The following is a 72,089-nucleotide window of genomic DNA, read 5'->3' as shown; positions in this document are numbered from 1 at the left end:
ATAAAAAAAATCATTTTTTACAAACTTTTCCACAAACTTTAGGTTTCCCATTGAAATTATTTACAAACAGCTTGTATGTTAATGCTTCTCTGGGATCCCCTTTGTTCAGAAATAGCAGATATTTATGGCTGTGGCATTACTTTTTGGTAATTAGAAGGCCGCTAAATGCTGCTGTGCACCACATTTGTATTAGGCCCAGCAGTGAAGGGGTTATTAATTAGGTAGCTTATAGGGAGCTTGTAGAGTTAATTTTAGCTTTAGGGTAGTGTAGTAGACAACCCAAAGTATTGATCTAGGCCCATTTTGATATATTTCATGCCACTATTTCACCGCAAAATGCGATCAAATAAAAAAAAATTGTTAACTTTTTCACTAACTTTGGGTTTCTCACTGAAATTATTTACAAACAGCTTGTGCAATTGTAGCACAAATGGTTGTAAATGCTTCTCTGGGATCCCCTTTGTTCAGAAATAGCAGGCATATATGGCTTTGGCGTTGCTTTTTGGTAATTAGAAGACCGCTAAATGCTGCTGCGCACCACACGTGTTTTATGCCCAGCAGTGACAGGGTTAATTAGGGAGCTTGAAGGGTTAATTTTAGCTTTAGTGTAGTGATAAGCCTCCCATCTGAAACATCCCACCCCCTGATCCCTCCCAAACAGCTCTCTTCCATCCCCCACCCCACAATTGTCCCCGCCATCTTAAAGGGACATGAAACCCAAAATTTTTATTTCATGATTCTGATAGAGAATACAATTTTAAACAACTTTCCAATTTACTTCTATTATTTAATTTTCTTTCTTCTCTTGTTAACCTTTGCTGAAATGTTTATCTAGGAAAGTTAATGAGCAGCAAAGAATCTAGGTTCTGGTTGCTGATTGGTGGATGCATATATATCTCAATTGTGATTGGCTCACCCATGTGTTCAGTCAGCAACCAGAAGTGCATTGCTGCTCATTGAACTTCAGGGAGAACGAAGAAAAATTGTTAATAGGAGTAAATTAAAAAGTTGCTTAAAATGTCCTGCTCTATCTGAATCATTAAAGAAACATTTTGGGTTTCATATCCCTTTAAGTACTGGCAGAAAGTCTGCCAGTACTAAAATAAAAGTTTTTTTTTTTTTTAAATCATATTCTGCTGTGTAGGATCCCCCCTTAGCCCCCAACCTCCCTGATCCCCACCAAAGAGCTCTCTAACCCCCCACTAACTATTCCCCACCATTTTGGGTACTGGCAGCTGTCTGCCAGTACCCACTTTGCAATAAATTTGATATTTTTTATTAAAAACCCTCACTTTTTCTGTAGTGTAGCTTCCCCCCTCCCCCTCCCAGATTGCTTTTTAAAAGTAAGCCTCCTCCTCCTCTGCCACCCACCACCCTCTCTCCCACTGCCCAGCACTTAGATTTTTTTAATGCTGCTCTGCTAGATCGCCCGCCCCTCACCTCCCGCGCGCACCCGACATGTCTAGTGGCCAGAAGGAAGTTCCCCAGCGATGGGCTGTCCTCCCACCCACCAACGATCGGCACCATCGCTGGCCGAAGCAGAGAGGGCCACAGAGTGGCTCTCTCTGCATCAGTGTGCCAAAAAAGGTATTGCAGTGATGCCTGGGGCTTAGACTTAGGTTTTTTTAAGTTTTCTTTTTTTTTGGGGGGGGGGGTCATTTTATTTAGATAGGGTGGGCAGTAAAAGAGCTGAATGCCATTTTAAGGGCAATGCCCAACAAATGCCCTTTTCAGGGCAATGGGTAGTTTAGGGTTTTTAGTGTTAGGTTATTTTATTTGGGGGGGGGGGTTACTGTTAGGGGAGGTTGTGTATTTTCTTGTAAAAGAGCTGATTATCTTGGGGCAATGCTCTGCAAAAAGCAGTTTTAAGGGCTAATGGTAGTTTATTAGATTAAGGGGTCTTTTTATTTTGGGGGGGGGGATTTATTTTCAAAGGGATTAGGTATCATTTTTGTAGAATTTGGTAATTTTCTTTATTATTTTCTGTAATCCTAGATTTTTTTATTTTCTGTAGTCTACTCCAGAATTTTGATTAGACTGTCCCTTTAATTTATACTTAGTTTATTTGTATTTTTAAAGTAGTGTTATTTTTTTAAATTTAATAGTAACTTTAGTATTTTGTAAATTAGGTAATTTGGGTTCATTTGGGGGGGTTAGGTTAGGGGTTAGGTTTATTGCGTTGTGGGATTTGGCAGTTTAGGGGTTAATAGTTTTAATAGGTTTATTGCGTTGTGGGTTAATGGCGGATTAGGGGTTAATAGTTTTAATGGGTTTATTGCATTGTGGGTTAATGGCGGATTAAGGGTTAATAATTTTAATAGGTAGTTTGCGATGTTGGGGTTTGCAGAGTTAGAGGTTAATAATTTAGTTATTACTTGCGGTGTGGGTTTGATGGCAGATATAGTGGTTAGTAACCTTTATTAGTTATTGCGGTGGGGGATTGCGGTTGACAGGTAGATAGACATTGCGCATGCGTTAGGTGTTAGTTTATTTTGCAGGCATTTTCGGGAGTTACGGTGCTCCCATACTCAGCGCAAGGCTTGCTACGACTGCCTTTTATGGCAAGGTAAAAATGGAGTAAGATTTCTCCATTTTTTCCACGTAAGTCCTTGCGCTGGATATTGCTTACTGATTTACGATGCGATCCCATGTTAGCTTTTGGGAGTAAAAATTGCAGGTGACGGGTGAAATATACGTGCCGCATTTAAATGCGGCACTGTATATAGGATACCAAACCCGCGCAAAAACCGGCGTTGCCGGCTTTTGCGGGCGCCGCCGCATATGTAATGGAGTAGACTGTCCCTTTAAGTTCAAAAGATGTCTCCTCTCTAATCTCACAGAGGGCAGTGGATACAATAAGAAATTCTAAGTGCTCATTTTGCAATAAAACAAGTAATTCTTTGCTGTTTTTAATACAAGCTGTTTTTTTATCGTTACTTTGCTTTAACATATTTGTTTTTACTAAAGGAGCACTGATGTTGCTAATAGTAAATGCCTATTATATAATTTAACTAATTGGTATATATATATATATATGTTGTTAGCATAGAATGAAAACATGCCACACAGAGTGTCCAGCTGCTGTGCAAGTACTGTATACTGAGTTTTTCTGGTCTGCTGATTTAAACATGTGCATACGCTTCAGAGGTCTTTTTCCTTATTGTGTTTTTTTAGTAATGCAATTTGCAGTGTTAGCTGTTTACCTGAGTATAACTCTTGCTGATAATAGTAATAGATTCTTGATCTGTCAGCTGAAAACATAACCTCAAAACGGAACAGATGGCATTAAAAGCAAACTTGGCGCCCTACAAAATGTATGACTGTTTCTTTTTTGTAGCGAAGTCCTGCTCTTGTAGAGCTTATCACAACTGTCCCCGTTTGTTGTGACAGACTGATTGTTTACTTGTGTGCTTTAAACCAGTGTTTCTCAATTCCAATCCATGGGGCACACTAACAGGCCAGATTTTCAGGATATCGGAAGTAGAGGTGAAAAAAAAAATCATCTGATCAATAACTATGGTTATTAACATGCTCTAGCCCAAGGTAATCTTTAAAATCTAGCCCGTTAGTGTGCTCTGAGGACTGGAATTGAGAAACTGCCTTAATCACTGCCCCAGGGGCAGAACCAATGTATATTGGGCACCTGTGTGGGCACACAAAGTGGTTACTAATAATATTTATTTATTCACCAAATGCAGAAATAATATTTTTGGCAGCTATATGCACAAGTGAGATCTTATATCAGATGAATGGCCTCTGCAGCTCTGTTTATTCCATCTATAACTAATTGAGAACTCAGAGTGGATGCATGGCCCCTGCAGCCTCCATAATGTCAGCTACATGACTAAGACCTCAGATCAGATGCATTGCCCCTGAACCCCCTATAATACAGCTACATGACTAAGACCCCAGATCACATGCATGGCTCCTGCAACCCCCTATAAGTCAGCTACATGACTAAGACCTCAGATCAGATGCATGGCCCCTGCAACCCCCTATAATCCAGCTACATGACTAAGACCTCAGATCACATGCATGGCCCCTGCAACCCCTATAAGTCAGCTACATGACTAAGACCTCAGATCAGATGCATGGCCCCTGCAACCCCCTATAAGTCAGCTACATGACTGAGACCTCAGATCAGATACATGACCCCTGCATCCCCTTTAAGTCAGTGACATGACAGATCTGAGATCAAATGCATAACCTCTGCAACATGCAAGCTCTTTTTATGCCACCTACATAACTAACTGAGAACCCAAGGTAGATACATGGTCCATGTTGTCTCCTTAATGCCACCTACATGACTGAGACCTCAGATCAGATGCATAGCCTCTGGAGCACCCTTTATGGCAGATACACGACTGAGACCCCAGATCACATGCCATAGCCCCTGCAACCCAATTTATACCAGCTTTGTGACTGAGACCACAGATCAGATGCATAGTCCTTGCGACTCCCTTTAAAGGGACAGTAAAGTCAAAATTAAACATTCATGATTCAGACAGAACATACAATTTTAAACAATTTTCCAATTTACATCTATTACCAAATCTACCTTGTTCTCTTGGTATCCTTTTTTTGAAAAGTAAAGCTAGGTAGGCTGATATGAGCATGCAAGTGCCGTTAGCATTCTATGGCAGAAGTATCTGCAGCTATGTATAACTTTACTATAAACATTGCTGCAAACACTGCTGCCATATGGCAAAAGACACGTGCATTCTCCTGAGCTCAACTAGGATTACTCTTTAAAGGGACACTCAACCCAATTTTTTTTCTATCATGATTCAGATAGAGCATGCAATTTTAAGGAACTTTCGAATTTACTCCTATTATCAAATTCTTTTCATTCTCTTGGTATCTTTATTTGAAATGCAAGAATGTAAATTTAGATGCTGGCCCATTTTTGGTGAACACACTGAGTTGTTCTTGCTGATTGGTGGGTAAATTCACCTACCAATAAACAAGTGCTTTCCATGGTTCTGAACCAAAAAAATAGCTTAGATGTCTTCTTTTTCAAATAAAGAAAGCAAGAGAATGAAGAAAATTGATAATAGGAGTAAATTAGAAAGTTGTTTAAAATTGCATGCTCTATCTGAATTGCGAAAGAAAAAATTTGGGTTCAGTGTCCCTTTAACAACGGATAACTAGAGAACTAAGAAACATCAATAATAGAGGTTAATTGGAACGTTGTTTAAAATGTCATGCTCTCTCCAATCCATTTACATCTTTAATAACCAGTGACTTACCCTGTACGTCGCTGGTCTTTCAATGGGGATTGCAGGATGCCTGCAGGAGTGAGGAAGGTCATAATAGTGCAGCCCTGACGCTTGCGGTATTCCAGGATGCTTGCAAGAGGGAGGAAGGTCATACAGGGTACGTCCTGTTTGTTAAGGGGTTAAGATTAATTTTGACTTTACTGTCTTTGCAAGCAAACTACAGGACAGACCTGAGATAAGATGCATTGTCACTGCAACTCAGAATGGATGTATGGTCCAAGTTTTCCCCTTTATGCCAGCTACATGACTGACACCTCAGATCAGATGCATAACCCATGCAATCCCCTTTATGCCAGCTACATGACTGACACCTCAGATCAGATGCATAACCCATGCAGTCCCCTTTATGCCAGCTACATGACTGACACCTCAGATCAGATGCATAGCCCATGCAGTCTCCTTTATGCCAGCTACATGACTGACACCTCAGATCAGATGCATAGCCCATGCAGTCCCCTTTATGCCAGCTACATGACTGACACCTCAGATCAGATGCATAGCCCATGCAGTCCCCTTTATGCCAGCTACATGACTGACACCTCAGATCAGATGCATAGCCCATGCAGTCCCCTTTATGCCAGATACATGACTGACACCTAAGATCAGATGCATAGCCCATGCAGTCTCCTTTATGCCAGCTACATGACTGACACCTCAGATCAGATGTATAACCCATGCAGTCCCCTTTATGCCAGCAACATGACTGACACCTCAGATCAGATGTATAGCCCATGCAGTCTCCTTTATGCCAGCTACATGACTGAGACATCCAATCAGATGCATAGCCCCTGCAGTCCCCTTTATGCCAGCTACATGACTGAGACATCCAATCAGATGCATAGCCCATGCAGTCCCCTTTATGCCAGCTACATGACTGACACCTCAGATCAGATGCATAACCCATGCAGTCCCCTTTATGCCAGCTACATGACTGACACCTCAATCAGATGCATAACCCATGCAGTCCCCTTTATGCCAGCTACATGACTGACACCTCAGATCAGATGCATATCCCATACAGTCTCCTTTATGCCAGCTACATGACTGAGACATCCAATCAGATGCATAGCCCATGCAGTCCCCTTTATGCCAGCTACATGACTGACACCTCAGATCAGATGCATAGCCCATGCAGTCCCCTTTATGCCAGCTACATGACTGACACCTCAGATCAGATGCATATCCCATGCAGTCTCCTTTATGCCAGCTACATGACTGAGACATCCAATCAGATGCATAGCCCATGCAGTCCCCTTTATGCCAGCTACATGACTGACACCTCAGATCAGATGCATAGCCCATGCAGTCCCCTTTATGCCAGCTACATGACTGACACCTCAGATCAGATGCAGTCCCCTTTATGCCAGCTACATGACTGATACCTCAGATCAGATGCATAGCCCATGCAGTCCCCTTTATGCCAGCTACATGACTGACACCTCAGATCAGATGCATAGCCCATGCAGTCCCCTTTATGCCAGCTACATGACTGAGACAGCCAATCAGATGCATAGCCCCAGCAGTCCCCTTTATGCCAGCTACATGACTGACACCTCAGATCAGATGCATAGCCCATGCAGACCCCTTTATGCCAGCTACATGACTGACACCTCAGATCAGATGCATAACCCATGCAGTCCCCTTTATGCCAGCTACATGACTGACACCTCAGATCAGATGCATATCCCATGCAGTCTCCTTTATGCCAGCTACATGACTGAGACAGCCAATCAGATGCATAGCCCCAGCAGTCCCCTTTATGCCAGCTACATGACTGACACCTCAGATCAGATGCATAGCCCATGCAGTCCCCTTTATGCCAGCTACATGACTGACACCTCAGATCAGATGCATAACCAATGCAGTCCCCTTTATGCCAGCTTTATGACTGACACCTCAGATCAGATGTGTAGCCCATGCAGTCCCCTTTATGCCAGCTACATGACTGACACCTCAGATCCGATGCAAAGCCCATGCAGTCCCCTTTATGCCAGCTACATGACTGACACCTCAGATCAGATGCAAAGCCCATGCAGTCCCCTTTATGCCAGCTACATGAATGAGACATTCAATCAGATGCGTAGCTCCTGCAGCACCCTTTAAGACAGCTATATGACTTAGACCTCAGATCAGATGCATAGCTCCTGCAGCCTATTTTATGCCAGCTTCATAATTGAGATTTCATAGCAGACGCATAGCCCCTGCAACCCACTTTAAGCCAGCTACATGACAGACCTGAGATCAGATGCATAGTCCCTGCAACCTGCAAGCTCTCTTTATGACAGTACATAACTAAATGAGAGCTTATTATAGTGGATGTATGGTCCATTAAGTCTCCTTTTTGCCAACTACATGGCTGATGCATCAGATCATGCATGGCTCCTGTAGCCCCCTTTATCCCAGCTACATTACAGACCTCAGATCAGATACATAGATGCTGCAACCTGCAAGTTCTCTTTATGCCAATAACGCAACCTAAATAACTGAGAACTAAACGCAATGACTAAGCAATAACTTAGATCAGATCTATAGCCCATGCAGCCCTCTTTAGGCCAGCTACATGCCCATTTAAATTGGATCCATTTATGCCAGCTACATGTTTTATGACTGCAGCTCAGGTTATGGGAAGTGCAACCATGTTTGTTCTGAGACTGCTGACCAAGGTATGGTAAGTGCAACCATATTTGTTCTTAGACTGCTGCTCAGGTTATGGGAAGTGTAGCCATGTTTGTTCTGAGACTGCAGCTCAGGTTATGAGTAGTGCAGCCATGTTTGTTCTGAGACTGCAGCTCAGGTTATGAGTAGTGCAGCCATGTTTGTTCTGAGACTGCAGCTCAGGTTATGAGTAGTGCAGCCATGTTTGTTCTGAGACTGCAGCTCAGGTTATGAGTAGTGCAGCCATGTTTGTTCTGAGACTGCAGCTCAGGTTATGAGTAGTGCAGCCATGTTTGTTCTGAGACTGCAGCTCAGGTTATGAGTAGTGCAGCCATGTTTGTTCTGAGACTGCAGCTCAGGTTATGAGTAGTGCAGCCATGTTTGTTCTGAGACTGCAGCTCAGGTTATGAGTAGTGCAGCCATGTTTGTTCTGAGACTATATAAAAGACAAAACAAAGTGGCGCCTCATGTGTAGTATCATCAAATAAGCATAAAGCCACAGAAAAAAAGCCAAATGGGTACTCACAAGGCTCTGGAGCACACCTATGTGCTTGTAGGGACAGGCTGCAGATTTTATCAGGTGTGACAGCTCACCCACAGAGGATATCAGTCATTAACTGTAGTAGGAAAATAAAACACAGGAAAAGCACCAAATTGTGCAGATCACAAAGGATATGGTGTTTGACTTAGCACAAAGGTAGATTGGGTACTCACATGTTAGATGAGCACACTTATGTGCTAGTAGGAGCACGCTGGCATATTATGGTATGGTGTGTCAGCTCACCACCAAGGGACTTTTCCTTAGGATGCAATATACAAAAGTGGCAGAGTTCAGTGTGTTAGGTTCCACTCCAAGCAGGTGCAGGCAGGTAAAATCACTCACAAGAGTATTTTTTAAAAATTAAAAAGTGCTATTTATTAAAAACAAATTAAAATACATATACAAAGGAGTGAACTAGGGGCATACAGTCAAGCCCCCTGTAAATGCAACGCGTTTCTCGGCTCATACGCTGTTTCCTCAGGCATATTTTTTACCCTGCTACTGTCCTGCTTTATATACCTACTATCTAGTGCTAACTAACATTTTTCCTCTCTATCCTAAGTGCATGTACCCTTAATTGGTAACCTTCAGCACCTGACTGTTTCATTGTTAATTTACAAAGGTATCAGTCTAGTGTGTTAAAATAAAACAAAGGTATAAAGTGAAAATCTATACAGCAATTCATATACAGCAATTTATATCCACTTAATAATTCTAAACAATAATCTCTAAACATGTGGAAACAATGTAATCATGAATATAAAACATTCTTTCACATTCATATTATACAATGTATGATATATTCACAGCATTTTTCCTACCATATACAGTTCATCATCAACAACATATTCCAAATTATTTTATATTTCAACATTTGTAATTCATAATGTATATCCCCAAAATTGTATATGCTCTAAAGTGTTTGTGCACTATTGTGTCCCTTTAGAGGAAAACAAAACATAACACTATAAAATGTTTGCTTTATACCTCTCCCCTTGAGACAAACAACATTCAACAGACTTTTCAAGGGGTGTGTCCCAGGTCTGTTAAACGATGCATAATGTGCAAACAAATGACAGTTGAAATAAACTAACATACAAGCAAATAAACTAACATCATATAAAATTTTGGGGATATACATTATGAATTACAAATGTTGAAATATAAAATAATTTGGAATATGTTGTTGATGATGAACTGTATACGGTAGGAAAAATGCTGTGAATATATCATACATTGTATAATATGAATGTGAAAGAATGTTTTATATTCATGATTACATTGTTTCCACATGTTTAGAGATTATTGTTTAGAATTATTAGGTGGATATGAATTGCTGTATAGATTTTCACTTTATACCTTTGCTTTATTTTAACACACTAGACTGATACCTTTGCAAATAAACAATGAAACAGTCAGGTGTTGAAGGTTACCAATTAAGGGTACACGCCCTTAGGATAGAAAGGAAAAATGTTAGTTAGCACTAGATAGTAGGTATATAAAGCAGGACAGTAGCAGGGTAAAAAATATGCCTGAGGAAACGGCGTATGAGCCGAGAAACGCGTTGCATTTACAGGGGGCTTGACTGTATGCCCCTAGTTCACTCCTTTGTATATGTATTTTAATTTGTTTTTAATAAATAGAACTTTTTAATTTTTAAAAAATACTCTTGTGAGTGATTTTACCTGCCTGCACCTGCTTGGAGTGGAACCTAACACACTGAAGTCTGCCACTTTTGGATATTGCATCCTAAGGAAAAGTCCCTTGGTGGTGAGCTGACACACCTTACCATAATATGCCAGCGTGCTCCTACTAGCACATAAGTGTGCTCATCTAACATGTGAGTACGCAATCTACCTTTGTGCTAAGTCAAACACCATATCCTTTGTGATCTGCACAATTTGGTGCTTTTCCTGTTTTTTATTTTCCTACTACAGTTAATGACTGATATCCTCTGTGGGTGAGCTGTCACACCTGATAAAATCTGCAGCCTGTCCCTACAAGCACATAGGTGTGCTCCAGAGCCTTGTGAGTACCCATTTGGCTTTTTTTCTGTGGCTTTATGCTTATTTGATGATACTACACATGAGGCGCCCCTTTGTTTTGTCTTTTATATAACATCTCTGGACCATTGTTGGTGAGGAGGAGGCTGCCATCGTTGGGAAGAAAGATACAATTCTTAATCTGAAATTGAACTTTCCTTTAACATGCCAAATTGCTGGCAATTCTGATTGTATTTACATGCTTATATATCATTGAGGTTATCACTAGCTATTTATTAGCGCTCACCCTTTTGTTGTGTAGATTGTTCAGAGACCGCAGCTCAGGTTATGGGAAGTGCAGCCATGTTTGTTCTGAGACTGCTGACCAGGTTATGGGAAGTGCAACCATGTTTGTTCTTAGACTGCTGCTCAGGTTGTGGGAAGTGTAGCCATGTTTGTTCTGAGACTGCTGCCCAGGTTGTGGGAAGTGTAGCCATGTTTGTTCTGAGACTGCTGCCCAGGTTGTGGGAAGTGTAGCCATGTTTGTTCTGAGACTGCTGCCCAGCTTATGGTAAGTGCAGCCATGTTTGTTCTGAGACTGCTGACCAGGTTATGGGAAGTGCAACCATGTTTGTTCTTAGACTGCTGCTCAGGTTATGGGAAGTGTAGCCATGTTTGTTCTGAGACTGCTGCCCAGCTTATGGCAAGTGCAGCCATGTTTGTTCTGAGACTGCAGCTCAGGTTATGGATAAAACAAAGACAAGGAAAGAGGCGCCGTATGTGTGAATTAATCACCAACTGGGTATATGAACATCAAAAGACACAGGGTACTCACATGGTGTAGAGGCACCCAGTTGTGCCAATGGAGGCGGGCTGGTTTTTTCAGCAGACCAGTTAGCTGAACCAAGGCAATGTACTGGACCCACAGATGCGGTCACCCCCAGATGGATGGCTGGGCTCAGGTGCTGTTACTCTCCCAAGGATAGCAACTAGCGAGGTAGAGGGGGGAGGCTATACCAAAAAACCTCCCAAGGTAGCGTAGTAGAATATGGACACAATAATAAGAGCTATTGTATAAAATGTTTCAAATGTATTTAATAAAACAATATAAAAACAAAATTAAAAACAGCTCATGCTAAGATTGTGCATAAGCAAAACTATACAACGCGTTTCACGGTATCCACCGTTTCATCAGGTATAAAAACATGGTATTAGTTTGACCCTTATATAGGGCTACGCTACCTCAACAAAATATGCATCAACCCTCCCCCTACAATTAGTGTGAACACCAATCAGAGCACCCTTTGTCACATAAGTAAGAAGTAGTTACACCTGTGTATTTTTGGATCTACTAGTTACTTATGTATGCATTATATTACTGCAATCCCAAATATGAATAAAGATAAAATGGTTATTCTAAAAACATATTACTCCGAAAACATAATAGCAAACACACCGGCCATCCATTGTAACCACCGATACTGTTATTATTAGTTATAAATACAATGTGATCTAAATGATTTTCGTACCTGCATTAGTGTTTGACAAAACGTTTAGTCGCAATTCGAAACCTTAGAATTTTGACGTGTTTGTATGAATCCCCATAGAGTACGTTGTATCAAAACAAATTATTAATATGTCACTGGTCTATAAACCTGATTAGACCGCTAATGTGGAAACCGTTTGCCAATCTCAATGGGAGCTCAGAACGCCACCCTCCTACGTCACCTGTTTATATCAAATGATTGTAAGGTTCCGGATTATTATATATTCTAATTGAAGGAAAGCGCTAGGCTCAGCTCATGACATGTAAACAGGGGAACCAATCAAAAACAGGAACAGGGACAACACCCATTTGTATCGCCAAGCATGTTAGGCGGAGACAATGAGCTGCTACTGTGAACGCCAACGATGTAATCATGGAGATAGCTTAGCCTGGAATGGCTAAATGTAATAAAATCAAACTTAATAGTTAAAGTTCATGCCTTCAAAAAGGAATTTACTATGAGCTACAAAGGTGTGTAATAAAAAAATATATAGCTAAGAGTGATATGTGGTGATGATGACTAAAACTAAAACCACGATGTGACACTAGCTACGATTTATAGGTCTAAAACTGAAAGTGTCTGTAGAAAAATATATATAAAATGTGACTATAAATGTAAACTAATAAGATGTGATGTAAATAGTGAATATATATCAATGTATAAAGTTAAGTGTGTTGCCTCATATTAAGCCATATAGCCAGTAGCAGCTCATGGTTATGGGAAGTGTAGCCATGTTTGTTCTGAGACTGCTGCCCAGGTTATAGGAAGTGTGGCCATGTTTATTCTGAGACTGCTACCCAGGTTATGGGAAGTGCTGCCATGTTTGTTCTGAGACTGCTGCCCAGGTTATGGGAAGAGCAACCATGTTTGTCCTGAGACTGCCGCCCAGGTTATGGGAAGCGCAGCCATGTTTATTCTGAGACTGCTGCCCACGTTATAGGAAGTGCAGCCATGTTTGTTCTGAGACTGCTGCACTGGTTATGGTAAGTGCAGCCATTCTTGTTCTGAGATTGCTGCACTGGTTATGGAAAGCGCAGCTAGTTTATTCTGAGACTGCTGCACTGGTTATGGGAATGTTAGGGCTGATGCCCTCTCGACCATTTTCGCCTCTGTCCAAGGAGGAGTCTGTACCTACTCCTGTCATACCTCCTGACCATATTTTAGCTACCATACGTACTAATTTGACTTCTCCCTTGGGGGAGGAGATCCTGGCTGCACAAACCAATGCAACTCCTGAGAAACCTAGTGGTAAGTGTTTTGTTCCTGAGAATCTTCAAACTAAACTTTTGCACTTACCACTATCCTAAAGCCGCAGGTCACCCAGGCAAGAACCAAATGATTTGGTCTGTCAGTCGACAATTCTGGTGGCCAGGTCATCGTTCTGATGTTGCTGCGTATGTTGCCTCCTGCTCAGTTTATGCACAGAATAAGACTCCTCGACGTCTTCCTGTGGGTCTTCTTCAACCTATTACTAAAGGTGAACGTCCTTAGACACATCTTTCCATGGACTTTATTGTCAAGCTCCCTGTTTCCAATGGCAATACTGTTATCCTTATGGTGGTTGACCATTTTTCTAAAATGTCACATTGCATTCCCTTGAAGAAGTTGCCTACTGCTCAGGAGCTTGCTTCAATTTTTGCCCGGGAGGTCTTCCGTTTACATGGGTTACCCAAGGAGATAGTGTCGGACCGGGGTAGCCAGTTTGTCTCCAGATTTTTGCGTTCCTTTTGTGCTCAAATATGGATCCAGCTTTCCTTCTCCTCGGCATATCATCCTCAATCCAATGGGGCTGCGGAACGGTCTAATCAAGCTCTGGAACAGTTCCTCTGTTGCTATGTCTCAGATCACCGCAATAATTGGTCTGAACTGTTACCTTGGGCAGAGTTTGCTCATAATAGTGCTATTAATGCTTCCTCCAAGTTATCCCCGTTCATGGCGAATTATGGGTTTCAACCACCCTTGTTGCCCGATTCATTCATGTCTCAGGGTATTCCAGCTTTGGAGGAGCATCTCCTGCAACTACGTTCCACGTTGGTGCAGATTCAGGATTGCCTTCATCGTTCTATGCAGTGCCAAAAGTTCCAGGCTGATCGTAGGCGCCTGCCCGCGCCTTCCTACCAGGTTGGTGAGTTTGGCTGTTCTCCCGCAACTTGAACCTTCGTGTGCCTTCCAATAAACTGGCTCCCCGTTATGTTGGTCCTTTTCGAATACTCCGATCCTGTGGCCTACGCTCTTGGCCTTCCTCCTGCAATGCGCATCTCCAATGTTTTTCATGTCTCCCTCTTGAAACCATTGGTTTGTAATCGGTTTACCACTGTGTTGCCTCGTCCCCGTCCTATCTTTGTTGACAACCATGAGGAGTATGAAGTCAGCAGCATTATTGACTCTCGTATGTCCAGGGGCCGTGTACAGTATTTGGTTCACTGGAGGGGCTACGGTCCGGAGGAGCGTTCTTGGGTTCCCTCTTCTGATGTTCATGCTCCTGCCCTCCTCCGTGCCTTCCATGCCCGTTTCCCCAATAATCCTTTTGTCCTCCCGCGTGGGAGAGGTCTTTGAGGGGAGGGTACTGTCAGGGTTTTTTCCATGTTTTGTTTGCCATGTGCTGCTGGCAGCCATTTTACTCACCTCTCTTGCGGACTATGGTGCATTGTGGGGGATGCTGCTCATTTTCTGCACTTCCTTTTATGGCCACTGGTGTGCATCATCTGTGTGAGACAGGATGCAGTGTCAGAATTGTTATGTCATCACTTATTATTTAAAGGGCCTCTGTTCAGTATGCTTTGCCTTCGCGTTGTCTCAGACCTGTTTTTGAGAGTTCCTGTGTATTACCTGGCTATCTGACGTCCTTCATGGTTCCTGATCCCTGGCTTGTTCCTGACTCTGCTGTTTTCCTTGTTCCTGATTCTGGCTCATCTGACTATTCGCTTTGGCTTCTGACTCGGCTCGTCTGACTACCAGCTCTGGTTTTGACTCCTAGCTTGTTATTTGACTTGTGTACTTTTTATTATTTTTTTTGTTATTAATAAAGATGTGATTATTTTTGCACTTCTCAGTCTGATTCCTGGCACCCTGACACCTTTTAAGGGCAATGCCTAACAAATGCCCTTTTACAGGGCAATGGGTAGTTTAGGGTTTTTAGTGTTGTTATTTTATTTGGGGGGATTTGGTGGGTGGGGGGCTTTTACTGTAAGGGGGGCTTTGTGTATTTTGTTGTAAAAGAGCTGATTATTTTGGGGCAATGCCCTGCGAAAAGCCCTTTTAAGGTTTACTGGTAGTTTATTAGAGTAGGGGTGCTTTTCTTTTGGGGGGGCTTTTTTATTTTTATAGGGATTAGGTATAATTTATTAAAATTTGGTAATTTTCATTTTTATTTTATGTAATCTTAGATTTTTTTTATTTTCTGTAATTGTAGTTTAAAGGGACAGTCTACTCCCGAATTTTGATTAGACTGTCCCTTTAATTTATACTTAGTTTATTTTTAAAGTAATGTTAGTTTTTTTAAATTTAATAGTAACTTCAGTATTTTGTAAATTAGGTCATTTGGGTTCATTTAGGGGGGTTAGGCTAGGGGTTAGGTTTATTGCGTTGTGGGCTTTGGCGGTTTAGGGGTTAATAGTTTTAATAGGTTTATTGCGTTGTGGGTTAATGGCGGATTTGGGGTTAATAGTTTTAATAGGTAGTTTGCGATGTTGTGGTTGGCGGATTTAAGGGTTAATAATTTAGTTATTACTTGCGGTGTGGGTTTGATGTCGTATATAGGGGTTAATAGTTTAATTAGGCTTATTGCGTTGTGGGGGGTTGTCGGTTTAGGGGTTAATACATTTATTATTAGTAGAGAGGGGGGGGTTTGCGGATATAGGGGTTTTACGTGTCGGATTTATTTTTTGGAGGTGTGTTAGACTGTTACGGGAGATTTGATATTTTCTTTACTTTTCTTAGGCGCCGGCAGTTTCTAAAGTGCCGTAAGTCACTGGCGACTCCAGAAATTTGTATTTACGTTAATTTCTGGACATCGCTAGTTTATCAGACTTACAGCACTTTATGAACTGCTGGCGGGGTTTATGTAATACCCTGATGTGCAAGGTGAAATTACGGATGGCGCCAGGGCCGTCTTTAATATTGACTGGACCCTGGGAAAAATTTTCTTGGGCTCCCCCTACCCCATGCAATTTCGCTCTCCACCCCAACATCCCAAAAAACAACTAAATCATTTTTTTTTATTTTTTTTTAATTATTAGCCCAGCGGTGGATCATCCACTGCTGGGCTAATCATTTAAAAAAATGAAATAAATTGCAATATGTGAAACTGGACCTAAGCAGTACTAATAAGTAAATAAATATATAAATTCCTCCACTGTGGATTCATTTAATATTCTTTTGAATGTGATTCTGGTGTGAAGTTAGCTGGTTAAAGAGATTTAGGGCAGCCAACAGGAGCAAAGCAAGGTAAAGACTGAGGAGGAAGCATGGAGGTGCAGACAAATATAAGTTTACTGACTAGAACAGCAGAACTACTATGGGAAGCTGTAAAATCTGAGACAGAGAGAAAATAAAAACTATAAAAATAAACCTTACATTAATGTGTGAAGTATCAGCATGACACTATACATCAGCCACAGCAGCACATGTCACTTCTTTGCTAGGAACAAGTTCCCTCTCACCCTGCACTAGACAATGCTGCATGGGGAGGGGCGTGTGTGCACTCACTTATTCTTCCCACTGACACCTTTCTACAAAGCACTGTTCCCCTGTGCAGTGCATATCTAAAACAGCACATGAAATAAGCTTGGCATGGCACATGACACCGGCACGGTCTGGCACAGTTTTAAAAAAAAATATATAAGCAGAGTACTTTTGACTGTGACAGTATTAGGACTGAATGTGTGTGTTCCCCATGTCACATCAGCAGTCGGGTATGAACCATAAAAAAAAAAAAAAAAAATTTCTTAAGAGTCTTGGGCCCCTCAACAGAGACTGGGCCCTGGGCAGCTGCCCCTTTTGCCCTGTGTTAAAGACGGCCCTGCGCGGCGCGGGTTGCAGTGCTTGTGCTGAAGCCTGCGCCGTATATGTAATCTTGCCCTAGGTTCTTTGCTGCTCCTCAGCTTACCTAGATAAACCTTTCAGCAAAGGATAACAAGAGAAGGAAGCAAATGAAAAAATACAAGTAAATTGGAAAGTTGTTTAAAATTGTATGTTCTATCTAAATCATGAATGTCTGATTATGACTTTACTGTCCCTTTAAACTGAAATGAATACAGGAGAATCAGTTGTATCATTTCTTCCAATGCTGATTAGCTAATATGTATTATCACTAATGCTTATTGGCTGAAGGGGATTTCCTACTAAAGATCCTTGGCTAATAGGTGGAAATCTTAACTGCACCATCCAATCAGGATTAATAGAAGTACCTATCAGGCAATGAGTATTAGAAGGATCAACTAATGAGCATTAGGAGGAAGTACAACACTGATACTGCTGTATTTGATTCAGTTTACATTTTAAAAGGATTTACTTTATTTTTCAAGCAACCCCCACCAAAAACAAAATTAAAGGGAAATTTAAACTTTACAATTTTAACAGGCTTCTCAGTTGTCTTCTATTGTCAAATTTACTTTGTTCTATTTGATGAAAAGCATACATAGGTAGCTTCAGCACCAGCAGAGGATTACTGGAAGCTGGTTGGTGGTTTCATACGCCTCTTGTCATTGGCTCACCAGATGTGTTCAGCCTAATTTGCTAAATATTTTCATTATTTATTTTTCCCTCTTTTTATGTAAGTTAGCTCAGAAAATTGAGCAATTTCTAATTCTCAGAACTTGAAATGCACCCTGCTGTCTTCTCAAGGGTAACCCTGCTACATATTTGTGACTAATTGACTTTATCACATGACAACTGCAAAACAATGTATGTTATATTAACTTTATGACTGTGGCTAGCCTTGTTTCCAGACTAAAGCCACGATTGGCTCCTCCAAACAAGAAATGAGGTGAGGTTTGGCTATTGAAAAGTAATTGCAATATAAATTTGCTTAATTTGTTTAAAATAATTAAATAAAACTTGGCTGATATGTTAATCTATAGCAACACAATGTTATTCTGTAGCAACATAACAGTAATGTCTTGTAATTACAAGGTGTTTACTGTCCCTTTAAATCCTATAAATGCCATTTTTTCAATAAGTTCTGCTAAAGCAACTTAGATATTTAGGATATACACAATATAAATTCTTTTGCATGTCTAAAGATTTTAAAAATCCCTAAATATGCTTTCCAAGTATCCAGTATCTATTAGGCATGCGCTTTCATTTCATTTTGAATACCGTTTTCACTAACTAAATAGCCAAAGGAATGCACCAACCTTCGTCACAAAACCCAGGGCTGCGCTAATACGAGGTTTAGCGTGCACTAAGCATCAAATTAGCGCACCCTGGGGCTCTGTGAAGTGTAGGGATTAGCGTGGATCCTCAGTGCACTATAGGTAAGTATATAATGCTACAGGGGAACTTTTACATTCGCTTAACAATAAATGAATGTAAATGTTTGACGAATATTTAATATTTATTTAGTTTAAAACTAAATGAATACCAAATAGCACCGCAGCCCAATATTAGGAATACTCAGCGCTGCAGAATCTGTTGGCGCTCTACAAATAACCGATAATAATAATAATACTATTTTTTCGCCCGTGCAAATGTCTAGTATCTGTAGCTATTAATATCTATATATTTAAAGGGACAGTAAAGTCATAATTAGACATTCATGATGTAAACAACTTTAAAATGTACTTATATTATTTGCTTCCTTCTCTTGTTATCCTTTGCTGTAAGGTTTATCTAGGTAAGCTCAGGAGCAGCAAATAGCCTAGGTTCTAGCTGCTGATTGGTGGCTGCATATATATACTGATTGTTATTGGCTCACCTATGTGTTCAGTTAGAAACCAGTTGTTGTTTGGTCCTTCAACAAATTTGATAATAGAAGTAACTTTAAAATTGTTCTACCTAAATCATGAAAGAAAATTTTTGGGTCTCATGACCCTTTAATATAACTTTAAAATCAACTAATGAATAAAAATAATAATAAAAAAAAAGAGCTACATATCTCAACTGAAAAAAATATTTTTATTCAAGTATAAATATTTTAAAACACAAAATAAAAAAAATAGTTTATGCCAAGAAACAGTCATTTTTAAAAATATTTTTATTTAAGTATAAATATGTTAAAACATAAAATTATCTTTTTTTTTTGTTTATGCCAAGAAGCAGTCATTTTAAAGTTACAAAAAAGTCTTTGTTGATATTTTCTTTTTTTGTAGAATTCAATTTAGAGCAGTAAATCTAGGGAAGAAAAAAGACCACTGGTACAATGAAGATGGAAGGATTGCATCAGAGAGAAGAGCGCGGGAGATGAACTGGGAGAGATTATAGAGTCTCAGCTGGTGACAAGGTGACATGCTGCGTTCTTGTGTGCTTGCTGAGCTGTTGCATTTTCACTCTACAAAACTTCCCTCCTCCTATATCTTTTCCCTTTGATGTATCTCTTACTATAATCTTTCTGTCTTACTCGATTTCATTTTTTTCTCAATCTCCCATTTTTTTTTCTCTTAATATCATCACGATCCATTTATCTCTTGCTTAAAGAGACCTTGTACACTAGATTTTTCTTTGCATAAATGTTTTTTGTAGATGATCCATTTATATTGCCCATCTGGAAATGTTTTTAATAACATTGTGCTGATTTTCAGACTCCTAACCAAGCCCCAACGTTTTAGATGTATACTGATGTCTACAGATTCCTGCGGCTCCTGTTTGTCTAATCTGTCTTTTCATATGCAGGGGGAGGATCTGCTATTTTTGTTTCTCCAGCCTAACCTCATCAACAGTGCTAAACAAGGAGCTTCTAAGTAAGTTTTTAAAAGGTTTTATACTGGATTCTTAGATCAGTATCTGTGTATATTCTTATTTATAGTAGTGCCTATTAAATGCAGTTATATTAAAATTGGTGTATACTGTCCCTTTAAAGGGACGCTCAAGTCAAAATTAAACTTTCATGACTCAGATTGAGCAACCAGTTTTAAACAACTTTCCAATTTACGTCCATTAACAAAATGTGCACAGTCTTTTTATATATACACTTTTTGAGTCACCAGCTCCTACTGAGCATGTGCAAGAATTTGCAGAATATACGTATATGCATTTGTGATTGGCTGATGGCTGTCACATGATACAGGGGAAGGGGAAATAGACATAACTTTGAAATTTGTCAGAAAATAATCTACTACTCCTTTTAAGTTCAGACAAAGGGGTCGATTTAACAATTTCCCTTGTTCCAAATGTTTCCATGCGAGCCTTCAGGCTCGCCGGAAACAGCAGTTATGTAGCAGCAGACCGCTGCTCCATAACTTGTCCGCCGCCTCTGAGGCTTGCGAACAGCAATCAGGGATGATCGGGCTGATTGATTGGCCGCAAATCTGCAGGGGGCGGCATTGCACAAGCAGTTCACTAGAACTGCTTGCGCAATGCTGAATATGGACAGCGTATGGCTGTCCGCATTCAGCGATGTCTTTCGGACATCATACACTACAGCATATCATGTCGGACAGACATTGGTAAATCTACCCCTAAGTACTATTGCATTGTCTTGTTATCATACACGTGTTGATTATGCAAATATAATTTCCCTCTTATGCACTTTGTTTTTTGTTACTTTTTTCAGTATGGGCAAAATTTATCATTGCTATTCTCCTATATTTGCTCTAAAAATGCACACATAAATAAATGGCCCTATTTATCATTCAAAAATGTGCCAAAAATTTGGCTCGTTCGACTGTAAAATTCTGCTTCTTTGTTTCCATTCTCCTTGGTGCACAGATGCGCCAAAAAAAAGGATTCCATTATATTGTTTTAGTCATATTTCCTAGAGTACGCCTCATTATTTTGACTAATTACAAATTTATCATTTCTTTTCTCCTTTAGCGAACTGACAGTTCTGCAAATGTGTGCGTTAAAGTTCTCCATAACTACTGTGGAGAACAGCTTTAGAAATCTATTCTCTACCAGTTGTAGAAGCAATCTTAGAACAAAAAGGGCTCAACAAGGCGCAAAAATAATATTTAACAAAGCGCAATAATAATGTATATTGGAGCGCAAAAAAATATATAAAAGGGCACAAAAAAATATATAAAAGGGCACAAAATAATATAATATATAAATATAATAATATAATATATAAAAAGAAGCGCAAAATAACGAAAACAGATCTATTTTCTTCCATGACAGTTTGTTGAAGAGGGACGTTAACAAAGGTACTAGTGGGTTGTATAAATATTGCTATTGGATCATATACGACTTACATGAAGAATAGTTGCTTATTTTCATTGATAAATAAGGCGCAGATACAAATCTGTCCCATGTCATTTTCTCCTCTTCTCTTTTTTTTTTAGATATTTTTTTATTGTGCTTAATATTTTTTAATGGTTTTATGACAATAAAAAAAAATGGATAAAACAAAAAACTACAAATATTAAAAGGATAGAAAACACCTTGAGATTTGTTTTACATAAAATGTTCAGTTATGTGTTGTAAAACAACTTTGCAATATACTTTTGTTATTTGTTTTACCCCCCTTTTCATGTAATTTAGATCTGAAAATGTGTGAGTTTTCTCATTCTCAGAACTGTAAATGCACACTGTAGACATATCAAAGCTAACCCTGCTACATATCATACCCTAATAGGCTTTAGAAGATAATAACAGAGAAACAGTGCACGTTTTACAAAAATTAGGAATATGGCTAGCTAGCTTTGTTGTCTGCAAACACATAGCTGAATTTGCTTCACCAGATAAGGCCTGGAGTTTAAAATTGGCAGACATGTTATTCTGTAGCAAGAAAACAGTAATGTCTTATATTTACAAAGTGTTCAGTGTCCCTTTAAAGGGGCATGAACTCCAAATTTTCCTTTTATTACTCACTTGGTATCCTTTATTGAAGAAGCAGCAATGCACTACTGGGAGCTAGCGGAACACACTGATGCATGAATAAGGGCTTGTCCTAAACGTTAGATATCTTTTATGTCTGAGACTCAATAAAGAGGACGTTATTTTAAGAAAGTGATGTGGACCCCTGGTCTTCACTGGCACAAGTTTTCATATGGGCGGCTGCTCTTGTTCCTTTGTTATTGAAGGAGCAGCGATGGACTACTGGGAGATAGCTGAGCACATTAGTAAGCCAATGTCATGTGCAGCCACCAATCACCAGCTCCTGAGCCTACCTAGGTATGCTTTTCAACAAAGGATACAAAAGAAATAAGCAAATTAGATAATAGTAGTAAATTGGAAAATTGCTTAACATTGTATGCGTTGTCTGAATCATGAAAGAAAATATTTGGGTGTCATGTCCCTTTAAAGGGACAGTCAAGTCAAAATTAAACTTTCATGATTCAGATGTCATTTTAAACAACTTTCCAATTTACTTCTGTTATCAAGTTTGCTTTGTTCTCTTAGTATCTTTTATTTAAGAGTAAAGAGGTAGGCTCATAAGAGCTCAGGAGTGTGCACGTGTCTTTAGTACTTAAAGGGACATGAGACCCACATTTTTTCTTTCATGATTTAGACAGAGCATGCAATTTTAAACAGCTTCCTAATTTACTTCTATTATCTAATTTGCTTCATTCTCTTGGTATTCTTTGCTGAAAACATATCTAGATATGCTCAGTAGCTGCCGATTGGTAGCTGCACTTAGATGCCTCGTGTGATTGGCTCACCCATGTGAATTGCTATTTCTTCAACATAGCATATCTGAAAAATGAAGCAAATTAGATAATAGAAGTAAATTGAAATGTTGTTTAAAATTGTATTCTCTATCTGAATCATGACAGAAAAATGTTGGGTTTAGTGTCCCTTTAATTTGCAACATTATTTGTAGCTTTGTTATACAATCACTTTTTCAAAATTATAGTAATAAATTAAACTTAAAGGTTTTCATGTAGTAATGGCAATCTATATTCTCTACAATTAAAGGGACACTGTTTTATAAAATTGTTTTCCCCTTAATGTGTTCCAAATGACTTGTTATATATACCTACTGCAGAGTATTAAGTCTATGTGCATTGTTCTTCATATTTATTTTGTATATGAAACAGCATTTTTTCTAAATTAAATTTATCACCTGTTGTTATCCAGGGAATATTCATACACAATGGGTTGAGCCTCCAAATAAAGCAGACCTACTAATGTTATCTATGGGCTAGATTACAAGTGGAGCACTAATTTATTGCACGCCCGCATATGGGCAAATTTGCCCGTTTGTGGGCACACAATAAATAACCAAGTGGTTATTGCTACCGCAAGCTATATATGCATATAGTCATATACATATATATTTACAATTTGCTGTCATCGCTGCGCTACTTACCCCTTCACTGCGTTAGTTCTCATGCTGTGTCTCACGGCATGATAACGAGGCTCCCATTGGAGCCTATGGAAGCGCACTCTCGTGAGCATTGCGCTCAACTTGTAATACCAGCGCACATTAGCGTGTGCTGGTATTACTCAGTGGAGCTCAAATATCACTTTTACAAAAGCGATATTTTGCGTTCCACTTGTAATCTAGCCCTCTGTTAAGAATTTAAATGAGCACAACCAACTATTCAGATACAAAATCTCTCTCTCCTTCCCCCCACTGGAATGTTAACAAGTTTTAATGTCTTCTGTTTACATAGCATTTCTACAGAGAAAAATGTTTGGTACTCATATTGTCAGTATAGGTGAGGATGCAGCAGGCACAATTATCTATTTCAAATAACAAAATAAAGGTAAATGAATAATTTGCAAACAATTGAATTAGGCTCCAGCAGGTACTTTAAAGGGGATACAATTTTAAAGTACACTGTCCTTTTAAATACATATAAAACAGCTGGCAATAGTTTGTTTGATCACATTTATTATCAAGAAGCACTAAGAGTAAAGAATGGGATTTGGCGAGGGGGTGGTAAAATGTATTTTCACCTGGGTTAGCAGAATTCTTACTGTGTTTCCATCTAATAATACATAAAAAGCAGAACAAACGATCCCTTGAAAATCTATTTTGTACTAGACAATTTTTCTAAAGAACGAACATACCTTAAATCCTTGTTTGAATGCTGCTATTTAGAACATTGGAAAATGGTTTTGAATGTAATATTCATCTGAAGGAATATTTTGAAATAACCAGTTGCAATTGTGTTACATTAAAAATTGGTTTTCAATATTTAAAGAACATTAAAGGAATATTAAACACTTTGAGATGATAATATAAAATGATAAATCATTTATAAAAAAAATACTTTCATTATTTATTTTGTCCCCTTTTCCTGTAATTCCATTCTGAAATTGTGAGCTTTTCATTTTCTGTTAGAAGTGGAAGTGCAGAACACTTTTATATGCCCCACAGCCATTGGTTGCACGCTCTAGTGACCTATTTATAACTTTCTCTAATTGGCCACAGCAGAGAAGGTAACCTAAGTTACAACATGGCAGCTCCCATTGTTTTATAGACACTAAAACTTTAAACTTATTTTGTCAATATTTAAACAGCTAATGAAACTTTAAAAAATACATCTACAATTTATTCTCAGACTAATATTTTCTTTGAAAGCATCATTCTACCTAGCATTTATTTAGTGTTTAATGTCCCTTTAAACCATTTATGATTCAGGCAGAGACATTCCAATTTACTTCAAATTAAAATGCACTTTGTTCTCTTGGTATCGTTTGTTGAAAAGGATACATAAGTAGACTCAGAAGAAGCAATGCACTACTGGGAGTTAGATGGTGATTCTTGTCTACACACTTATGCTTCTTGTCATTGGCTCAGCTAGCTCCCAGTAGTGCATTGCTGCTCTGGAGCTTACTTTACTTATGTGTTTACCATCTATTTACATCATTTTATGTAATAATAAAGTGCTCTTTGTGCACGTTTATGTCCCTTTAACCTTTAATGACAGTACTTTACCAGTCACAAGGGATTTTAAGGGCTCTAACCGCTAGTGGTGAGAAACTGCTATTTCTGCACGCCTCACTGCCGGACACACACTATTACAAACCTAGATGTGCAACAGACAACAAACGTACCCTCTTTAAGGGGTTAAACTCCAAACACTTTATAATTTATTTGAAAGAGGGGCAATTCAAATGTTGATATATATATATATATATATATATATATTTTTACCACATGAAAAATAATTTTCCTGAAGTATATCAGTTTGATCCCACCTAACAAGATCAGTCCAGCCTCGAAATACCAGCAATTCTCCTCTGAACAAGGAACATGACAACCCCAGACAATTGTTTCGGCCTTCTTTGGGCCTCATCAGTGAGGTGCAGCCATAGTCCTCTAAGCACATTGGGCAAGAAGCCCACATCTGGTTTCCTACATCACCCTTATGAAGACTTTCCCCAGGGTTATAATACAAATGCATACAAAAAGAGAAGTGCACTACCAGGAACGAACAACAGCTTAGTGGCTTGTTCTATGATGAGTTACCACCCAGGAGCAGCGTCTTATAGCCCAACTGTGCTTTTTCACAGAGGAAGACTTTCCTGAAGTATTTCAGTCTGATTCTGCCTAAAAAGGTCAGTTCAACCCCCGAAATACCAAGCAATCCTCCTCTGAACAAGGAACATGACAACCCCAGACAATTGTTTCGGCCTTCTTTGGGCTCATCAGTGAGGTGCAGCCATAGTCCTCTAAGCACATTGGACAAGGAGTCAACGTCTGGTTTCCTCCATCACCATTAAGAAGATTTTCCCCAGGGCTATAATATAATTGCATACAAAGAGAGAAGCGCTCTAGTAGGAACGGACAACAGCTCAGTGGCTTGTTCTATGGCAAGTTTACCCCCCAGGAGCAGCCTCTTTTAGCCTAACTGTGCTTTTCACAGAGGAGAACTTTCCTGAAGTATTTCAGTCTGATTCTGCCTAGTAAGGTCAGTCCAGCCCTGAAATACCAGGAAATCCTCCCCTGAACAAGGCAACCTCAGACGATCGTTTCAAGTCTTTCCCAGAGCAGCAATGCAATACTAGTGGCTAGCTAAACAGAACTGGTGAGCCAACGACAAGAGGCGTATGTGTATTGTCACGAATCAGCAGCTAGCTCCCAGTAGTGAGCCTACCTAGGTATGCTTTTAAACAAAGAAGAACAAAGTAAATTTGATAACAGAAGTAAATTAAAAAAGTCTTTTAAAAATGTATGCTTGTCCTGAATCATGAAAATGTAATTCTGACTTTCATACCCATCTTTAGTAATCTGACTTAATTAGATATATACAGGGGTGGAAAATGTTATTGTAGTTTGCTAGTCCGTAGGAGAAAGTCACTAGCCAAGAGAGATAATGTTACTAGTCCACTTAAAGGGACTGTAAAGTCACAAAATTTCATGATTCAGATAGAACATACAAGTTTAAACAACTATCCAATTGACTTCTTTTATCTAATTTGCTTTGTTTTCTCTGTATCGTTTATTGAAAAGCAGAACTAGGTAGGCTCAGAAGCAGCAATATACTAATGGGAGCTTCTGATTGGTGACTGCACATATATGCCACCTGTCATTGGCTCACCTGATGTGCTCAGCTAGCTCCCGCCTCCCAGTAGTGCATTGCAGCTCATACAACAACAGATATCCAAGAGAATGAAGACAATTTGATAAAAGAAGTAAATTGGATTTTTTTTTAAATGTAGACAGTGCTAGTTCATGTGTGTCATATAGATAACATTGTTCTCACTCTTGTGGAGTTATTTACGAGTCAGCACATATTGGCTAAAATGCAAGTCTGTCAAAAGCACTGAAATAAGGGGGAAGTCTGCAGAGGCTTAGATACAAGGTAATCACAGAGGTAAAAAGTATATTATTATAACAGTATTGGTTATGCAAAACTGGGGAATGGGTAATAAAGGGATTATCTATCTTTTTATACAATACATTTTTTTTTAAGTAGACTGCCCCTTTAAACTATTTTACCTCTAAGAATGGCACCTTGTGCCCACGTTCAGTGCCACTCTCAGAGCCTAAGCTGCCCCTGACTGAACCATATGCAGCATGTGCTTGTCTGTCAATCTGACTTGTGCACAAAAGTGTTCCCGCCAATCAGTGCCTAAATATTATTATTATCTTTATTTGTAACGCTCCAACAATAGACGACAACACAAGCAAAGGCAGAAAAATTATAGGGCCCTGCTCCCTGCAGAGTTTACAATCTAAATTCACTCTGAGATCAGCACCAGTGGAGTGTAAAAGCAACGTTTTTATAGTGCTAACATACTGAGCAGTAAGCACAACGTAAGAACAACACACTTCCGTTGTCTTAAAATAGAATAACATCAGTCTAGTTTAAACATTTTTAAAAACAAACTAACATTGTGTTTGCTGCTTTTTTTTTTAGGAGCCAAACTCCGCCCACTTCTTGGACTCATTTGGAGGAGCCAATCAGGAATTAAATCTGCAAACAACAAGGCTAGCCAATCTGATTATATTAGAATTAAAGGGACATTAAACCGCAAACATTTCTTGCATGGTTTAGAAATAACATGCAATTTTAAACAACTTTTTAATTCACTTCTATTATCTAATTTGTTTCATTCTCTTGCTTTTCTTTGCTGAAAAGCATATCTAGATAGGCTCAGTAGCTGCTGATTGGTCGCTGCACATAGATGCCTTGTGTGATTGGCTCCCCAATGTGCATTTCTATTTATTCAACAAAGGATATCTAAAGAATGAAGCAAATTAGATAATAGAAGAAAATTTGAATGTAGTTTAAAATTGTATTCTCTATCTGAATCATGAAAGAAATGTTTTGGGTTTAATGTCCCTTTAAGTGCATTGTTTTGCAGTTGTTATCTGCTAAAGTCAATTAGGGAAAATATATAGGGGTCGATTTAGCAAAGGCTTCGCAAGCAGGGGTCATCAGACCGCTGCTTCCCTAATCTAAACCTCTAAAGTGGCGAAATTCAATCTCTGCGGTCTAGTCCAACCGGGGAGATTGACAGCTCCTGCCCGCACGTGATTGGCTGTGCAGGAGGCTGTGAATTCCGCCAGGGGAATTCAGCCCACTAGAGGTGAGCTGCGGCAGACAAGGGTGCGTATGTGCGCCCCTGTCCGCATCAGCTTGATAAATCGCCCTCATTAGTGGGGTTATACTTGAAGTCTGGAGTGTGCATTTTACAGTTCTAAGAATTAGAAGAGTCACAATTTTCAGAGCTGAATTTCATGAAAAGTTGACAAAATAAATATTGAAAGTACAAAGGAAAGGGATAGTATACTGTAACATTGTTTTTCCCTTAAAGGGACATTATACACTAGATTTTTTTTTTTGCATAAATGTTTTGTAGATGATCCATTTATATAGCCCATCTTTTTTCTGACTCCTAACCAAGCCCCAAAGTTTTAAAAGAATACCGAAGTATACCTACTCCAGTTTGCGCCTGTTTGTGTAAAGGTTCTTTTCATATGCAAATGAAGGGGGCGGAGTGTCTGCTATTTCCCACTTGAAGTGGGTGTTCCAGTAACCTTTTAAACAGAGCTAAACTGGAAGCTTATAAGTAAGTTTTTAAACGGTTTTATACTGGATTTTTATATAATTATCTGTGCATATTATTCTTTATAGTAGTGTCTATTACATGCAGTTATATGAAAATTGGTGTATACTGTCCCTTTAATGTGTTTCCAATTACTTTTTTATATAAAATGTATGAGAATTTGCTTTTTAAGGTTTATTTGTGTATAGGAAATAGCTGATTTTGTGTTTTGAAGCCCCAACCTAATAAAATGGGTTGAGCTAGTAGGTATAATCAGATCTCATTACCTTATCACATTGTGTACTCATAAATGCTTCATTATCTTATATCTGTCCGTAAACCAAAGCCCAATACTTGGAGAGAACAATTGAAAATTAACATTTTATTACTTTATCTCTTCTATAACCCACTAGGAGTGGAATTTCTTCTGCTGGCTGTGTTTACACAGCTTATCTATAGCTTGATACCTAAGGCCAGAAACTTTTAGAATAGGTGGGGATACCACAGGCTAAATCAACTATTTTAAAGACCAATATAAGGGTAAAGGAAATACTTGTAAACATTTTAATACAATACAGCAGGTAAAGTGGATCATTGGTAACAAATTAAAGGGGAGATTTTTTTGAGTAAACTGTTCCTTGAATTTAGTTTTACTATGCATAACTAAACACATTATAGTAAAATCTCTGTCTTTCTAATGCTGTCTCTATCTATACTCACCCTCGGTTTCTATATAACAGACTCTCTCATGCTGTCACTATACTCACCCTCTGTCTCTCTATAATAGACTCTCTCTCACGCTGTCTCTATGCTCACCCTCTGTCTCTCTCTATAACAGACTCTCTCATGCTGTCTCTATACTCACCCTCTGTCTCTCTATAATAGACTCTCTCTCACGCTGTCTCTATGCTTACCCTCTGTCTCTCTCTATAACAGACCCTCTCTCATGTCCTTTCTCTATCACAAAACAGACTAGCACTGTACTCTGAGTCTATCTATGCCTCTCTCTCTCCTACTGGTCTGTCCCTGCTATCTAGAACGCAGTGTCTCTCTATCTTATTCTCTGTCTCTCCACATCTCAGGCGCTGAGCCATTGTTCTCTTTGTGTCACTGTCTCTCTTTGCGTCACTGCCTATCTTCATGCCCTTTTTTTCTTTGTGTGACTGGCCTATAACTTTACAGTGAGACAAAGCTCTCCTATCGCTATCCAAGCCTTAGAAGCTGATTCACGAACACTTTTTTTAATTATATATACTGTATATATTTTACTGTATATGCTCAATAAATAGGTATGTCATTTTTTTCTCACTGGTATTTTTTTTATTAATTCTTAGTGTATCTAGGCCACTGCATATTCTTATTCTCATCACATACTAAGGAACCTACATATTAATGGAGAGATATGTGACCTTTAAAGGGATACTAAACCCAAATTGTTTTCTTTCATGATTCAGATAGAGCATGCCATTTTAAGCAACTTTCTAATTTTCTCCCATTATCATTTTTTCTTCATTCTCTTGCTATCTTTATTTGAAAAAGCAGGAATCTAAGCTAAGAAGCCGGCCCATTTTTGGTTCCGGCACCCAGGATAGCTCTTGCTGATTGGTGGGTACATTTAGCCGCCAATCAGCTAGCACAAACCAAGTGCTGAACCAAAAATGGGCCAGCTTCTAAGCTTTACATTCTTGCTTTTCAAATAAAGATACACAGAGAATGAAGAAAAATTGATAATAGGAGTAAATTAGAAAGTTGCTTAAAATTGTATACTCTATCTGAATCATGAAAGACAAAAAATGGGTTTAGTATCCTTTTAAGGAATAGGCTCCCAAGAAAAACAGAGACAGGTGAAGCTGTTAGTGAATCTTCTCTGTGATCTAATTGTCTCTACACCTCCCCTCACTCTATTGGTCCTATCTAAAAGCAGTCAGCCTATCAGACCCCATCTGGCTCTCTGTACCCCCTCCTGTTTTTGCTTCCATCTCTTCATAGGAGCCAGGACTAGCAGATTTTGAGCTAGGGGGCAACCCACCTCTTTTGAAATGCTATATTCGATAACACAAAATAAAAAATGGTAGTTGATCCTTAGTTATGATGAGGACTTTTCTACAACAAGTATTTAAAGAGCCATTAAACACAAAATAAATGCTAGATAGAATGATGCATTCAAAAAAAAGATTAGTCTGAGAATAATATTTAGATGTATTTTTTAAAGTTTCATTAGCTGTAAAAATTAACAAAATAAGTGTAAAATGTTATTGTCTATAAAACAATGAAAGCTGCCATGTTGTAACTTAGGTTACCTTCTTTGCTGTGGCCAATTAGGGACAGTTCAAAATAGGTCACTAGAGTGTTCAGCCAATGGCTGTGTGGAATATAACAGTGTCCTGCACTTCCATTTCTAACAGGAACAGGAAAAGGGGACAAAATAAATAATAAAAGTACACTGCAAATATATACGATTTATCATTTCATAATATAATCTCAAGGTGTTTAATGTCCCTTTAAAGACACTTTGTACATTTAAACAACTGTTTGTGTGAAAAAGAGACAATTACTTTACAATATAGTGCTCAGTAAAATAAGCTTATTGCTATGTGTCACGTCTCTCTCTGCCTATTCTGAGTGTTTCCCCCCCTATCTCTTTGTGTCCCCATCTCTCTGTGTGTTCAGTTCCTAACTCTAAGTGCCCCCCCATCTATGTATGTCTCATCTCACTCAGTGCCCCCCTTTGAGAATCCTCATCATTTGCAGTGCCCACTTTGAGTATCCTCATTTATTTAAATGCTCTACTCTGAATATCCACATCTATTTCAGAGCCCTCTGTCATTTTCCTCATCTCTAAAATTTTGGGGGAGGGGCTTACAAAGGTGGTGAACATAATTTAATGTGCTGATTTGCATCTCCATATAGGGGCGCTACACATGTGTTTGAAGGTGCATAGCAGCCCCCAACATCTCCATAAAACTGCCACTGTCCCACTCTGAATATGCCTATCTCTTTCAGTGCCCCCCAAATATCCAAATCTCTTTTAGGTAACCCCCACTAATTCTCATTTTTTCAGTCCCTCCCCCCAATATCCCCATCCCTTTTAGGTAACCCCCACTAATTATCCCCATCTCTTTCAGTGCCCCCCAAATATCCCAATCTCTTTTAGATAACCCCCACTAATCCCCATCTCTCTCAGTGCCCCCCAATATCCAAATCTCTTTTAGGTAACTCCTACTAATTATCCCCATCTCTTTCACTACCCCCCAATATCCAAATCTCTTTTAGGTAACTCCTGCTAATTATCCCCACTCTTTCAGTACCCCCCAATATCCAAATCTCTTTTAGGTAACTCCTACTAAATATCCCTATCTCTTGCAATACCCCCCAATATCCAAATCTCTTTTAGGTAACTCCTACTAATTATCCCTATCTCTTGCAATACCCCCCAATATCCAAATCTATTTTAGGTAACTCCTACTAATTATCCCTATCTCTTGCAGTACCCCCCAATATCCAAATCTCTTTTAGGTAACTACTAATAATTATCCCTCTCTTGCAGTACCCCCCAATATCCAAATCTCTTTTAGGTAACTCCTACTAATTATCCCCATCTCTTTCAGTGCCCCCCAATATCCAAATCTCTTTTAGGTAACTCCTGCTAATTATCCCTATCTCTTTCAGTGCCCCCCAATATCCAAATCTCTTTTAGGTAACTCCTGCTAATTATCCCTATCTCTTTCAGTACCCCCCAATATCCAAATCTCTTTTAGGTAACTCCTACTAATTATCCCCATCTCTTTCAGTGCCCCCCAATATCCAAATCTCTTTTAGGTAACTCCTACTAATTATCCCCATCTCTTTCAGTACCCCCCAATATCCAAATCTCTTTTAGGTAACTCCTGCTAATTATCCCCACTCTTTCAGTACCCCCCAATATCCAAATCTCTTTTAGGTAACTCCTACTAAATATCCCTATCTCTTGCAATACCCCCCAATATCCAAATCTCTTTTAGGTAACTCCTACTAATTATCCCTATCTCTTTCAGTGCCCCCCAATATCCAAATCTCTTTTAGGTAACTCCTACTAATTATCCCCATCTCTATCAGTGCCCCCCAATATCCAAATCTCTTTAAGGTAACTCCTACTAAATATCCCTATCTCTTTCAGTGCCCCCCAATATCCAAATCTCTTTTAGGTAACTCCTACTAATTATCCCTCTCTTGCAGTACCCCCCAATATCCAAATCTCTTTTAGGTAACTCCTGCTAATTATCCCCATCTCTATCAGTGCCCCCCAATATCCAAATCTCTTTAAGGTTACTCCTACTAAATATCCCTATCTCTTTCAGTGCCCCCCAATATCCAAATCTCTTTTAGGTAACTCCTAATTATCCCTATCTCTTGCAGTACCCCCCAAATATCCAAATCTCTTTTAGGTAACTCCTACTAATTATCCCTCTCTTGCAGTACCCCCCAATATCCAAATCTCTTTTAGGTAACTCCTACTAATTATCCCCATCTCTATCAGTGCCCCCCAATATCCAAATCTCTTTTAGGTAACTCATACTAATTATCCCCATCTCTTTCAGTACCCCAATATCCAAATCTCTTTTAGGTAACTCCTACTAATTATCCCCATCTCTTTCAGTACCCCCCAATATCCAAATCTCTTTTAGGTAACTCCTACTAATTATCCCTATCTCTTTCAGTGCCCCCCAATATCCAAATCTCTTTTAGGTAACTCCTACTAATTATCCCTCTCTTGCAGTACCCCCTTTCTAAGTACTGCCATATGTTTCAGTGCCCTCTTCTGATTACCCCCATTATATCAGTGCCCCATCTCTCTGTGTCCCCCTTTTTATTTTAATGCCCCATCTAAATGCCCCCCTTTTTGAGAACGTTTTTTTTTCTGCAAAAAGTCTGTCACCCTGTCTCTCCCTTTGCTCTCTCTGCCCGGGTCTCACTCTTCCCTTGTCTCTCTTTTCATGGTCCTCTCCTTTATACCTCTCTCTTCTCTGTCTCTCGGTGGGAGGCTGATGTAAAGAGACAGAGGAAGAGGGAGGTGAGAGGGAGGGGAGGAGGGAGGAGTGACAGAGAGAAACGGGGGGGGTATAGTGAGCGAGGGATGAGAGTGCTTGAGAGTATGAGATTGCCTGTCTGCTGCTGAGCCATTGCCCCGAGGCCTAAGAGACTGATTAGACTGCATGTCATTTACTGTGCGACAGAGAGAGAGAGAGAGAGGCCATCACTGCCTGAGAGACTCTCTTCTTCACTAGACGTTTCACCTGACCGGAGAGAGACGAGCTGTGACAGCAGGATGAGGAGGTTGTCACCGGTGAGAGAGAGACACTGAGAGACGTACACGAAGGGAGAGAGAGAGACAGTGTGAGACACATCTATCAAAGGCCACAGTCTCAGAGACTGCAAGAGAGAGAGAGAGGATCTCAAGGGAGCTGTTTAGAGCATCCACACCCAAACCTGAGAGAGATGCAGGTAATGTGAGCACCCAGTGTCTGTGTATATACACATAATTGTATACACTCTCTGCTCAATACACATACACACGCTTTATATATACTGTATATATATATATATATATATATATATATATATATATATATATATATATATATATATATATATATATATATATATATATATATATATAGTATATATGTATATTTATATATCTATAGTATCTTTGTGTTTATATATATATATATATATATATATATATATATATATATATATATATACACACACTATATATAGTATCTATCTATCTATCTATCTATCTATCTATCTATCTATCTATCTATCTATCTATCTGTGAGTGTATGTATATATATATATATATATATATCATATATGTGTGTTTATTGTATTATATCTATGAGTGTGTGTGTGTATATATATATATATATATATATATATATATCACATATATGTGTGTGATATTATATCTATCAATCAATCAATCAATCATTCAATATCTATCTATATATCAATCATCTATCATCTATCTATCTATCAATCACTGTGTGTGTATGTATATATATATATATATATATATATATATATATATATATATATATATAATATATGTGTGTTTATGATATTCTATCTATCATCTATCTATCTATCTATCTATCTATCTATCTATCTATCTATCTATCTATCTATCTATCTATCTATCTATATATATCACATCCACACAAATTTATTTATTTATTTATTTTGTAATCTACTATATGGTATTTCACAGGACTGAGTACATTATCATGGGGCTTAGATTATATTACACTTATTTAAAGATACAGTCCGGAAATTGGACTTGACAGTAGAAAATGATCTGGCAGAGAGGATCACCGTGCTCCAAATAACTTTCTACAATTTAAAGGTTTATATTATACTTTTATTTAGTTATAAATTGCTGCAAAATCCGGTAGTTCTGGGTAAATGAGGACACTGATACTAAACAATTTAAATCTATCCATCTATTATCTATCTTTCTATTTATCTATTTATTATCTATCTAGCTATCTATCTTATTTATCTATCTATCATCTATCTTTCTATCTATATATCTATCTATTTGTATATATACCCAAAGAGCGAAAAACAAGCTATATGAGCTGTCAGTTTTTCTTTTTTATAAAAAAAACATGTACAGGTATTTCTATAAATGTACAAACACATGTTTTATTATTTTTATATACACACATAATCACACACCCATATGTTTTTATTTATCCATCCATACACACCCTTCGTGACCAGACCACTTTTCCATTTGTTGACCGTTTGGGACCAGGGCTATTTTTGCATTTCTGCTGTGTTTGTGTTTAGCTGTAATTCTCCTCTTACTCATTTACTGTACCCACACATATTATATACCGCCATTAAATGGTATCTAAAGATACCATTATTTTCATCATATCTTATAATTTACTATAAAAAAATATATAAAATTTGATGAAAAAATGGAAAAAACACACTTTTTCTAAATTTGACCCCAAAATCTGTTACACATCTACAACCACCAAAAAAACTCCTATGCTAAATAGTTTCTAAATTTTGTCCTGAGTTTAGAAACACCCAATGTTTACATGTTATTTGCTTTTTTTGCAAGTTATAGGGCAATAAGTACAAGTAGCACTTTGCTATTTCCAAACCATTTTTTCCCCCAAAATTAGCGATAGTTACATTGGAACACTGATATCTGTCAGGAATCCCTGAATTTCCCTTGACATGTATGTATATATATATATATATATATATATATATATATATATATATATATATATATATATATATATATATATATATATATATATATATATATATATATTAGTAGACAACACAAAGTATTGATCTAGGCCCATTTTGGTATATTTCATGCCACCATTTCACTGCCAAATGCAATCAAATAAAAAAAAAAAAAAAGTTCACTTTTTCACAAACTTTTTCACAAACTTTAGGTTTCTCACTGCAATTATTTACAAACCACTTGTTCAATTATGGCACAAATGGTTGTAAATGCTTCTCTGGGATCCCCTTTGTTCAGAAATAGCAGACATATATGCCTTTGGTATTGCTTTATGGTAATTAGAAGGCCGCAACATGCCGCTGCATATAGGGTTGCCACCTTTCTTGGAAGAAAATACCGGCCATGCTAATTAACATAAATTTGCATAAATAATTGAACAGCATAACTCAAAAACTAAATAATAATAGGACTGATTTTCACTTTGACAGGGGCTTTCTTTCAATATTTATTCTTCATTTTTTACATTGACATGAACCTTAAAAATACCGACCGTGTCGGTAAAATACCGGCTGGGTAGCAACCCTAGCTGCGCATCACACGTGTATTATGCCCAGCAGTGAAGGGGTTAAATAGGTAGCTTGTAGGGAGCATGCAGGGTTAATTTTAGCTTTAGTGTAGACACATCCCACCCCCTGATCCCTCCCAAACAGCTCTCTTCCCTCCCCCACACCACAATTGTCTCCGCCATCTTAAGTAATGGCAGAAAGTCTGCCAGTACTAAAATAAAAGGCTTTTTTTTTTAATTAAAAAAATAAATAAATAATTATTTAGCTCAGGAAGCCCCCAACCTTCCTGATCTCCCCCAAACAGCTCTCTAACCCTCTCCCGCTATCTATTTGCTGCCATCTTGGGTACTGGCAGTTGTCTGCCAGTACCCATTTTGCCCCCCCCAAAAAAAAAGTTTTTTTTTTTTTTTTTTTAAAAATAGAATTTTTCTGTAGTGTAGCTGCCCCCCTCAAAACCCCCCTCCCTCTTCCCCCCCTCCCAGATCCTACAATCTTTATTTTTTCCCCCTTCCTCTCCCTCCCTCCCATTAATTTCTATTGGTGGTAGTGGTTGCTGCGCGAGCACGCCCCCCGCAGGCCCCCCTGCACACTCCCAGCACCCGGCATGCAAATTGCACATACAGGAACCGGATGCTGGGTAGTGATGGGCCGCCCACCCGCCTCCCTACTAATGCTCCCACCCGCCAGCGATCAGCACCATCACTACCGGTGCAGAGAGGGCCACAGAGAGGCTCTCTCTTCATCGGTGTGTAAAAAAATGGTATTGCAGGATGCCTCAATATCGAGGCATCACTACACTACCATAAAAGCGTCTGGAAGCGATCAGGATCGCTTCCACCGCTTGAAACACCAGAGGACGTGCTAAGAACGTCCTTGGTCACTAACTGTATTTTTTTGTAGGACGTTCCTGGCACGTCCTCGGTCGTTAAGGGGTTAAGGTACAGTGTGCATTAGCTGAAAAAGCAGACATCCATTAAGGGTGTTGTGGTTGTATGTGTGTGAGAGAAAAGAGAGATTGGTTTCCTTTTTGTATATAACTATTTATACATTGAACTGTTCTATCCCTTTCTCTGTGTTTTGACCACTTTCTGAGCTACCCTGTGCCCTTCTGTATTCTGCTGTCTAACCATCGGTATATCTGTGTTCTGCCATGTGTACTCTTGGCCCCTCTGCGGGCCTGCACTTTTTGTAGGGAGAGAGCAATGTTCCCTCTAATATTTTTGAGCACTGTGTGCAAAAAAATCTACCTATGCAATTTTTGGCAAGTGAGTAAAATGTGTGGGTACCTTATTCGAGTGTAGCCAAACTTGAAAATGTTGTAAACGTTATAACACACTTACACAAACTCGCACATAGATATTTACACACTCACTTTCTCTCACATTAACACTCTTGCTCACACTCTCTCTCACACACTCACCCTTACACTCTCTCTCACTCACACTCTCTCTTACTCTCTCTTACACACTCTCTCTTACACACTCTCTCTTTCACACTCTCTCCCTCACACCGTCTCTCACACACACGCTCTCACTCACACTCTCTCTCACACAATTTCTCCCTCACACTCTCACACACTCTCTCTTACACACTCTCTCTTACTCACTCTCTCCCTCACACCGTCTCTCACACACACACACGCTCTCACTCACACTCTCTCTCACACAATCTCTCACTCACACTCTCTCACACACTCTCTCTTACACACTCTCTCTTACTCACTCTCTCCCTCACACCGTCTCTCACACACACGCTCTCACTCACACTCTCTCTCACACAATCTCTCACTCACTCTCTCTCACACAATCTCTCACTCACACTCTCTCTCACACAATCTCTCCCTCACACTCTCTCACACAAACACTCTTGCTCACACACTCTCTCACACACACTCACCCTTACACTCTCTCACACACTCTCCCACACACTCTCTCTCACACACACGCTCTCGCTCACACTCTGTCATACACTCTCTCCCTCACACTTTCTCTCGCTCACACTCTCTCTCACACACTCTCCCTCACACTCTCCCACACACACTCTGTCTCTCATACAACACTCTTGCTCACAATCTCTCACAAACACTTGCTCACACACTCTCTCACACACACACAAACTCTCCCTCACCCTCTCTCTCTCACACACACCTTCACATTCTCAAAGATACACATACACTCTCACAAACACTCCCTCACACTCAGACACACCCTCACTCACACACGCACACACACACTATAACACATACATTCTCCCTCAAATTCTCACCTACACTCTCCCTCACACTATGTCTCACACCCACACTCTATAACACATACATTCTCCCTCAAATTCTCACCTACACTCTCCCTCACACTATGTCTCACACACACACTCTCTCACACTCACTCTTCCTCAAATTCTCAAACACACACTCTCCCTCACACACAAACACTCCTTCACAATCACTATCCCTCACATTTTCAAACACACACACACTCCCTCAAATGCACATACACACTCCTCTGTCACACACACACACTCTCCCTCACACTCTCGCACACAAATCTTCACATTCTCAAACACACACACTCGCTCTCTCACACACACTCCCTAACACATACCATCTCCCTCACATTCTCACACACACACTCTCTCTCTCACACTCTGTCACAAACACACACTCCCACACATACTCCTTCAGACTCACTCTTCCTCACATTCTCAAACACACACACACACATACTCTCCCTCTCTCTCTCTCTCTCTCTCTCTCTCTCTCTCTCTCTCTCTCTCTCTCTCTCTCTCTCTCTCTCTCTCTCTCTCTCTCTCTCTCTCTCACTTACTCACTCACTCACTCACTCACTCACTCACTCACTCACTCACACACACACACACACACACTCTCCCTCAGATTTTCAAACACATGCACATTTTCCTTCACACTCACTCTCCCTCAGATTCTCAAACACATGCACATTTTCCTTCACACTCACTCTCCCTCAGATTCTCAAACTCCCTCAAACACACACCGCCACACTCTCTCTCACACACTCTTACACACACCCTCTAGCTCACACTCTCTCACACACACCTTCACATTCTCAAACACACACACTCTCTCACACTCAGACACTTCCGCATACACACTCTCCCTCACTCATACTCTCCCTCACACTCTCTCACACAGATTTACACACACTTTCCCTTGCACTCCCACACACAAACTCTCCCTCACACACACACACACAATCTTCCTAACACACATTCTCACACACACACACTCTCCCTCAAACACACACACAAACTCTCCTCCACACTCTCTTACACATTCCGTCTCACTCTCGCTCACAAACTCCCTCACTCTCTCTCTCTCTCACACTCACTCACACACACACACAAATTCCTTCACACTCTCTCACACACTCCCCCCCCCCACACACACTCCCTTGCACTCCCACACACAGACACTCTCCCTTGCACTCCCACACACAGACACTCTCCCTTGCACTCCCACACACAGACACTCTCCCTCATACTCACACTCTGTCTCACACACACACTCTCCCTCACTCTCTCACTCACTCACACACACACTCACACACTCTCTCACATACTCTCCCTCAGATTTTCAAACACATGCACATCCTCACACTCGCTCTCTCACAAACACTCCTTCACACTCACTCTCCCTCAGATTCCCAAACTCCCTCAAACACACACCGTCACACTCTCTCCCACGCACACTCTCCCTGACATACACACTCTCTCTCACACACTCTTACACACACCCTCTAGCTCACACTCACACACACCTTCACATTCTCAAACACACACACTCTCTCACACTCAGACACTCCCGCATACACACACATTCTCTCTCACACACACTCCCTCCCATACACAAACTCTCCCTCACACTCTCACACACACTCGCATTCTGCCTAACACACATTCTCATTCTCACACACACACACTCCCTCACACACACACTCTCCTCCACACTCTCTTACACATTCCGTCTCACTCTCGCACACATACTCCCTCACACTCTCTCTCTCTCTCTCTCTCTCTCTCTCTCTCTCTCTCTCTCTCTCTCTCTCTCTCTCTCTCTCTCTCTCTCTCTCTCACACACACACACAAATCCCCTCACACTCTCTCACACACTCCCCCCCACACACTCCCTTGCATTCCCACACACAGACACTCTCCCTCATACTCACACTCTGTCTCACACACACACTCTCCCTCACACTCTCTCACTCACTCACTCACTCACTCACTCTCTCACACACACACACACACATACACACACTCTCTCTCACACACTCTCCCTCAGATTCTCAAACACATGCACATTCTCCCTCACACTTGCTCTCTAACACACACTCCTTGACAATCAATCTCCCTCAGATTCTCAAACTCCCTCAAACACACACTGTCACGCTCTCTCCCACACACACTCTCCCTGACGTACACACTCTCCCTCACACACTCTTACACACATCTTCTAGCTCACACTCTCTCACACACACACACCTTCACATTCTCAAACACACGCACTCTCTCACACTCAGACACTCCCGCATACACACACTCCCTCACACTCCCTTACAGTCTCACACACACTCATATACACACACTCTCCTTTGCACTCCCACACACAAACTCTCCCTCAGACTCTCACACACACACACTCACATTCTGCCTAACACACATTCTCCCTCTCATACAAACACACTCCCTTGCATTCTCACACACACATTCCCTCACACTCTCTCACACAGATTTACATACACTTTCCCTTGCACTCCCACACACAAACTCTCCCTCACACACACACTCACAATCTTCCTAACACACATTCTCATTCTCACACACACACTCTCCCTCACACACACACACGAACTCTCCTCCACACTCTCTTACACATTCTGTCTCACTCTCGCACACAAACTCCCTCTCTCTCTCTCTCTCTCTCTCTCACACACTCACTCACACACACACAAATTCCCTCACACTCTCTCACACACTCCCCCCCCCACACACACTCCCTTGCACTCCCACACACAGACACTCTCCCTTGCACTCCCACACACAGACACTCTCCCTTGCACTCCCACACACAGACACTCTCCCTCATACTCACACTCTGTCTCACACACACACTCTCCCTCACTCTCTCACTCACACACACACACACTCACACACTCTCTCACATACTTTCCCTCAGATTTTCAAACACATGCACATCCTCACACTCGCTCTCTCACAAACACTCCTTCACACTCACTCTCCCTCAGATTCCCAAACTCCCTCAAACACACACCGTCACACTCTCTCCCACGCACACTCTCCCTGACGTACACACTCTCTCTCACACACTCTTACACACACTCTCTAGCTCACACTCTCTCACACACACCTTCACATTCTCAAACACACACACTCTCTCACACTCAGACACTCCCGCATACACACACATTCTCTCTCCCACACACTCTCCCACACACTCCCTCACACTCTCTCACACAGACTTACACACACACTTTCCCTTGCACTCCCATACACAAACTCTCCCTCACACTCTCACACACACACTCGCATTCTGCCTAACACACATTCTCATTCTCACACACACACACTCCCTCACACACACACTCTCCTCCACACTCTCTTACACATTCTGTCTCTCTCTCTCTCTCTCTCTCTCTCTCTCTCTCTCTCTCTCTCTCTCTCTCTCTCTCTCTCTCTCTCTCTCTCTCTCTCTCTCTCTCTCTCTCTCTCTCTCTCTCTCTCTTTCACACACTCACACACACACACACACACACACACACATCCCCTCACACACTCCCTTGCATTCCCACACACAGACACTCTCCCTCATACTCACACTCTGTCTCACACACACACTCTCCCTCTCACTCACTCTCTCACACACTCTCTCTCTCACACACTCACTCTCTCACACACACTCTCTCTCACACACTCACTCTCTCACACACACTCTCTCTCACACACTCACTCTCTCACACACACTCTCTCTCACACACTCACTCTCTCTCACACACACTCTCTCTCACACACTCACTCTCTCACACACACTCTCTCTCACACACTCACTCTCTCACACACACTCTCTCACACACACATACACACTCTCTCTCACACACACTCTCTCTCACACACTCACTCTCTCACACACACTGTCTCTCACACACTCACTCTCTCACACACACTCTCTCTCACACACTCACTCTCACACACACTCACTCTCTCACACACTCACTCTCTCACACACTCACTCTCTCACACACACTCTCTCTCACACACTCACTCTCTCACACACTCACTCTCTCACACACACTCTCTCTCACACACTCTCTCTCACACACTCACTCTCTCACACACACTCTCTCTCACACACTCACTCTCTCACACACACTCACTCTCTCACACACACTCTCTCTCACACACTCTCCCTCAGATTCTCAAACACATGCACATTCTCCCTCACACTTGCTCTCTAACACACACTCCTTGACAATCAATCTTGACAATCAATCTCCCTCAGATTCTCAAACTCCCTCAAACACACACCGTCACGCTCTCTCCCACACACACTCTCCCTGACGTACACACTCACCCTCACACACTCTTACACACATCTTCTAGCTCACACTCTCTCACACACACACCTTCACATTCTCAAACACACGCACTCTCTCACACTCAGACACTCCCGCATACACACACTCACTCACACTCCCTCACACTCCCTCACACTCTCACACACACTCATATACACACACACTCTCCTTTGCACTCCCACACACAAACTCTCACACACACACTCACATTCTGCCTAACACACATTCTCCCTCTCATACAAACACACTCTCTCGCATTCTCACACACACACTCCCTCACACTCTCCCTCACACACACACACTCTCTCACACACATACTCCCTCACACTCTCTCACACACACTCACACACATACACTTTCCCTTGCACTCCAACACTCCCTCATACACACACTCACACAGACAGACACTCCCTCACACATACAAACACTCTCTCTCTCTCACACTTACACATACAGACACTCTCCCTCACACACTCATACAATTTCTCACACACAGCAAGCCAACATTTGGTCAGCAAACATTTAATGTATATACACTGCAGAATCTTAAGTGTCTGGGTGTTGTGCAAAAAAAGCAAAGCGACATGGGATTGACTTATGCTCTAGGATCACAAGATACCAGGCTAAAAATAATTAAAAGGAAAACCATACTTAAAAAAAATGAAGAATTGATTGCACTAAAAAAATTCAGTTAGACAAACATACTATACAGAAACTGGCGCACAACAAAATCTAAATCCTTAGGGAAAACATTGTCTTAAGAACTAGCAAAGACAAAAAATTAAATTGATTTTCAGACTTACTCGCAGTAAAACAAGACTTATTTTCTAAAATAACCAGTGGGTGTTTACACTTTCAGTTGGTGACATTTCTAAATAGTGTAAATCAGGGCTGGACAAACCCGGGTGCCAGGGAACCCCTGGATCCTAAACTTTTGGGTTATTCTCCATATATCTATATACAAATACCACTGTCTAACTCCTAAAAGTAGATCTGGCTCCTTAATATTCTTACAAGCTCCTAATTTTTAAGCAGATTTGTCGACCCCTGGTGTAAAGGCAGCTGACTTCTTGCACAACACAGACTAAGTGTGAGAGCTAACCGACACCGCGCTGCAGCAGGACCGCCAAAATTACATCCTGTATTTAGTTATAAAAAGTGTTGATGGCATCGGGAGATGTAATACATAGTGTTATTCTTTATATAAGACACACTGAAGGATATGATAGGGGTGGGTCCATCATGGGGGAGCTTACAGGGGGAGGGGAATAAAGGCGCCTCACAAATTTGTCTAGCCCAGGGCCCCGCAAATGCTAAGGATGGCCCTACCCTGCTGTGTTCTGTCATGTGTATCCGTAGGCCTCTCTGTGTCCTGTCATGTGTACCCATAGGCCCCTCTGTCTCCTGCCATTTGTACCCATAGGCCCCTCTGTGTCCTTTCATGTGTACTCATATGCTCCTCTGTGTCCTTTCATGTGTACTCATATGCTCCTCTGTGTCCTTTCATGTGTACTCATATGCCCCTCTGTGTCCTTCCATTTGTACCCATAGGCCTTTCTGTGCCCTGTCATGTGTACCCATAGACCCCTCTGTGTCCTGTCATGTGTACCCATAGTCCCCTCTGTGTCCTGTCATGTGTACCCATAGACCCCTCTGTGTCCTGTCATGTGTACCCATAGACCCCTCTGTGTCCTGTCATGTGTACCCATAGGCCCCTCTGTGTCCTGTCATGTGTACCCATAGGCCTCTCTGTGTCCTGTCATGTGTACCCATAGGCCTCTCTGTGTCCTTTCATTTGTACCCATAGGCCTCTCTGTGTCATGTGTAACCATAGGCCTCTCTGTGTCATGTGTAACCATAGGCCTCTCTGTGTCCTTTCATGTGTACCCATAGGCCTCTCTGTGTCCTGCCATTTGTACCCATAGGCCTCTCTGTGTCCTGTCATGTGTACCCATAGGCCTCTCTGTGTCCTGCCATTTGTACCCATAGGCCTCTCTGTGTCCTGTCATGTGTACCCATAGACCCCTCTGTGTCCTGTCATGTGTACCCATAGGCCTCTCTGTGTCATGTGTAACCATAGGCCTCTCTGTGTCCTGTCATGTGTACCCATAGACCCCTCTGTGCCCTGTCATGTGTACCCATAGACCCCTCTGTGTCCTGTCATGTGTACCCATAGGCCCCTCTGTGTCCTGTCATGTGTACCCATAGACCTCTCTGTGTCCTGTCATGTGTACCCATTGGCCCCTCTGTGTCCTGTCATGTGTACCCATAGGCCTCTCTGTATCCTGTCATGTGTACCCATAGACCCCTCTGTGTCCTGTCATGTGTACCCATAGGCCCCTCTGTGTCCTGTCATGTGTACCCATAGGCCTCTCTGTGTCATGTGTACCCATAGACCCCTCTGTGTCCTGTCATGTGTACCCATAGACCCCTCTGTGTCCTGTCATGTGTACCGATAGACCCCTCTGTGTCCTGTCATGTGTACCCATAGACCCCTCTGTGTCCTGTCATGTGTACCCATAGGCCTCTCTGTGTCCTGTCATGTGTACCCATAGGCCTTTCTGTGTCCTGTCATGTGTACCCATAGGCCCCTCTGTGTCCTGTCATGTGTACCCATAGACCCCTCTGTATCCTGTCATGTGTACCCATAGACCCCTCTGTGTCCTGTCATGTGTACCGATAGACCCCTCTGTGTCCTGTCATGTGTACCCATAGACCCCTCTGTGTCCTGTCATGTGTACCCATAGACCCCTCTGTGTCCTGTCATGTGTACCCATAGACCCCTCTGTGTCCTGTCATGTGTACCCATAGGCCCCTCTGTGTCCTGTCATGTGTACCCATAGACCCCTCTGTGTCCTGTCATGTGTACCCATAGGCCTCTCTGTGTCCTGTCATGTGTACCCATAGGCCTCTCTGTGTCCTTTTGTTTGTACCCATAGGCCTCTCTGTGTCCTGTCATGTGTACCCATAGGCCTCTCTGTGTCCTTTTGTTTGTACCCATAGACCCCTCTGTGTCCTGTCATGTGTACCCATAGGCCCCTCTGTGTCCTGCCATTTGTACCCATAGGCCTCTCTGTGCCCTGCCATGTGTACCCATAGGCCCCTCTGTGTCCTGTCATGTGTACCCATAGACCCCTCTGTGTCCTGTCATGTGTACCCATAGGCCTCTATGTGTCCTGTCATGTGTACCCATAGACCCCTCTGTGTCCTGTCATGTGTACCCATAGGCCTCTCTGTGTCCTGTCATGTGTACCCATAGACCCCTCTGTGTCCTGTCATGTGTACCCATAGACCCCTCTGTGTCCTGTCATGTGTACCCATAGGCCTCTCTGTGTCCTGTCATGTGTACCCATAGGCCTCTCTGTGTCCTGTCATGTGTACCCATAGGCCTCTCTGTGTCCTGTCATGTGTACCCATAGGCCCCTCTGTGTCCTGTCATGTGTACCCATAGGCCTCTCTGTGTCCTGTCATGTGTACCCATAGGCCTCTCTGTGTCCTGTCATGTGTACCCATAGACCTCTCTGTGTCCTGTCATGTGTACCCATAGGCCTCTCTGTGTCCTCTCATGTGTACCCATAGGCCTCTCTGCGTCCTGTCATGTGTACCCATAGACCCCTCTGTGTCCTGTCATGTGTACCCATAGGCCTCTCTGTGTCATGTGTAACCATAGGCCTCTCTGTGTCATGTGTAACCATAGGCCTCTCTTTGTCCTTTCATGTGTACCCATAAGCCCCTCTGTGTCCTGCCATTTGTACCCATAGGCCTCTCTGTGTCCTTTTCGTTTGTACCCATAGACCCCTCTTTGTCCTGTCATGTGTACCCACAGGCCTCTCTGTGTCATGTGTAACCATAGGCTTCTCTGTGTCCTGTCATGTGTACCCATAGACCCCTCTGTGTCCTGTCATGTGTACCCATAGACCCCTCTGTGTCCTGTCATGTGTACCCATAGGCCTCTCTGTGTCCTGTCATGTGTACCCATAGGCCTCTCTGTGTCCTGTCATGTGTACCCATAGGCCTCTCTGTGTCCTTTTCGTTTGTACCCATAGACCCCTCTTTGTCCTGTCATGTGTACCCATAGGCCTCTCTGTGTCATGTGTAACCATAGGCCTCTCTGTGTCCTGTCATGTGTACCCATAGGCTTCTCTGTGTCCTGTCATGTGTACCCATAGACCCCTCTGTGTCCTGTCATGTGTACCCATAGACCCCTCTGTGTCCTGTCATGTGTACCCATAGGCCTCTCTGTGTCCTGTCATGTGTACCCATAGGCCTCTCTCTGTCCTGTCATGTGTACCCATAGGCCTCTCTCTGTCCTGTCATGTGTACCCATAGACCCCTCTGTGTCCTGTCATGTGTACCCATAGGCCTCTCTGTGTCCTGTCATTTGTACGTTCTCTCTGAATAAAGAAAGAAAAAATTTAAGTTTTATTTCCCTTTAAGGAACTTACTACTTCTATCAGTGTTAAAAAGTTTGTCTTTTGTCAAAATTATACTTTCATGGTTCAGATATAGAATGCAATTTTTAAGAAACATTTAAGTTTATTCTATTATCAAATGTGCTTTGTTCTCTCTGCATCCTTTGTTGAGAAACATACATAGGTAGACTCAGGAGCTGCAATGCACTACTGGGAACTAGCTGGTGATTATTGGCTACACACATATTCCTCTTGTCTTTGGTTTACCAGATGTGTTAAGCTAACTCCCAGTAATGCATTGCTGCTCTGTTACTTGCAAGCAATGGTGAAATCATAAAATGCTCTAATACATTTTATGTCTTTTTAAGTGGCTATTTAGATATGATGGTTACAAGTTCCCTGTCTGCTAATCCCAGCAGGGCCTGTTCAGTCTTTTGTCTTTCTGAAGACAAAAATAAATAAAAATTGATTACCATTAAGTAATATCAGCAATTGTTTTCCAGCTGCCAATTATCGCCTTAATCCAAGGCCTGTTTGCTAAAAGCTTTGAGCACCCTTGGGAGTGCAGGGAGAAAATGCTGTATAGATCAGTGAGAGAAATAGGTCCTGGCTCGTCAAATTTGTTTTATTATCTTGAAGCAAGTTCAGCAATTTACGCCAGCCATTATTTCAGTTTTTGTTCTGTATGAGTGAATACACACTTACTAAACCCAAATGTTTACTTTAATGATTCAGATAGAGTATACAATTTTAATCAACATTCTAATTTACTCCTATTAGCAATTTTTCTTTGTTCTCTTGCTATCTTTATTTGAAAAAGCAAGATTGTTAGGTTAGGAGCCAGCACATTTTTGGTTCGGCACCTGGGTAGTACTTGTTGATTGGTGGCTTCATTTAGCCACCATTCAGTAAGCGCTACCCAGGTGTTTAACCAAAAATCGGCCGACTTCTAAGCTTTTCCTGCTTTTTCCTGCTTTTCAAATAAAGTTAGCAAGAGAACGAATACAAATTTATAATAGGTGTAAAATAGAAAGATGCTTAAATTTGTATGCTCTGTCTGAATCATGAAAGTAAAAAATTGTGATTAGTATCATCTTACACATTAATTGACAGAAGCGCTTGCTACTGTGATTTAACCCCTTGGTTGCCTGGAATAACAATTCTTGATTTCCTTAAAGGGAAAGTAAAGTCAAAATGAAATTTTCATGGTTTAAATAGAACATTTATTTTTAAACAACTTTCCATTTTACTGCTGATATCAAATTTGCTTTGTTCTCTTGATATCCTTTGTTACAGTATACAAAAAAATCAAATGTGGACTAATTTAATAAAGATTTTGATGTATACAGTTTCTTCCTCATTTTTACCTTTTTTAAAATCAAAATAACTAATGAATGTCAATTGCTAACTTTGCATATATCGAAAGCTTTATTAAATTAGCCCATATTTGATTTTGTGTATACTATCCCTTACTATATATATTGCAGAGGAATATTTTGTGTGTATAACAATGAGGATGTCTATGCTTTCTGTGTGCAACAAAATATATGTATGTATATATTTTTTTTCAGGTCATATGACCCCTCACTGGACAAGCCGCTGTTTCTCATTCATCATGTGACAGGAGCTCAGTCAGTGCAGAAAAAGCTGTTTGGAGATATTTTAGAAACTCAAGGGCAGAAGCAATACCTTTTAAAGGTAAGTGACTTATAAAGCAACTTAAAGGGACATAATACTCATATGCTAAATCATTTGAAACTGATGCAGTATAAATGTAAAAAGCTGACAGGAAAATATCACCTGAGCATCTCTATGTAAAAAAGGGAGATATTTGACCTCACAATTTCTTCAGCTCACCAGAGTAAGTGCTGTGTAAAATGTTATACTTCAGCTGCTGTTCAGCTGCAAGTTGAAAAAACAAAACAAAAAAAACAATAGCCAATCAGCATCAGCAGTGCTGAAGTCATGCGTTGCTTTGCTGTGATCTCATGAGATTTCACTGGAAAATCGTGAAATTTCATAATAAACTTTCTTAAACTGAATAGGGAAATAACATGACTGTGCCTGCACATGCCAGATGCATATTCCCTTGCAAGTCCTGGGACTAGCATCCAGATTGGCTACTTAAAGTCTCTTTACAGTGGGGTGTGAATACTTAGGAAATATTGAGGTAGAATATCTTCCTTTTTTAAATAGAGATGTTCAGGTGATATTTTCTAGTCAGCTTTTTACAGTTATGCTGTATCACTTTCAAGTGCTTCAACATTTGGGTAAGATGTCCCTTTAACAGTATATAACCAATATCAAGGCGTTCTTACCTTATGTCTGTTTACTGGTTTCTCTGCTGAGCTCTTAGGATTATGTGCAGTATCTGTTTACTAATGTGCAATAACCGGAACCAAGCTAAATCAAGAAGATGGGCCCCTGGGTAATATCCGGTACAGATAATAAAATGTGAAGATTTAGGCTAGAATTGTATGTTCTTCTGGGGGCTAATATAGGTTGACCCAGACGTCCTGGTTTTCCTTTTAAATAGTTTTTTATTGACGTTGTTAGAAAATTATTACATATAACATTTGATATTGCACAAAAGGAACCTTGCTCAAAGACATTTTTTAGAACAAAGTAGTAATAATATCACAAAGGTGCAGACATGTCTATAATAAGTAAAACAAAAATATGTTTTTTTTTGTGTGGACCATGGTATAATAAAGGTTTTTTTCATGCAATCTGCCAAGGCTGGAGTTCCTTTTTGATGTCTATAATAAGGTTAAGCAAATATAACAGAAACCGCCATTTTAATATAGGAAGTCCTCCTATTAGTCGAGAGGCCACTCTTGGGCTTGTGTATATTCATAAAAGTAAATGACGAAAATCTAATATGACTCGGGGCCACTTATGGACCAAAAAGGGTTGTAAACAAACAACTCTATCAACTTCTAAATTGTGTCTCAAAGAAAAGATAAAACTAGTTGTGTACAATGCTATACGTTATGATATAGGTCATCACTTGCGAGAAGGTCTGGGGGGAAAACTCTGGTTGATATAATTGTATTAAGAATATTATGATACAAATAAATACAATTGTAATAGACCAAACGTCCTGTGTTTTAATTAGATTGTCCCATTTTTTTAACACACATTTCTTTTCCCCCCAGAATGTCCCTGCTTTATCACTAGTGTTTTCTTATTTCATTTTTTTATTATATTTACGCACCACTCGTGCTGGTGTTATTTTTATGCCCATCTCAGCGCTAAGGCATGCAATATCTTTAGCATTTATCAGTTCTGCAGGTGAGGAACTACAGTTCCCTGCATGCTGTGTTGCTGGACACATGTAAAAGGAGGCGGGACAAGTCTGCCTGCTTTTTTGCTAAAGTCATAATAATAGTTATGCTTGGTATATTTTGTTTTCTATGTGTTTTAAGCAATGTTGCATGTGAAGTTGATAAACGCAGTGATAATAGTAGCTGCTATTATTTTCATTCATTATTTAATTTAAAACAAATGGTTTGAAGTGCTACAAGCAAAACCTAGTCTTATACTTTAACCTTTTATGTTGCGTGTCATCAATAAACTGTCTTTTCCCCCCCTCAGATCTGGTCACCTTAGGCCAGTGATGGCTAACATTGGCACGCCAGATATTTTATAATTACATTTCCCATGATGCTTAGGCATTCTACAGTCTTGTTGAGCATCATGGGAAATGTAGTTCCAAAACATCTGGGGTGCCAAGGTTCACCATCACTGGTCTAGGCTAATAATCCATGGTTTTTTTTGGCTTTTATTGGCTGGTGTAAGGTTTCTAACTTTCTTGAGGTCATTTTCATGTGAAACAGTGGGACAATGTGACCAGACATCCGAACTGGCCTGTAGTGAACATAAGTGCGACACCTTGTGGTCTGTGGATCAAACTGCAGAATGTAAAGATGTTTTATGAACATATTCAGTGCCTCAGAACGAGTAGGCTACAGACATTAAAGGGACAGTCTACTCCAGAATTTATATTGTTTAAAAAGATAATCCTTGTATTACCCATTCCCCAGTTTTGCATAACCAACACATTTATATTAATTTAAAGTGATGGTAAATTTCAGACTATAAGAATGTTGCAATGAAAAATATATTAGTTTGCAAGTAAAACCACATATATATATATTTTTAAAAGTGTATATATATTTTATAATAAAAGATTTATAATCCTAATTGGTATTGTCTGTTCCCCCCTTTATTTCCTCTTTCGGCTGGGCTGTGATGGATAGAGTAGTCAAATCCACTCTCTACATAGGGGTTGATTTATCAAAATCTAGGCGAACTCCGTATGTGCTTTGCCTGTAACTGCGCCCCAGCTCGCCTCCGGAGAAGCGCCTGAATTTATAAAAAAAATAGACGTGAGGCGAGCTGGGGTGTAATAATGATAAATTTCGCCTGTCAGAAAAAGCATTTACTCTTTATTTATCACAATACATCCCTATAAATATTTACGCTGCCATGTCTCGATAATTAAACAAGAGTTTTTTAGGTATATTATATTTTGCGCATATTTATATTATATAGTGTTTCCGTGCTGTTTCTGCCATATGTTGGTAATTTAAGATTGCAAAAATCAATATATAAATATATCAATATAGATATATAATAAATATGGCGTTATTTTGCCCACAATTACAGGCAAATTGCTTTGATAAATCTACCCCATAGGCTTTAAAGGGGCTGGACTTCAAGATTGTCAAATGACACACACACTGATTGGTTGTTCACTAGAATTGCCATAAAAAAAAAGAGTTCATTCAAGTGGGCCGGCATAACATTGCAATAGAAGCATTACTATTTATACTATTTGCACTAATTTTACCCTTTAACAGATTAATTAAAAGCAGAAAAGGTACACATCTACTTTTTTTTTTTTTTTAAATAATTTTTATTGAGGTAGCAATGACATACATAAACAACATCTTATACTGTCATGGTAACACGCCTAGATACATACATCAAGTCTCATGCGTCTAATACATAGGCATGTCTTAGAGACCATAAGCAATATGAGGTCCTAAACAATAGGAAGTACAGTAGGCCATGAGCGGCACCTCTTTTTATATATAATCACTTTAACATGGACAAAAAATAACTTAACAAGTGGTAATCATAAGACCTAGCTTTCGTAAAAGGACTCTGAAAGGAGATAAGTAGGTCTTTGTGTGTCCATGACATAGACAGCAGAACATAAACCAGTGATTCTTAACACATAAGAAATACTATAAGTCACCTGGTTCTTAATCTCCCCTCGGAGTGTTGAGAGGCTTAGAAATTTCTTCAATTACCCATCGTAATAACATACAGGTGATTATGGTTAGAATAAGTGTTGTACGCTATACCACACAACCCCCTAAGATATGCAGAAATAAATATAAAACATACCCTAGCTGGAAATTAGTGGCCACTCTTGGACCCCAAACTTTGAAAATACATATGGGGTAAATATTGGGGCATTTATCAGCTGGGCCCCTCTGGGACCCCACACACTCGTCTATTTCTATATAAACATAAGTATAGATTATACAGGCCACTTTTGAACCTATAGTATTATAGTGGATCCGTTGTATAAGATATATTCCTACGATACATATATGAATACATATATCTCCATCAAATATTATTAGAACTTGATAGGATGTTGTCCCCAAGTACCATACAGGAGCCTCTCGTAGCCCCCTAGCATTTCACCTATTTTTAAAAGGGGGATTTTAAAGGAAGAAAGATATAGGGTCGCTTTTGTACCCACAATATGCTATACAGAAAATATCTTATTAAGATGCGCATAAAACATTTGGTTCACCATGAAACTATATAATTATAGAGCTGTTAATATCATAATTTTATCTATTGCTTGTAATGTTTATATGTATGCCCATTAGGCTGAAGCCGCTTTTGGACTTCTGCATATAGTATATAACAGCAGCTCAGTAGAAGATATGACACCGAATAATGGTCTCAGGGCCCCCCTTGGACCTCCTGCAAACAGTATTTCAAAATTGAGAGTGCATAAGCTACTTTCAAGCCGTTATATAGAGCAAAAAACACCCAATGTTTCAAGCATTATGCGTGATAGGCACGAAAAAAACTATACAGCCCCCTATGAAGTCTCTAGCTAAGTGTTGCTCAAGTAGCTTCCCTCACCTACAAGCAAGGATTCAGTGCCATAATTCTACAGGGCCTTGCAGGACTGCTCCCATAGAGGGGTAACCAAAACTATAATTAACTGTTAGATAGGTCTGATTCTAAATAACAATGCTCCCTCGTCCCTCCAAATATGTCAATGCTGTAGCAATATCTAAATAAGGGCAGAGGCTATACATTCCCTCAACCTCTCACAACGCAGTGCTTCATATCTAGGAATTTAAAACATTACAAACCTGACTTATGGTAACATGTATAACAGCTGTATTATTCGGTTTGTTTCTAACAAAGCTCTATAAAGCACTCTTACATAACAAATCTGGGGATCTTCAAAATAAACAATGCTACCATCAAACTGAACATTATTAAACACAGTACTCCATCTACCCCAGTTCTTACTATATGAAAATATGAGGGAACCTGGCATGAAGAAGTCTGCCACAATCTCCCCACAGCTGAACTCTAACTAGATCTCAGATCCATAGATCCCCATAAATTACAGTTTAATTAGGAGAAAATGGAGGTAGTGTGGCTTTCACAGAAGTCTATCCTACCCCAGACCTAATGCGTCCATATCTTCTCACTCCCCGGGGAGAGACAGTTAATATCGCTGGCCCAGATACCAACTGAGGTATATAGATCACCGGGTCAGCGCTGATGGCTAGTTCTAGGAATGGAGCAGGATCCAGGAGTCCATTCAGTAGTGGGTCTGCCTTGAGTCTCGAGCCTCATGGTAAGTCCCGTGTCCCATGCTGATCCAACAAATCCGGTTGACCAGGCCGCCCCTCAGCCAGGCTTTGGTGTTTCACAGAGGCTGTTCCATCATAGAGAGTTAACTTGCCACCCCGCTCCAGAAGGCCGGCCGCATCCCTCCAGGTAGGGACGGCAAGCTCAGAAGAAGTAATCTGAGGCCTAACCGGCAGTGGACAGAAAGAATCTTCCATATTGTGAGGCTACCCTGTTATCGGTAGCCTAGGCTGCAGCATCTCTGAAGTATCAGCGTTTTCCTCCCTTAACATTTTAGGTACAGCTCCTTCTGTAGTCGCGGTCTCCACGAGAGATTGGAGTCGGTCCAGTCTAGTGACAATTTTGAGCTCCTGTTCTCTCAAGAGGTCTCGTAGGGTTATATAAACTTCCTCCATTGCGTATAGTCAGAGTTATCACCAGTAGTTTAAGTGCAGCTTATTCTTATGACTGCGTTACAGCAAGCATCCAAGGATACCTGCTGGCGGGTTGGTGTGGAGGCTAAGGCCTCAAAGTAATCTCCTGAAAATTTAGGCTGCAGAAAAGTGCAATAAAAGGCTCAATCGATGCAGGAACCACTCATAATGTAGAAAGGAAATGTAGAGGTCCAAATAGTGGATGATTTCAAAACTCTCATATTTTAAGAAAAACTTCTTACAAACTGGAGCAGCTCAAAATATTGCGACCAAAGATGGCCGCTGCCCGGAAGTTCCCCCCACATCTACTTTTTTAATTGCAAAGATTAAATATATGGCATTTCATTAGTCAAGGTTTACCATCACTTTAACTACTACTACACATTTGTAAAATGGCTCTTTTACTTTCACTTTCTGTTCTGAGAAGCAGCCTGTTCTGTTAAGGGACTGAACTTTTCAAAAGAGCGAACCACGTCACTTCCTGTGACGTTACATCAGCTGTTGTACACATTTTGCCCCTAATGCGCATGCGTGCCAGCGTCATCACATACCTGGCCGCATACGTCACTGTGAAACTATTTAGACTTGTTAAATTCAGAAACCTTTCTATAGCGCATGCATGGGATTTTCTATCACAAATGGGGGGGTTTATGGAACACTATAAAATATATAAAGAATACAAATGTAATACATGAATCTAGTGGGTAATCCTGTCTAGATTGCACTCAGCTAGCTACAGGACAGTTTAGCTTTATGAAAGGCGTCATTTTCAAAATAAATTTACTGTACGAAAATAGATAAACTTATATTCGTGACTTATTTTGGGATTATAATTATTTTTTTTAAATCTTGTGTAATGATTTTTTACTTTTTTATTCACAATTATTTTAATAGCATAAAATATTCATAGGTACAGTGTTCACTAAAAGTTAATAACTGCTGAAGATTGCGGAGGAAATTCACCAACTGTACATGTAAAATCCCATTTGTATTGCTGAATAAACAGCGTTCCATAAACCCCCCCATTTGTGATAGAAAATCCCACGCATGCGCTATACAAAGGTTTCTGAATTTAACAAGTTTAAATAGTTTCACAGTGACGTATGCGGCCAGGTATGTGATGACGCTGGCACGCATGCGCATTAGGGGCAAAATGTGTAAAACAGCTGATGTAACGTCACAGGAAGTGACGGGGTTCGCTCTTTTGAAAAGTTCGGTCCCTTAACAGAACACCGCCGATCAATCTAGAAATCTAAAAGCAGAGCCCATGCAGGCATGAAGAGCAGAGAAAGCCACTTACTTATATTTCCCCCTAGGGACGTCTGCAGTCTGAAACTTAGGGTATGTAATCATTATGGAACCTCCCACACAATCTCCTGCTCTCTGAGAAACGGCTTAAATACATAGCAGATGCAGTTAACCCCACGGCTCCCAAAAAGGCTAAAACTGTAGTCCCCTCTGCTGCTGGGTTAACTTAACTGCATCTACAATGTATTTTATATCAGCAAGGCACAGCATTTCTGTGTGTGTGTTTGTATGTGGCTTACACTGCTTCATTTGTTAATCATACCACTGTCCACAGTTAGAATGACTGTCCAAGAAAACATGACAATGTTGTGTGTCATAAGACCTAATAACTGGCTAGTGGCTACTATTTAATCACATCACAGGCAGCAAATTTTATTTTAACTATTTTGTGGTTTGTATTTTTATGCTCCAAGAGTGTATTGGACATTGAGAAACATGTTCATTAAGATTCTGTAGTGTTAAATAAACTTCATAATGCAAAATGAAGGTGTTATAGTCATTTATAAGAAAATCACGATTAAATCGCAATCACATTTTTTTTTTGCCCATATCTCCCAGCCCAAATAGACAGCAACGTGCACTTCCGACACTCACAATCACTGGCATGCACAAACACTCGTCATCCCCTCCTATGTATATACACTGAATCACAAAATTTATTGTTTACCTGTAGAGCGACCGAGGACGTATGGCATACGTCGTCAGTTAAACAGAGCACTGGAAGCGATCGAAATCGCTTCCAGCTGCTCTAACAGTATTGCAGGGATGCCTCGATGTCTAGGCATCCTGCAATACTGTTCCCGAGTGCCGGGACCGAATTGATCACTCCCCCACGAGTGATCACTTCCGGTTTTGCTCCACGTGGAGCCCGGCAGTGTTTCAGAGCATCGGAAGCGATCGGACACGCTTCCGATGCTCTGCTTGTGTGCTAAGTACCTCGGTGGGTCGAGGCACTTAGTTAGTTATAAAATTATAAAAAAAAAATGTAAAAAAAACGGCAAAAAATAAAATAAAAAGCCCTAAATAGCCCCCCCTCCCCCTTCACAAGGCATCCAAGATGGCGATGCCCAGTGCATCATGGGGCCTCTGGGGGTGTCCCTAGCCTGCCTCATCATAGGGGCAAGCTAGGGTCACCCAATCTGAGTCTCCCACACACAAAAAAAAAAAAAAATATAATAAAATACCCCATTTGTCTGATCATGTCAATATTTGTAAATATTGACACTGATCAGTGTGGATCTCCCTCCCTCTCCTCACTTGCAATTTTGTTGGAGAGAGAGAGACCTGTATTTAGCAGAGAGAGATTTATTTCTTTTATTTGTTAAAAAATTATAGAACCAAAGGCTCTTTTCAGAGCCATTAACCCCTAGCTTGCCAGTGATCACTATAAATCACAGTAGTATAGCTGCACTTTTTTTTAGCTGTCTGTGCATTTTTTTAGGGGTTATTTTTTTGTTGCATTTTTTTTAAAAACCCAAAGGCTCTTTTCAGAGCCATTTAGCTAATTTAATTTAATTTCCAGAGTCATTAACCCCTAGCTTGCCAGTGATTGCTATAAATCACTGGCAGTAGCATAGCTGTACTTTTTTGCTGTCTGTGCATTTTTTTAGGGGTTAATTTTGTTGTTGTAATTTTTTAAAACTCCAAAGGCTCTTTTCAGAACCATTTAGTTAATTTAATTTTCAGAGCCATTAACCCCTAGCTTTCCAGTGATCGCTATAAATCACTGGCAGTAGCATAGCTGTACTTTTTTGCTGTCTGTGCATTTTTTTAGGGGTTAATTTTGTTGTTGTAATTTTTTAAAAATCCAAAGGCTCTTTTCAGAACCATTTAGTTAATTTAATTTAACTTTCAGAGCCATTAACCCCTAGCTTGCCAGTGATCGCTATAAATAACTGGTAGTAGCATAGCTGTACTTTTTTGCTAGTTAATTTAGTTAATTAATTTAATTTAGTTAATTTAATTTCATTTTTTAATTTTTTTAGTAAATTTTTTCTGTGACAGATACAAAAATGTCACAGAAAATATATAGTGCTATATATGCCATTCTTGCGTCAGAGATGCCTCTATGTCTGACTCAGACCCCAATTTTGACCCTGCCATATGCTCAGATACATCACTAGATGCAGTCTCAACTGATAGTGATGTATCTGTGGCTGCTAGCCCCCCTGCTAGCCCCCCTGCCAGAAGGAGGCGTGTTGCTGCCATTGCTGCTGAAGAGTGGGTAACACCTCATCTCCAGAGGCCAGATATCCCACCCTTCACAGCAAATGCTGGCATAAATATAGATGTGGCAGGTTTTAGCCCCCAGCAGTTTCTGGAAATGTTTCTGGGCGATGATGTATTGGGGAACATTGTCGCCCAAACTAATTTATATGCCCATCAGTTCCGTGCTGCAAAGCCTGGAACATATTTGGCAAAGCAGCAATGGGCCCCCATCAATGTGCCAGAATTAAAAAAATTCTGGGCATTGACTATGCTGATGGGCATCATAAAGAAACCCTCCATTCGCTCCTACTGGAGCAGTAGCCCCATCTGCTCTACCCCCATTTTCTCCCAGACTATGTTGAGGAAGAGGTATGAAATGATTCTGCATTTCATGCACTTCAGCGACAACAGCCTGTGCCCCCCTAGGGAGCATCCCCAATTTGACAGGCTGTATAAAATCCGCCCCCTGATTACCCACTTTTCTGCCAGTTTGCAGAGGCTTATACACCTGGAAGGAATATATGCATTGATGAATCCCTAATGAAGTATAAGGGAACGCTGGGATTCAAGCAGTATATTCCTTCCAAGCGCTCCAGATATGGGGTAAAGGTGTATAAGCTCTGTGAGAGCGAGACTGGGTATACTCAGGCCTTCCGGGTGTATGAGGGAAAGGATAGCCACCTTGACCCTCCAGGTTGCCCAGAACATATGGGAACCACTGGCAAGATTGTCTGGGACCTGATATTACCCCTAATGAACAAAGGGTATCACTTGTACTTAGACAATTTTTATACAAGTGTCCTTTTGTTCAAGCTACTGTATTGCTTTGATACAGTAGCTTGCGGTACAATTAAAAAGAACCGCGCAGGTTTCCCAGGACAACTTGTACGCACCCGGCTATGAAGGGGGGGAAACCTCAGCACTGCGCCAAGAGGAGCTGTTGGCACTTAAGTACAGAGACAAAAAGGAAGTATACCTTCTTACCACCATCCACACAGAGAGGACGGTGGCGGTTTCTGTACGTGGCAGAGCTGAGATCATAAGGAAGCCAGTGTGCATCAAGTCTTATAACCGGCATATGGGTGGGGTTGATCTGGCTGATCAGCTGCTGCAGCCCTACTTAATTATGCGGAAGACAAGGGCCTGGTACAAAAAGGTTGCAATTTACCTAATGCAGATTGCAACCCACAACGCTTTTTTGTTGTTCAAAAAAGTAAACCCAAGAGTTAAAAATACTTTTTTACAGTTTCAGCTCCAGATTATTTTGGGGATTTTGTACCATGATGCACCTGCTCCCCGGGCGGTGATGGGAGAGAGCAGAGTTGGGGCTACCCATTTTATTTTTAAAATCCCCCCTACTGCCGCAAAGCAGAAACCACAAAAAAAATGCAGAGTCTGTACCAAGAGGGGGAAGAAAAGGGACACCATATATCACTGTCCTGATTGCCCTGGAAGCCTGCACTCTGCATTGGTTACTGCTTCAAGCGGTACCATACAATGGTCAATTTTTAAAAAAATAAATACATTTGCTGTTATTTTTTTTGTTTTGGTTATGTTTACTGTTTTTTTTTTTTTTGTTGTTTTTTTTTTACATTTACTGTGCCAGATTTTTACATTTCACTACTCCTATTTTTTTCTAAAATTGGGCCTGTTTTTTTTTTAACCAAAACCCCTGTCAAACCTATGCATGGGGACATAGGTGTTCTCAGGGTGCCTTGCAGAAAACAACCTGAAGTATTTTTTTGCAATAACTTACAACAGTCTCTCCTAAATCATAGTCAAAAAGCAATGTGTCTGTGAAAATGAAAATTGAAAAATTACCACCATACACTTTCTCCAATTTTTTGGCCTAAAACGGTTGCTTCAAAGGCATCAAAGCACACCATATACAATACCTTGGGGTGTCAACATTTCAAAAATATACACTTTCATGGCAATAAATAAAAGTGGGGTATGTGATAGGCCCCAAACTAAAGATGGGCCTATCAGAAGAAATACTCTCATTTCTAATAACTAAAATCACAAGTCATAAAATTGTAACATAACCTTCCCAAAATCCTGGCAAACCTATGCATGGGGGGCATAGGTGTACTCAGGGTGCCTTGCAGAAAACAACCTGAAGTATTCTTTTGCAATAACTTACAACAGTCTCTCCTAAATCATAGTCAAAAAGCAATGTGTCTGTAAAAATGAAAATTGAAAAATTACCACCATACACTTTCTCCAATTTTTTGGGCTAAAACGGTTGCATCAAAGTCATCAAAGCACTCCATATATAATACCTTGGGGTGTCAACTTTTCAAATATATGCACATTCATGGAAAACAAATAAATTGAGGCATGTTAAAAGACCCCCAAAAAAGACGATAGGCAAAGAAAATATGTTAAATGTGAAAACAAATCACAAACGCATGTCAGGCATTTGGCATTGCACCCCCCAAACAAGCCACCAAACCTATGCATAGGTGGTATCACTGAACTCAGGAGATGTTGGTGACCACATATTGGTGTCTTCTTTGGTAGTAACACATAACAGGAGCAGTGAATCCATGTCTAAAGTACAATGTATGTGAAAAATAACACAAAAAAATGAATGCCCAAAAGTTTGACAAAGACTGGTGGTTAAATAAGTGCATGGAAAGTGTTAAAATACCAGCATTTGAAATACCCTAGGGGGTCTACTTCTCAAAAATATATGGTTTGATGGGGGTACATTTCATTGGCCAGCTTCAGAAATGTCCCAAATAGGACATGGGTGCATGATGACGTGAAAATTCCAAGTTAAAAAAATGGAATGCGCTTCCTAAAAATAAGACCTTTTAGCCCCCAGAGAACCCGACACACCTATACATGGGTGGTATCACTGTACTCAGGAGATGTTGTTGAACACATATTGAGATGTTTTTTGGCAGTAACACATAACAGGAACTGAGAATACATGCCTAAACTACAATGTGTGTAAAAAATAACACAAAAAAAATGATTACCCAAAAGTTTGATAAAGACTGGGGGTTAAATAAGTGCATGGAAAGTGTTAAAATACCAGCATTTGAAATACCCTAGGGTGTCTACTTCCCAAAAATATATGGTTTGATGGGGGTAAATTTCATTGACCAGCTTCAGAAATGTCCCAAATAGGACATGGGAGCATGATGACCGATGTGAAAATTCCAAGTAAAAAAAAATGGAATGCGCTTCCTAAAAATAAGGCCTTTTAGCTCCCAGAGAACCCAACACACCTATACATGGGTGGTATCACTGTACTCAGGAGATGTTGTTGAACACATATTGAGGTGTTTTTTGGCAGTAACACATAACAGGAACTGAGAATCCATGCCTAAAGTACAATGTGTGTGAAAAATAACACAAAAAAATGACTACCAAAAGTTTGACAAAGACTGGTGGTTGAATTAGTGCATGGAAAGTGTTAAAATACCACCACTTGAAATACCCTAGGGTGTCTACTTTTTAAAAATATATGGTTTGATGGGGGTAAATTCCAATGGCCAGCTTCAGAAATGTCCCAAATAGGACATGGGTGCATGATGACCGATGTGAAAATTCCAAGTTGAAAAACTGTAATGCGCTTCCTAAAAATAAGGCCTTTTAGCCCCCAGAAAACCCGACACACCTATACATGGGTGGTATCACTGTACCCAGGAGATGCTGCTGAAGACATATTGAGGTGTTATTTGGCAGTAACCCTTAACATTATCAAATAAATGTATTCTTAAATTGCTATTTTGTCAAAAAATCAAATTATTATTTTTTCTCTCCAAACTTTGGCATAGATTGGTGGTAAAATGGTTGCATGAAAAAAAGTCAAAATACCCCAAGTTTAATACCTTAGGTTGTCTTCTTTTAAAAAATATATACATTTGAAGGGTTATTCAGGGATTCCTGACAGATATTGGTGTTACAATGTAACTATCGCCAATTTTGAAAAAAACATGGTTTTGAAATAGCAAAGTGCTACTTGTACTTATTGCCCTATAACTTGCAAAAAAAGCAAAGAACATGTAAACATTGGGTATTTCTAAACTCAAGACAAAATTTAGAAACTGTTTAGCATTGGTATTTTATGGTGGTTGTAGATGTGTAAGAGATTTTGGGGCTCAAAGTTAGAAAAAGTGTGTTTTTTTTCCATTTTTTCCTCATATTTTATAATTTTTTTTATAGTAAATTATAAGATACTAGTACTAAAGCCCGTGTACACGGGCCATTTTTTTCAGAACAGCGGTCCCACCCCTTGCTCTCTCCCCCCTTTCTTTTGCTCTCTCTTCCCCCCTCTCTTTTGCTTTCTTTCCCCCCTCTCTTTTGCTTTCTCTCCCCCCTCTCCTTTGTTCTCTCTCTCCCCTCTTTTGCTCTCTCTCTCCCCTCTTTTGCTCTCTCTCTCCCCTCTTTGGCTCTCTCCATCCTTTCTTTTGCTCTCTCTCCCCCCTCTTTGGCTCTCCCCCCCCCCCCTCTTTGGCTCTCTCCCCTCTTTTGCTCTCTCTCCTCTTTGGCTCTCTCTCTCCCCTCTTTGGCTCCCCCCCCTTTGGCTCTCTCTCCCCCCTCTTTGGCTCTCTCTCCCCCCTCTTTGGCTCTCTCTCCTCTTTGGCTCTCTCTCTCCCCCCTCTTTGGCTCTCCCCTCCCCTTTGGCTCCCCCCCTCTTTGGCTCTCCCCCCCCCCCTCTTTTGCTCTCCCCTCCCCTCTTTGGCTCTCTCCCCCCCTCTTTTGTTCTCTCCCCCCCTCTTTGGCGCTCTCCCCCCCCTCTTTGGCTCTGCCCCCCCTCTTTGGCTCTCTCTCCCCCCTCTTTGTCTCTCTCTTTGACTCTCTTTCCTCTTTGGCTCTCTCTCTCCCCCCTCTTTGGCTCTCTCCCCCCCTTTGGCTCTCCCCCCCCCCCCTCTTTGGCTCTCTCTCCCCCCTCTTTGGCTCTCTCTCCCCCCTCTTTGGCTCTCTCTCCTTTTTGGCTCTTTTTCCTCTTTGGCTCTCTCTCTCCCCCCTCTTTGGCTCTCCCCCCCTTCTCTTTGGCTTTCCCCCCCTTCTCTTTGGCTCTCTTCCCCCCCTTCTCTTTGGCTCTCTCTCCCCCCCCCCTTCTCTTTGGCTCTCTGCCCCCCCTTCTCTTTGGCTCTCTGCTCCCCCGCTTCTCTTTGGCTCTCTGCCCCCCCTTCTCTTTGGCTCTCTGCCCCCCCTTCTCTTTGGCTCTCTGCCCCCCCCTTCTCTTTGGCTCTCTGCCCCCCCCTTCTCTTTGGCTCTCTGCCCCCCCCTTCTTTTTGGCTCTCTGCCCCCCCCCCTTCTCTTTGGCTCTCTGCCCCCCCCCCTTCTCTTTGGCTCTCTGCCCCCCCCCCCCCTTCTCTTTGGCTCTCTGCCCCCCCCCCCCCTTCTCTTTGGCTCTCTGCCCCCCCCCCTTCTCTTTGGCTCTCTGCCCCCCCTTCTCTTTGGCTCTCTGCCCCCCCGCCTTCTCTTTGGCTCTCTGCCCCCCCCTTCTCTTTGGCTCTCTGCCCCCCCCCTTCTCTTTGGCTCTCTGGCCCCCCCCCTTCTCTTTGGCTCTCTGGCCCCCCCCCTTCTCTTTGGCTCTCTGGCCCCCCCCTTCTCTTTGGCTCTCTGGCCCCCCCCTTCTCTTTGGCTCTCTGCCCCCCCCCTTCTCTTTGGCTCTCTGCCCCCCCTTCTCTTTGGCTCTCTGCCCCCCCCCTTCTCTTTGGCTCTCTGCCCCCCCCCTTCTCTTTGGCTCTCTGCCCCCCCCCCTTCTCTTTGGCTCTCTGCCCCCCCCTTCTCTTTGGCTCTCTGTCCCCCCCTTCTCTTTGGCTCTCTGTCCCCCCCTTCTCTTTGGCTCTCTGCCCCCCCCCCCTTCTCTCTGGCTCTCTGCCCCCCCTTCTCTTTGGCTCTCTGCCCCCCCCCTTCTCTTTGGCTCTCTGCCCCCCCCTTCTCTTTGGCTCTCTGCCCCCCCCTTCTCTTTGGCTCTCTGCCCCCCCTTCTCTTTGGCTCTCTGCCCCCCCCCTTCTCTTTGGCTCTCTGCCCCCCCCCCTTCTCTTTGGCTCTCTGCCCCCCCCTCCTGCTCCCTCTCTGGCTCTGTCTTCGCGGGACCCCGTCCGGCCACGCCCCATCGCGGCAACACCCGGCCCCGCCCCTCGCGACGCCCGGCCACGCCCCTCGCGACACCCGGCCACGCCCCTCGCGACGCTCCCGTCGGCCACAAACAGCTGTGAGGTCTGGGGAGCGTGTTGCCGCTTCTCACGCAGCAGACCTCACAGCTGTTGAGTAGCTTGCGCTCCCTATCTCACAGCTGCTTGTATGCTGTGTAGCGCTCCCAATCTGTCAGCTGTCAGCTATGCCGAGGTGCGCGAGAATAGAATCTAAGGCCAAGTGTTTGTCTGTACTGCGCATGACGGCTTCAGACAAACACTTGTCTTTTATAATATAGGATGATGAAAATAATGGTATCTTTAGAAAGTCCATTTAATGGCGAGAAAAACGGTATATAATATGTGTGGGTACAGTAAATGAGTAAGAGGAAAATTACAGTTAAACACAAACATCGCAGAAATGCAAAAATAGCCTTGGTCCCAGATGGTCAACAAATTGAAAAGTGGTCTGGTCACTAAGGGGTTAAAGGGACACTAAACCCAAATTTTTTTTCTGTCGTGATTCAGATAGAGCATGCAATTTTTTTTTTTTTTTTTTTTATATATTTTATTTATCATATCAGCAGAAAGATTAAATACATTTGAAAAAAAGAAAAAAGGATACAAAACAAAATATAAAATATCAAGGTAACGAGTATGTTAATTATCATCTTTTAGGCAATTAATTCTTGACCTTTGACTTCATCTGCTGTTTTATCAATTTACATAAAAAAAACCCATAAATTCTAACGCTTCACTAAATAACACAAAATAAAAAAAAAAAAAAAAAAAAAAAAAAGGGGGGGGGGGGGGAAAGGTTGATTCCTCTCTCACTTCCTTCACATCTCCTCTACCAGATATTTAGTTGTACCAGTTCTGAGTTTCTGAAAGGGAAAACCATATGCTCTATTTCATTTTCTGGGAGGCTTTTAATTAGAGCTGACCATTTCTTAAAGAATGTTTTAATATCTTTTTCATTATTTATATTGGTATCTCTTTGCTCTAGCATGCATTGTTTTTTGAGGCAATTTTTAACTTCTAATATTGTAGGAGCCCTATGGTTTTTCCAACTTTTGATAATTAAGTACCTAGCTGCTAATATAGAAAGTATTACTAATTTTTCTTGAGGATGTTGCTCTTCGCTTTGTTTTATACAAAATATAACTTGTGTAAGTGTGAGACCCAGACGGGAGACCTTCAGTATATTTCGGAACCAATATTCAAGTTTATGCCAGAATTGCCCAATTTTCGGGCAGCTCCAGAACATGTGTTTTAAATCAGCTGCTTCTAAGGAGCACTTTGGGCATCTATCAAAGTTGCCGTTGTGTAATTTATATCCCTTCTGTGGTGTAAAGTATGCTCTATGCAGTAACTTAGTATGAGCTTCTCTCCAGGTTGCTGAAAGCGTTGCCTGGGATACTTTTCTTATAGATTTTTGAAGAAATTTTGGATCTATAGTACAGGGGAGAATTATTCTATTCCACTCTTCAGCTATTTGGTCAAGGAAGGAGACTCCTTTAATGCTATTTAGAGATATGTAGCAAAAAGTTATTGACATGTAACCACTCTTCGTAAGTGTCAACCAGCTTTCCATCTTACCCATGTCCCAATTCCAGCCTATCTTTCTAACCAATTCTGAAACAAAATGCCGTAATTGAAGATATGCAAAAAATTCGTTGTTTTCTAACTTAAACTCATTTTTTAATTCCTCAAATGTTTTTACACTCTGTGTATCTTTTTTAATGAGTTGCTGAACCCTCTTCAAATTTTTAATATGCCACTTATCAAAAATTGCCAACTCAAGACCCGGGGGAAAATCGGGACATCCCCTAATAGGCATGTGTTGTGAAACATTACAATTAATTTTTAAGAGGTTCCCAATCTTCCACCATGCTCTAATCGGGTTTGAAATTACTTTAAGCTTTTTAATTTCTGGTGGTAGTGCTTTCGGTTCGCAATGAGCCAATCCTATGGGAAGAAATGGGTAACAGATGTTTTCATCTAATAGATTATTGGTCACATAGTTTTTAATATGAAACCAATCTGTTACTGTACGTGCTAGGAAAGCTAAGTTATACAACCTAATATCTGGGAGGGCTAGCCCTCCGAATTCTTTCCCTACGGAGAGCTTAGGTATTGATATTCTAGATCTTTTTCCTTGCCATATGAAATTTCTGACGGCTGAATTAAGTGACCTGATATCTTTTTCAAACATAAGTATTGGAATATTCTGTATGACATATAAAAGTTTTGGTAAAAGAACCATTTTATACAACGCTATTCTCCCCGAGAGTGAGATTGGCAAATTCTGCCACATTTTTAATTTCTCTAAAATAGTTAACAGTATTGGCATCACATTTAATTTGTAAAGATCTGATGGGTTGGCTGGAATAATGATTCCTAGATATTTAAATGATTCTTTTACCTCCTTAAAAGGACATTCCTTAAGTGAGTCTTTTTTTTTCCTTAACCAAAGTATTTCTGATTTAGTTGCATTTATTTTGTAACCGGAGAAAGACCCGAACTTATCTATTATACTAATGAGTTTAGGGATGTTTCTCTGTGTATTTGATAAGTAAAGAAGTACATCGTCTGCGTATAACGCGATTTTTGATTCATATTTGGTAATTGAAATTCCTTGGAGAGAATGTCTGATTTTTATTGCCAGAGACTCTATTGCTATGTCAAAAAGAAGAGGAGATAGGGGGCAGCCCTGCCTCGTGCCCCTTCTAATTTCGATTTCTGATGATAAAGAGTTATTTATTATTAACTTTGTGGAGGGGTTTTTGTATAAATTTTCTATGAACCGAGGGAAATTTTGTTTAAATTTGAATTTATCGAGAGATGTGAATATGTGGTTGAAGTACACCGAGTCAAAAGCCTTTTCGGCATCAATCGCGACTATTGCCAGATCTGTGTCACCCCCTATCTCCTCCCCACTATTCGACTTTAAGGAAAAATATTCTGTTATTGCCAATACTTCTCTAATTTTAGAAGCAGAATTACGATGCTTAAGAAACCCTGCTTGATCTTTATGGATAATATGACTAAGACAGCTTTGTAATCTACTTGCTAAGATTGAAGCTAATATTTTATATTCTGTATTCAAAAGAGCTATAGGCCGATATGACTCTTTTTGGCTTGGGTCCTTCCCCCCTTTAAGCAGTAATGTTGTATATGAGGCTGTGAAACTAGATGGAATAATTTTGCCATTAATATAAAAGTCATTGTATTGTTTACACAAATAAGGGCCCATTTCTGGAGCTAGAATCTTATATAACTCATTAGGGAGCCCATCTGGGCCTGACGCTTTATTCAGTGATAGTTCAGAAATCGTTTTCCTTATTTCTTCCTCTAAGATTGGTTTATTTAGTTTAGTACATAATTCCTCTGGAACTTCTGGACATTTGAGGTCATTCCAAAACTCTCTAGACTGTTCCAGATCAGTGATTCTTGAAGAATAGAGATTTTTGTAATATTTTGTAAAGATCTCTGCTATATCCTCAGGTTTTGTCAATACACGCTCTTCCTGTCTTATTTTATCTATTATTGAGGGGTTTTTTTTCCCCTTTAACCAATCTGGCTAGTAATTTGCCCGATTTATTGCCAAAACGGTACATTTTTGCCTGAAATCTGAGTTCTTTTTGGGTTTCTATGAGCAGTGCTAAATCGTCTCTTTCTTTTTTAGCTTTAGTGTATTTGGCCCAGTGGAATGGTGTCTTATGGAGGAGATAACTGTTATACGAATTTATAAGAAAATTAGTGGCTTCCTTTTCCCTATACTTCAGTTTTTTAGATAACTTTGCAGCATATGCTGTTATTTCTCCTCTTATTACTGCCTTTGCAGCCCCCCAGAAGATTTCTGGCCTATCAATGTAGTCTGAGTTAAATTGGACGTATTCTATGAACTTATCCTTCATATGTTTTTTAAATTTGGGATCATTTGTTAGATAGTAAGGAAACCTGAATCTCGTTGCTACTTTTTTTGAATTGTTTAATTGTATCTCAAGAGTGATGGGAGCATGATCTGAGACAATTATTGATGTAATTCCTGCTTTGGTATTATAGGAACAGAATCTTTCGTCTATCAAGAATAAATCTATTCTAGATAGCGTTTTAAACGCTCTAGATATACATGTATAGTTTTGTTCATCAGGGTTTTGGGCCCTCCATATATCTTTGACCGATAGGTTTTGGAAAAGTTTCTTAAATATTTTTGTTTCCAGCTTATCTTTTTTAGTCTTTACTTTTCTGATGTTACTTCTCAGTCTATCTATTGGGGATTGTGGGGACATATTAAAGTCCCCGCCTAGAATCAGGTAGCCTTCTGATAAAGAAAGCGCCAGGGTTTGCATTTGATTCCAAAACTCGTAATCGAGTTCATTTGGTGCGTATATATTGAATAGTGTATAAATTTGCCTAGCAATCCGAATTTTCAATATCACATATCTTCCCTCTGGGTCACTCCTTACCTGCAGTGTATCATATTCTACCCTTTTGCCAAGTAATATTGCTACCCCTCTCTTCCTTCTAATACTAGGCGAAGCAATTACCTCTTTTATCCAAGAACCTTTCAGTTTCATTGTTTCTTCAATGTTTAAATGCGTTTCTTGCAGAAACATTATATCTGCTTGAAGCTTACGCATATGAGAAACTATGGTTTTCCTTTTTATAGGAGTTGAGATGCCTCCAACATTCCATGATATTATTTTTAATTTATCTTGTGGCCTTGTCATCTTGGATTTAAGAAGTTAATTAATTTTAAAACAACATATTGAGAGGAAGGAAGGGAGAGGGGAAGAGGAGAGGGAAGGAGAGAGAGAAAAAAAAAAAAAAAAAAAAAAAAAAAAGGGGGGGGGGGGGGCATTATTAAACCATGACACTCTATTTTATGATTAGAGGGGGGAACACTCCCCCTCTCTTTTTCCCTAACACAGAAGGAACCCCGTCTCAGGAATTGTGATCCTTCCAATGCAGCCATAACATATTTTGATAGAAAGTAAAAAAAAAACAAAGAAGAGTATTTCTATACTCATTTTTTCCTCCCTTTTCCTTCCTTCTTTGAACCAAAAAACTCCTTCTGGAGAGAAAAATTATCCCACTAATTCAATTCTGTGTAGAACCTCTCTGCCTCTGAAGCATTGTCAAAAAAGTGTATACTATCTCCAATAACTACTTTTAACTTGGATGGATACATTAAGATTGCCCTATGACCCTTTTGGATAAATTTTGAACAGATGGGTGTTAGATCTCTTCTTTTTGTTGAAGTTTCTACTGAATAGTCCTGAAATATTAAGATTTTGACGCCATCAATACTAATTGGTTGTTTTTTTTCTATACTGTTGTAACATTCTAACTTTATCTAAATAATTCAAGAAACGAACAATGACTGGCCTGGGTCGTTTATTGATGTTATTATCTATCTGAGGAGGACCAATTCTATGGGCCCTTTCGATTACTACCTGTGAGTCTGTAATTTCCAGGAGATGACCTAGTGTCTCTGTTATAAATGCTGATAAATCTTCATTTGTTTTTCCTTCTGGTATACCGATTATCCTTAAGTTGTTTCTACGAGACCGGTTTTCTAAGTCCTCTAATTTCATCTGCATCTTTTGTAGTTTATTCCCTACGTCATCTAGTTTAGAACCTTGGGCGATTGTGGTATCCTCTAAATCAGATACCCTTTGTTCTACTTCTTGCAGCCTATTTGAAAATTGTCTGATTTCTGAGGATAATACTTCTATGTCATGTTTTATTTCATTTCTGAGGGTGTCAAACTTGGGGGTCAATGCTTCTGAGATATTGTGGACTAGACTTTGCAGATTTAATGCTTCACTTATTGGGTTTAAATTAGTTGTTGGGTGTATTTCTGCAACTGTCTCAGTAGAGCCTTTGGTTTTTTTATCTCTGTGTCTTCCCGCCATACTTGGAGATGTGATTTTGGCGGAAGTGTTAAGAAACTTATCCATGTGCCAAGTGTCAGTGTGAATAGTTTATTAGTGTAGAGAAGACACCAATGTGGTGAATTGTGATACCAAAGTGTTAAAGTGTGGTTGTGTAGGGAAGAAAAAAAAAAAAAGGGGGGGGGGAAAGGAATGTGATTGTGAAAGTGATCGGGGGGAGTGAAGTGCAGAGAGAAGGGGGAAATTCAATTTAATTTAAATGACTATTTGTAAGTGATAGAGGTGAGTTAGGACCCTTAGTGAGATTGTATGGATAATTTCCAAATTCTATTTCTCAAGTATTGGCGTATTTGTTTAGTGTTGCAGTGAGAATTTTGGCCTAACTGGCCTTTTCCAGCCCGCAAAGCTTATGCCCCTTGTTACCTCTAGTATGAATTTTTTGTTAAATTTCCTAGGTGGTAGAGTATATTAGTCCTCTACTAAGAGTGGTCTTTAGTTTAATTATATCCTATGATATCCTATCCTATGAAAGCTAATTTATTTAAATACATATCCAAAGATACTTTTGTAATTGTAAGATATTGCCTCTTATTTAGAGGTTTGTATTTGATCTAGGGTCTTGTCCGAAAGAACCTATGCCAAAATCCTTCTGTATAAACCACCTTTGGTTTTAGGAAAAATTTAAATAAAATATTACCAAAGAAAATACAGACTTGATATCTTTTGCACCTGTATACTGTCCCTAGGATTTCAAAATTTATCAATATGTCTAGTACTCTATTTCACAAAATCACAGAAAGATAATTATTACATATAATCAGGAAATGACAGTGAATGCTAAACAGTTACTTGTTGAACTATAACCAGTGAACAAAAACATTTAGAAGAAACAAGTCCCAACTGGAAAGAAGAGGCAACTGGGCCAAGCAAAAAAAAAAGAGAAATAAAAAAAAAAAAAAATCTCCCTTCTCCCTTCTCCTTTCCTCTTTTAGGCAGGAAGGCAGTCCTTTTTCTTTAATTCAGCAACATGCTAAGTTCCGAGCTAAGAGCAAGATCTTTTACAATGTTTTAAAAGTTTCCTTTTCCTGTGCTGTTCTGTTCTGCCAAATGTGGGTTAGGAGATAGGGAGAATAATCTGTCTTGAGGCTAATAGATCTTGACAAATTTATACTTTTGTTCTTTGTATCTAATGATGATACATAGTAGCATGTAAAGATACAAGAGTCTGTTCCCTTTCCAGCTTTCCCTTCTTCCTTTCCTTCTCCCTTCGCTCTCCTTTCCTTAGCTTGCTTAATGTTAGACTTTCTCAAATAAGTGGTTCTGCAGCTGACAATTTTCCCAGAGAGGGAGATTTTTCTTCTTTCTCCCCTTTCCCCTTCTTTTAAAACTTGATAACAAGTTTCAGTCCTGTTTGCTTATATTGTGCTTCTGCTCGCATTCCCCCTATTACAGCCTTTCTTCACTCTTTCTTCTCTTTCTTTCCTCCCCTTATACTCCTAGGATAATTCAGTTAAAAGTCTTGCAAAGTACAATAAGAGTACTCACCCTCCGGTGGATTTTCAGAAAAACAGCGGTCTGAGAATTGTCCACGGAGCTTCTGCTCCCTCTGGAGGCAGCCGGATTGGGTGAAGTATCTTTGCGGCGTGTGGAGTGCTATTTGGCAGAGGAGGCAATTATCTTCCTTGACCCACCTACTCCTGTACAGTATCGGTGGGAACCCAGTTGACACTCCTGCGCAGGATCCTAACTCAGGGACTCTGATAGCGGGACCAAGCCCGCCTCTCTCCCGGAAGAACTCCGATCCAGCTCCTGTGATGA

This window comes from Bombina bombina, chromosome 7 (genome assembly GCF_027579735.1).
Source record: "Bombina bombina isolate aBomBom1 chromosome 7, aBomBom1.pri, whole genome shotgun sequence".
Classification (NCBI taxonomy): Eukaryota; Metazoa; Chordata; class Amphibia; order Anura; family Bombinatoridae; genus Bombina; species Bombina bombina.
The sequence above is the reverse complement of the archived record's forward strand: the minus strand, read 5'-3'. Positions refer to the sequence as shown.